Source organism: Neomonachus schauinslandi, chromosome 3 (assembly GCF_002201575.2).
Source record: "Neomonachus schauinslandi chromosome 3, ASM220157v2, whole genome shotgun sequence".
Classification (NCBI taxonomy): domain Eukaryota; kingdom Metazoa; phylum Chordata; class Mammalia; order Carnivora; family Phocidae; genus Neomonachus; species Neomonachus schauinslandi.
Genome location: NC_058405.1, coordinates 146500222 through 146572310, shown reverse-complemented (window position 1 = coordinate 146572310; position 72089 = coordinate 146500222). Strand labels below are relative to the sequence as shown.

Below are 72089 nucleotides of genomic sequence, written 5' to 3'. Positions count from 1 at the left end.
TAGTAATGTCAAAAATTAAAGCATCCTTCAGCAGTACCACCATCTGTAAGGGACTTTAAAATGTACTAAACACTTATACTGAAACTTTTTCTTTTATTATGAAAGTGAAAATTCCCTTTACTCTTTTCCCATATAAATACATGTTTTAGCAATGCTTTCCATAGTAAAAGTAATTTTAAAATTTTCCCCTATTCAAGTTTGTAAAGGTTGAAAAAAGAACCATCGCAGAAACAACTACTTTTCCCATTATACATTTATACCTTCTTCCTTTTAGTAATAAGAATCCCGCTGAACACACTGTTACACAGCTTGATGTCATATTTACTAGCTTCCCTTGCCACCACCAATGGTCATATGACCATGTTCTGACAAGTGGGATATGATCAGAAGTGATGTGTGCTACTTCTGGATCATTTCCTTAAACAGAAGTTGCTTTCTCTTTTTTTTCTTCTTCTATATCCCCTTTCCTCCTTCCTGGGGACTGCTGCCAATGAGCTAACTTTGGCAGTAGGAAACAAGAAACAACAAAATATAAGGAACCTCAAATTCTGATTGATCTTAGAGGCCACTGTATATTTCTTTGTTGTAGCTGTTTAGTCTATTTGATGCATCATTTTTTTATGATGTGGTTAATTAGTACAATGTAATATGCAAAAAAGATTTTAGATGTCATATTATTTTGTCTGGTAACAGTCTGTTTGTTATTTTCAATCCATGTGGTTCAGGTAGGGAATACTTCATCACCAAACTTTTCTACAGGGATACCAAAAATCCAAATCTGATCACTCAGGGTATATCACTCAGGGTATTGCATTGTGCTGACCATCATGAATGTTTCATGGCTGGATACATGGCCTGCATCAGGCCCATAAAATCTCTCCCAGCTTTTTTTTTTTTAAACTATCAGCAAAAAGATCCATCTTCTCCTTCAGAGTTTAAAAGCACTAAGTACTAAGCAAGTTTGGATTATTGATGCTCTCTTGGCCACCCAAGTGGGGAAAATCTTCTTAGAAATAAATGCAACACTAAGAAAGCCAAGAGAGGAAGAAACAGGGGTATCTTGATGATATTATTTAAGCTCCTGCATCCAGCTGTGCTAAAGCTACATGCATTCTGGGCTTCCTACTTTTCTGGGCCAATAAATTCCCCCTTATTATTAAAACTAATTAAAGTTGGATTTTTTATAATTTGCAATTAAATAACTAGTCATAGCTGTTAATTATAGTCATTTTAATTGACAGAAAATATCAAGTCTTTTAATCTAAAAATAGTTCTTAACTTCAAAGTCATCTCCATGTTCCCAAGAATTTCAGTAGGAGATTGTTGCTAGTCATCTTATTTTACACAATCATTCTGGCTTATTAAAAGCTAAATCTGTGACATTTTCAACCTGATGACACCAACTCTGATTTGCAGTTTCAGCCTATTCTCTGCTGTCATCCAGACATACAAATACTCTCTAACACATAATGCCATAAACAAATAATTATAGTATATAGAATATAATTTAATAATATTATCATTTGAATTATACTTCTTGTGGTAATATGCAGTACCTCTATCCCTCATTTTAGGTAATGAAAGAGATATGAGATATATTTGGAAGAGAATTTTCAAACTAAATTATATAAACATAAATACATAATTGGAACCTATTTTTGTCCCAGTCTATATGGAGTGAACATATAATATATAAATTCAAATAGGCTTTATTACAAATTGGCAACACAAATTCGTTCCACTAAGGTAAGATTTGGAAGTCTTGGCTACCTCTAATCACTGACAATTCATTCAAGAGAAAGTATTTGAGCACTACTCCAGGCAGTGTTCCAAACATTCAGAATACTGCACTGAAGAAAACAGTCAAGTTCTAACTTCTTAAGTGGTGAATTGAGTTTTCTTACATGTATTGAATCTCCTTACACCATCTGATGAGAGGGTTCTCTTCAGGATTCATCCAGTCACAGTCAACATTGACTTGAATGCCTTTCTATATCATGAATCCTGAGGAAGAACTAGTGCTTGCTTGGACACATATACTAAAATTGGAATGATACTGAGGAAGAACTAGAGTTACAGATAGTTGGCCTCGTTGGACCACTCATACCACCTGAGGCCTCTGCCAGTCTCTACTTAGAACCTTCAAACCTGGGGACATTAATCCCATTGTCACTGTTTATCCAGTCTAGCATAACATTCACACCCTTTACTGACCTTTCCTTTCATCTGATACCTACCTCAACACTTCTTCAATTTAACTGCCAATGCTTTTGTCTTTCCCAATGCTTTCCTTTATACACGCTGGAATTCTTTTTTATTGTTTTGTTTTGTTTATGTAACAGTGAATATTATTTATGGCAGAAGGCAGTGTTAAGCACGGATTTAAGTGTTGTTTTACTGAGCACAACTGGTCGCATAACAATGTGGTATAGGACAGATGGGAATGGAAGTTTTGATATTAGCAATATAACTCAACTATTTGCACTCCTTTCAAGTTTATGCCAAAAATCACATGGTGATCTATTATCAAAAAGTGTATTTTAATGATCTATTAACTTCTTCAATTGTTTTGAAAGCAAAGAATTAGAAATGCCTTGACTTTCAAAAGGATTTGTTTTTGAGCCATTAGAGACATTCTCTTTCTTATCATCAATACAAATTTTTTTTTTGTTTGGTGTTCCAGGAACTTTCACACCCTGGGATGATGAATATCAGATTGGATATAAGGTATGATTTTGTTTTCTAAAATGAGAGAAGTTTGGTTACAAAAGGAAAGTGGGAAAAAAAAGACATGCATGATGTTTTAACTGACGTTCTCAGGCCGATTAATATTAGGAAACAGTAAGAATGGGAGGTGAGTATGTGGACATTGAATCTCTTAAAATTCTATGCCCATGAACTTTGTAAAGTTTTTGTGGACTTCAAGAGTGCATACATCAGTTTGAAGATTGCTGATCCACTGCCCCATAAGTCCCACGTTTAAGTCAGCTGGCTTTAGCAAACACTGAGTAACATGTTCTCTTGCTCCCCTTTTTTTAATATCCATAGTGCATCAGAATGTAGTCCACAGTCTGTATTCACTATCTTCACTTTCTTACCTCCAACTTATTTCTCAGCCTACAGTAAGTATAGACGGTAATTCATTCACATAGCTCCACTGAACTAGCTCATGTAAGAGTCACAGACAATTTCCTAATTTACAAATCCATCTACTTCTTTTATTGCTCAAATGGCTGGACTTATTTGCAGTATTTGACCTTAACGACCACTCCATTTTTCTTGAAATTCACTACTCTCTGGGCCTGCTGCTTTATTCCTGCTTTTCCAGCCTGTTTTCCAAGACCCTGTTATACTGTTGGTCCTAAAATATTGTTCTGCAAGGTTTCTGCTTTTTCTTTCATTGAACAGCTCCACCTGGATGATCTAGTTTACCTCTCTGGCCCCTCCTACATCAATCTCCAGCTCAAACTTTTCCACCAAATGCATCCGTTTTTCAGCCAGTGCTTGTCAGACAGCTTCACTTTACTGTCTGCTACACTGCCTCAAAATGGTAAAATCTGAATTCATTATCCTTCCTGCCAAATTTGTGCCTCTTCCTGGAGTCTCAAACTTTAATGAATGCCACCACCAAGCCTTCTAAAGCCTTAGAAAACCCCAAGAGTTCTTCTCAATTCTTCACATTTTACTTCCATGAGTGACCAAGTCTTATTGATCAAATCTCTTACACATGTATCTTCTCTATTCACATCTATTAATTTGTCCTTTCAACAAGCATTTATTACACACCTATTATGTTCCAGGTACTATTTTAAACATAATGAACAGAATGTAATGTACATTCATTCTGTAATGTACAGAATGTTCCTTGTATTTTTAGATGTGTGTGTGTATATATACACATACATATACATATGTATATATGTATACATATCCTCCACTTTAGATTGTAACATATAAAATTTCTTTAATTTAATTTTTAAGATTATTTTGCCAAAAAAATAAAAAATAAAACAGATCAATGAAACCAGGAGCTGATTCTTTGAAAAAAAATTAATAAAATTGATAAACCCCTAGCCAGACTTACCAAAAAGAAAAGTAAAAGGACCCAAATAAATAAAATCACAAATGAGAGAGGAGAAATCACAATCAATACCACAGAAATACAAAAAATTATATAAGAGAGTATTATGAAAAATTATATGCTAACAAATTGTACAACTTGGAAGAAATGGATAAATTCCTAAAACCATACAAACTACCAAAAGTGAAACAGGAAGAAATAGAAAACTTAAATAGATTAATAACCAGCAAAGAAATTGAATCAGTAATCAAAAATCTCCCAATAAACAAAAGTCCAGGACCATATGACTTCATAGGAGAATTCTACTACATTCATAGTGTATTTTTTTAAAGATTTTATTTATTTATTTGACAGAGAGATAGCAAGAGCAGGAACACAAGCAAGGGGAATGGGAGAAGGAGAAGCAGGCTTCCTGCCGAACAGGGAGCCAGACGTGGGGCTCAATCCCAGGACCCCGGGATCACAACCTGAGCGGAAGGCAGACGCTTAACAACTGAGCCACCCATGCACCCCTCTACTAAACATTTAAAGAAGAGTTAATACCTATTCTTCTCAAACTATTCCAAAAAAGTAGAAATGGAAGGAAAACTTCCAAATTCATTTGATGAGGCCAGCATCACTATGATACCAAAACCAGACAAAGACTCCACTAAAAAGAGAACTACAGGCCAATATCCCTGATAAACATGAACACAAAAATTCTCAAATACTAGCAAATCAAATCCAACAGTACATTAAAAGAATCATTCAACACAATCAAGTGGGATTTATTCCTAGATGGCAAGGGTGGCTCAATATTGGCAAATCAATCAACGTGATACACCACACTAATAAAAGAAAGGATAAGAACCATATGATCCTTTCAATAGATGCAGAAAAAGCATTTGACAAAATACAACATCCATTCATGATAAAAACCCTCAACAAAGTAGGTTTAGAGGGAACATACCTCAACATAATAAAGGTTTTATGTGAAAAACCCACAGAAACCATCATCCTCAATTGGGAAAAAAGAGAGCCTTTTCCCCAAAGTCAGGAACAAGACAGAATGTCCACTCTCACCACTTTTACTCAAAATAGTACTGGAAGTCCTAGCCACAACAATCAGACAACAAAAATAAATAAAAGCATCAAAATTGGCAAGGAAGAAGTCAAACTTTCACTATTTACAGATGACATGATACTCTATATTGAAAACCTGGAAGACTCCACCAAAAAATTGTTAGAACTGATACACGAATTTAGTAAAATCACAGGATGTAAAACCAATGGACAGAAATCTGTTGCATTTCTATGCACCAATAATGAAGCAGCAGAAAGAGAATTCAAGGAATCAATCCCATTTACAATTGCACCCAAACCATAAGATACCTATGAATAAACCTAACCAAAGAGGTAAAAGTTCTGTACTCTGAAAACAATCATGAAAGAAATTGAAGATGACACAAGGAAATGGAAAGATATTCCATGCTCATAGATTGGAAGAACAAATATTGTTAAAATGTCTATATTACCCAAAACAATCTACACATTGAATGTAATTCTATCAAAATACCACCAGCATTTTTCACAGAACTAAAACAATCTTAAAATTTGTATAGAACCACAGAAGACCCCGAATAGCCAAAATATTCTTGAAAAAGAAAAGCAAAGCTGGAGGCATCACGATTCCAGACTTCAAGCCATATTACAAAGGTGTAGTGATCAAAACAGTATGGTACTGACACAAAAACAGACACATAGATCAATGGAACAGAATAGAAAACCCAGAAATGAACCTACAACTATATGAGCAATTAATCTTAGACAAAGCAGGAAAGAATATCCAGTGGAAAAAGATAGTGTCTTCAACAAATGATATTGGGAAAACTGGAGAGCAACATGCATAAGAATGAAACTAGACCACTTTCTTGCACAATGCACAAAAATAAATTCAAAATGGATGAAAGACCTAAATGTGAGATAGGAAAACATCCAAATCCTATAGGAAAACCCAGGCAGTAACCTCTTTGACATCAGCTGTATCAACTTCTTACTAGATATGTCTCCTGAGGCAGGGAAACAAAAGCAAAAATAAATTCTTGGGATTTCATCAAGATAAAAAGCTTCTGCACAGTGATGGAAACAATCAACAAAACTAAAAGGCAACCTATGGAATGGGAGAAGATATTTGCAAATGACATATCTGATAAAGGATTAGTATCCAAAATATATAAAGAACTTATACAACTCAACACCAAAAAAGCAACCCAGTTAAAAAATGGGCAGAAGATGTGAATTGACATGTTCCCAAAGAAGACATCCAAATAGCTAACAAACATATGAAAAGGTGCTCAGCATCGCTCATCATTAGGGAAATGCAAATCAAACTACGAGATATCACCTCACACCTGTCAGAGTGGCTAAAATTAACAACACAGGAAGCAACAGGTGTTGTCATGGATGCAGAGAAAAGGGTACTGTCTTACACTGTTTTTTGAATGCAAACTGATGCAGCCACTCTGGAAAACAGTATGGCATTTCCTCAAAAAGTTAAAAATAGAACTACCCTGCAATCCAGCAATTGTACTACTAAGTATTTACTGATTTGAAGGGATACAGGCACCCCAATGTTTATAGCAGTATTATTAACAATAGCCAAATTATGGAAAGAGCCCAAATGTCCATCAACTAATGAAAGGATAAAGAAGAAGCGGTATATAATGAAATGTTACTCAGCCATCAAAAGAATGAAATTTTGCCATTTGCAACAATGTGGATGGAGCCATAGGGTATTATGCTAAGTGAAATAAGTCAGAGAAAGACAAATACCATAAGATTTCATTAATATGTGGAATTTAAAAACTGAAACAGATGAACATAGTGGGGGAAAAAAGAGAGAGGCAAACCGTAAAACAGACTCTTAACTATAGAGAACAAACTGAGGGTTGCTGGAGAGGGGGTGGGTGGGGGATAGGTATTAAGGAGGGCACTTGTGATGAGCCCTGGGTTTTTTATGTATGTAATGAATCACTAAATTCTATACCTGAAACCAATGTTACATTGTATGGTAACTAACTGGAATTTAAATAAAAACTTGGAAAAAAGAGATTATTTTGCCAAAAATAGAAGGGCTTTAATATTATCAATTCACCTAAAATGTCTCTGGTCTCTTTCTGTACAGTATGGAATAATTTAATATCCCTAAATTTCTATAGTTTGTATTGTTGGGTATTGACTTTTTATTATGTGATTAATTAATATCATGAGTAAATTGGCACTGAAAGTAAGTCTTTTATTATGAAGAAATAGCATGAACAAGTGGAATTTCCTGTGAATTTTGAGGAAAATTTTCAAAGAAAAATTTCAGATTATAACTGAAAATTACTTAGTGAGAGACTTATAATACTTCATTAAAGTCAAAATACATTGCCAATGAATATCTCCCTATTGCCTGTGGCTAAAACTTATTAAAATATTGACCACATTACAAACTACCCAAAGTGGCACACTTAAAACATTTTTATGTACTGTAATTTGAAAAATACTTCAACATGTCATTTTTTCCTTTAAAATGTTAACTTTTGTGGGGTGCCTGGGTGGTGCAGTCAGTTAAGCATGGGACTCTTGGTTTCAGCTCAGGTAGTGATCTCAGGGTCATGAGATGGAGCCCCCCATTGGGGTTGGGCTCTGCACTCAGTGAGGAATCGGCTTGGGATTCTCTCTCCTGCTGCCCCTGCCCCCCATGTGCTCTCTCTCTCTCAATCTCTCTCGTGCTCTCTCACATGCGCTCATTCTCTCTCTCTAAAATAAATAAATCTTTTTTTAAAATGTTAACAGTTGTGGGACACCTGGCTGGCTCAGTCAGTAGAGCATGAGACTCTTGATCTCGGCGTGGAGCGTACTTAAAAAAAAAAAGTAAAATGTTAACAGTTCTATTAAGCAAAAAATTTTTGCATACTAAGGAAAATAGAACTCATATGAAATAACTTTCATGAATATTCATGTTTTTACTATTTAATATAAGATGAAGCTTATGTTCTAACAAATCAAGGTCATGCCAACACAAAGCCAAAGCCTCTGATGCTACATTGGGTAGTCAGAGAGGGAAAAATAAGTTAAAAATATCTAACTTATGAATTACCCAACACGTTCTCTTGATAAGAAAGCTTATCAGTCAACATGGTACTAAGCTAGTCAATTATTGCTCATATCCTTTAAAGCATATTTATAAACTAGATAACACAAGGGGGAAATGTTATACTTTTGATCTTTCTATTGGCTGAATGTCTTTCATAACTTACTGACTGAAAACCCAAAATACAATGCAGGAAACATACTCATTGCTATCATTCCTGTGTGTGATTGTTTTATTTTTCTATTCTCTTGATGTAGATTAGCACCAAAGCTTAACTAATTTAATCAGCTGACATTAATTTGAATAGGTACAATAAAAATGAACATTTGGGTAGACAGTAATTCTTATAATACACAAGAGATTATTAAATCTAAATGTCACATCATCATCCTTGGAAAGATAAATAAAAATAGGTTTGAACAAGCAAGGATTTAATCCTTGGTCACCCAACAACATTCAAATTCACAGTGTTATGCTGACATCTAGTGGAATGAAAACAAGATCCAAGTGCTGCTGAGCTCTTCACTCTGCTTTTTATACTTAACTTAACCTATAGAATAAATAATACAAATACACACGATACACATATATATGACAAAAGACAATATAGCTTTGGGGCCAATTTGGTAAGAAGTTACTTAAAAGCAATCAGATGCTATTAGATCTCAAGTAATAAAACTTCACCAAATTCTATGAGAATTAAATTGTTTAAAAGTAGCCATGGAGTTTATTTTATTTTGACCCAGGTTTTTTTACACACCAACCACATTTTAAACTTTTATTTGCATATTTTAAAAACTGTGCATTCCAACAATTAAAATCATCTGAAGAAAAAAAATGGCACTCTGATTAAACCACATTGTAGAGCCTGCCTGACACCTTGGACCAATTTAGTTTTTACTGGTCATCCCCACCCAGCTTCTTCCTTCACCAGATTCTATTCCTTCCCCGCCAGCCAGACAGGCAGACGGGAGAGGAGACTCCGTGTTCATGGTCAGTAGTTCAGATTCTTTGATGAGAAAAGGGGCAGTAGCCGTTTAACTTGATCTACGCTCTTCTCATCTCACACAGTTAAACAGCTCACAGAAGTAAAGTAAGAAGGCGATGTTTGTGGAAGGTACAGCACATATTGGCGGCCTCATTACGATTCGCCTGCTTGCTTCTCTGGTTCAGCCGTTTCTTTTGAAAGCGTTTCTGTCTTCCTCAATTACGATTTATTGAATTTCTCAGTCTCAGCCATATCGTGTTCATCAGACATGGTTGCAGAGGAAGCGAAGTCTCGTCTGCATGGTAGCGGCTGCAAGTTTTTATCAGAGCTTTAAACGAACATAGTTTAAAGAATCGATGCTTGTTAAGACGAAAGTGGCCCGTGGACCCTCTACACCCATTCTCCTTCCCCCACAGGAAATAATTTAAAGTATTTGGTTGATTTTCTGTGTCTATTTTTTTTTTTTTATCTTCAAACAACTTCTTAATTTTTCATTTACTTCCCACAATGGAAGCTAAGGATTTAACTTTTTCTCACCTCTACCTCTCCACACATGGTCACCCTTCCCATTCTCTCATTTTCCCAAACCAGTTCTATCATGCTTTCAGTTAGGTCACTACTCGGTGTGTTAAAATGTCATCAGTAGGTAAACACCAATCAGAGTAATGCTATGATTAAATTTCAAATTTCTGTACAGTATTTTTATTCCTAGAACTGATAATTGTTGAGGAAGTATTTGTTTGCCCCTAAGCCTGGGTTCCCTAGAAAAGAGTACCTAAGGTAAAACTTGCATGCCAGCCTTTTACTGGGGGGTGAAAACCTTAGAGACACAGGAATAAAGGGAAGGAGAGAGGGGCAGGAAAATATGAGGGGCAGGAAAATAGTGCAAGCGTATATGAGGGAGTGAATAACTGAATCAGTCTCCATGTGATATCAGGTGCAGCTGATTGCTCCATCTTGTGGGACCATCTTCAGAGTCTGTATTTCAGAAGGACTAGAGTGGGGGCAGGGAGGCAACTTATCCACCAGTCTGGCCTCCCATTAGTCTTCCCAGGGATGTTAAAGTCCCAGCATTTCCAAACCCTAGTTGTAATGGTTTGCCTGTGGTTTTACCGGGTTTAATATTGAAAATCCCACCTGCCAGAAATCCTGCCTCAGTTCTGGGCGAGCCAAGATGGTTGGTCACCCAAAGGACTCACACCTAACAGCAACAGATCAGCCTGAGGAATGGAAGGCTTTGGCTGAGGTGCTGGCAGGTTGGACCCACGTTAGGAAAAAATGCCCAATGGCCACCAAAAAGAGTTGTGAGCAAGATAACCTGAGATGGTTAAATTAAAGGTCTGTGACAGATTATTTCTTAATTTTCTGTCCCTTAGGATTCATTCACCTAGAAACTCTGAATATCATGCCAAAAATATCTTAAAACTTTTAGGCACATCACATATTCATTCTATCAATTTCATTTTCTTGAAGAAACAAATCTGCTGGAGTTGTCTGAACTGCTCCAGTCTGGACTATTTTTCTTCTTCTTTTTATCCTGAAGATTCCTCTCACCTATATCTTCTGTTAGATTTCCTGTGTAGTGTAGCCCGTGTCTCTTTGTTTACTTCTGTATTTTGGTAGAGCACATACTCTAGTAGCTTCCTGAGGAGGGACAGATTTGATGGAAAGTAAGTATTTTAAAACCTTGTATGTCTGAAAATGTTTTTATCCTATCTGCATACTAACTTTGGCTAGGGATGGAACTCTAGGTTTGATATCACTTTTCCTAGAACTTTTAACACATTGCTCCATGCCTTAGAGCTTCAGTGTTGGTGAGAAGTAAAAAGCAATTCTGATTCCAGGTCCTTTAGTGTCTCTATCTCTCCCCACCCCCATCCAAACATACAATATAGAAAATTCTTCTGTCCCAATGATGATGAAATTTCACATTTCTGAGCCTTAGTGCTAGGCACTCAGGGACACCACATAAAAGCATACAGATGTGCTTTGCACAACTCCACCTATGTATACAGGGTGCCCCCTTGGAGTGGTTCAATGCCCAACCATTACACCTACCTTAGCAGATTGGTTACATTTGATGAGCCCTTTCCAGTTGGTTAATTCATGCCTTTCAGTTCCAGAAAAATTTTTTGGAATTATTTCTTTAATGTTTTCTTCTCCTTTCTTTGATCTATTTCTGGAACTTCTTTTAATTAGATATTAGACCTCTTGTACTATGTCTTAAGGTATTATCATCTCACTTAAACACAATCTCTTTGTTTCTTGGTGGTGGTGGTGGTGGTTGTGACTTAGGTTTTGTTGTGTTTTTACTGTGTTTGTTTTATTTGGGGAGAGATTTCTTCTGCTCTTATAGTCCTCTTGAGTTTTCTTTTGTCTTATTTTGAATAACTAAAAGCTCTTTTTTGTCCTCTTACTATTTCTGTATTGTAGCTTTTTGTTCTTTTTTATTATTTCAATAGACTTAACTCTCTAAAAATTTATGTGAAATGTTTTATGTTTTGTTCCCCCTGCAGAGTCTCTGTTTCTTCCTCAAAGTTTTTTTTGCTTTTGGCTATTTGATTTCTATTTTTATGTTAAAGACCTCCCTTACGTTTCCTATTTTATGTTCATATTTACCAGTTCATTATTGAGTGGGTGATGGAAAACCTTAGTTCAAAACTCTGAGTATGTAAGTGGGGCTTGTTGACTCTATCACTACAAGTGATCTAACCAGGCCATGTCATTGTCATCAGGAAGCCCGTATTGTATTGTATTGTATTGTATTGTATTGTATTGTATTGTATTGTATTGTATTGTATTGTATTGTATTGTGTTTAGGTCTTTTATCTAGGGCTGGGCAGATTCCCTAGAAAAGATTCATCCTTTTTTCTTCTTCAAAAGTAAATGCATGACAACCAGTGATCTAGTTGTGGATAGAGTAAGGCACTGGGATTCAGCCTCTAATGTTCATATGTTTACTTAATACCTGTTTTCAGTATGATGCAAACATCCTTGATTATGCTCAGGGTTCCCCAATGTAGAGCCCTTCATGTAACCTCCTCCACAGACTAAATCTCTGCTGATTTACCTGGATGGAGGCAGTTATCTAAGTGTTCATAAAGAGGAAGTAGAACTGGGTCTATAACTCCCTCCTAAGCAGGTTTCAATCAAATTTTTTTTTATAATTTTAGAGTATCATCCCACTGCACCTTCCAACTGCCAGAGGTAGTTGAGCCTAAATCCTTAGTCTCTTGCAATTTTTCAAAGTAAACTGGACTAATTCTCACCTTTTACAACACAAGCTTGGTATACAGCTTTTACCAGTTTGCTACAATGTCTGCCACTCATTGGTCATTTCATTTTCCAAAATTATGTTGCTGTTGTCTCCACTTTCATCTTTTGTATTTGTGAGTTTGTGTCTTTTAAAATATTCACTTCCTATAGCCCACTGGAGTTTTGGAAGGTAATTAGATTTGTATCTTTAATTCACCAAACAGCAAACTTATATATCTGTACAGTTAATAGATTTTTTTTTTTACCACTTAGGTCACTAAGAAGAAAAGCCCAAATATAATACAGATACGGGTTTATAAGTGTTTTAATGCACAGAACCAAAAAATTATATCTAGAGTCCCACTGTCCACCTCCACAACCAAATTATCTGGGAGACATTATAAGTTCATGATTGATTCCTCAAGTTTGTGCCTCCAGAAACACAATTTTATTGCTAGCTCATAATTTCTCAGTCCTATAGCAACTAGCTCATACTAATTTAAAAAATGACAAAGGACTACTGCATAAAAAAGCATCATAATTTATTAACTTAAAATAAGAAACATACTATCAATTGAATGAAATATTCAAATTTTATGAATTACAAATCTATGATCAAAGTGCAGAAGGCCAAAATAACAATAATGAGGTTATTTTAAAAGAATTAAACATTAAGCGGTGCCTGGGTGGCTCAGTCGTTAAGCGTCTGCCTTCGGCTCAGGTCATGATCCCAGGGTCCTGGGATCGAGCCCCGCATCGGGCTTCCTGCTCAGCGGGAAGCCTGCTTCTCCCTCTCCCACTCCCCCTGCTTGTGTTCCCTCTCTTGCTGTGTCTCTCTCTGTCAAATAAATAAATAAAAATCTAAAAAAAAAAAAGAATTAAACATTATTAATGGTATGATGTTATATTAGTTTGATGTACTCTTACTATGTCAATTTGCCAGTTAAACCATTGTCAAAATTATTAATTATAAATATTTCAATATAAAAGAAATTTAATAGCAAATAAGGCTATGGGGGGGGGAGGCATTGCATTAAGACACGTCCAAACTGATATATCCAACTGTTTAGTATGTATCTCTATTAAAAGTTCAGCTGTGTTGCCTATCGCAGTGGGTTGAGATTCATCTTTAAGTCTTCCCTCTATTATCCAAATCCTATTGGTTTCTAAGACATTTTGATTCTATACCTGAGACCCATCATTTCTTTTATATCTCCTCAACCATTAGGTTAATGCAGAACCTGATTTTAGTTACTCATCTGGTCACAAAAAAAGCAGAGACTCACTGAAGCTAATTCAAACAAGAGGATTTATTATAGTGAGTGTTAAAAGATAAACTGAAGCACACCAAAATTTTCAAGAGTTTATTTGAGCATACATTGATTTGAATCAGGCAGCACCAAACCAAAGGTGCTTAGGAGTGCTCTGCCTGTGGAAGCTAGGAGAAAAGATTTTATAGAGAAGACATAGAAGCAAAGCAAGGAAATTATTTGATTGGCTATAGCTTAAGTAGTTACTTTATTTGGGAAAGCCTTGTTAACTGTGATTGGTTGTTCTTAAGTTTCATTTTCTCAGATTTGAGTGGATTGACTCTGCCCTAGGTTTTGGTTTGTATAATGGCCTCCTTGTTTAACTACTTTGACATTAGTGAGTGGGGAATGACAATAATCTGGAAGGAGGGACTATAACAGGGATGGTCCTTGGTGAGATTAGGGCTAGAGAGTAATTTAGATTCATAATAGCTCTGAAGACTTTGGCAACAGGAGTCCACAAAGCTTTACTCTAGTACTCTGCCATTAGTGTAACTATGCAGCACCTTACAGATCTGCTTATTACGATCTTCTCCAGAAACTTCACTTTGAGTAGTAGCTCAGTTTCCAAAGAGGGAAGCCTAGATCATCTTCATGAACCAGGCCACTAAGTCAGACTTGTCTATGAACCCTTGTTGAATGCAGTGTCCACTCCTGTCCAAATAGCTGTAAATAGGGGTACAGTGATGCATGCTACCCCCATTCATTGGATACTGTAGACAGGAGAATCACTGGGGGGTAGACGTGGATGTACAGTATAGCCTTCCTTTTTTTTTCTTTTTGCCTTATTTAAGCTAATATTGCCTAGAGTTATCTAGAACTACACAGTGGAGTTCAGGAAACAACTTTTGGGAATCAAAAGATGGGATAATATTCACATGACTATTTCCTCCAGGGCATCGTCTCACATTAAGATTTTCCACATGGTTTAGATCAAAGTATCATTTTTTTTTGGACTATGAAAACACACACACACACACACATACCCCACATTTCATTCATTTTGCTTAGAAATGTAATATTTTTCTATTTATAAAATTCTTATGGCTTTACTCTGAGAATGTCAGGTGTTGTCATTTGTTACAAAGGCTATTTCCAATAATATTTTCAAATTATAGATCAGCTGAATTCAGTTCCTGTTATGCAGTTAAGAATAGTGCCAAAATGACATCAGAAAAATTACCATCTGGAGGGTAAAGAGAAGAGACAAACTGAATGTATTTTCCAAGTCAACAATGAAACAATTAAGACAAAAAAAGACACTTTAAGAATGTTAATTTAATTTTTTTATTTACATAGACCCTAATGTCAAATATTTAACCTGGTAATATACAGCCCATGAGGTCCACAAGAAATATTCGCCAATGAATAAGATACTTATATTTATACATCAAATATTCAAAGTTGTGTATATGTTTAGAGAATTCTCAAAATATTTTCATGTTGATTTTCTTTTAGTATGATAACTAAGGTAATATTTCCATTCTCATATTTATAGGAAAGATTCATGAATGCTACTGAAAATTGTATAATAAATCTTAAATTAGACATGGTTTCTATAAGCAAGTGAACAGTGAGAGGCAACTAGCTCAAATAAGCTTTAAAACAACATTAATCTAATAATTACAGACTCTAAGAAAGCAAAAATGTCCCCTAAAGGATCCTTAGAATAATCTTTCACTTCTGCAAGAAAACCTTCCGCGGTATTCCTAGAATATGCCAATTCAGTATGCCTTTAATTGTTTTCTGTGATGGGAATCTTCAAACATAAAAGATCCATTTCATTTTTGGACAGCTAAAATTATCCAAATGTTCCTTCTCATAAGGAGCCAATCTGTGTCTCTAAAACATCAAGCGCTCTAGAATGACATAGATCAAAGTGATACCTTTCATATGTGTGCCTTTAAAAAGTGTTTCTTCTTAGTGTTCTAAGAACCTCTCATTAGATGTAGTGCCTTGACTTCCAGATGCAGTTAGTAACTAAAACAAAGGCATCTGACACTTTTTAACTCCTTTATAGCATAAAGATTAAATAAATGCAAAACAGTAAAAGAAAATCTGGAACACTGATCTGCACTATTTGCAGAGAATTATGCCAGAGGAACCAGGGAGATACACATGTAGACTACATTGCTAACCAAAGAACTAGTCTATAAAAATCAACGGCTCTCACCCTGACTACATGAGCTGTAGCAACAGTAAGGAGAACAAAATGATTTCAAGAACAGCTGTTTCAGGAGACCAGAAACAAAGAAAACACACAAAATAAATTATTAGTTGCATTAACATGGAGTTTCTTTCTTTAGTATCAAGGTTCTTTGATGCCATGGGGAACAAACTTAGAAAGGAGCTTAGACCATAATGGGTAAAGCCCCTACAAATTGTTTCACAAAACATGAGGGAAAAAAAAACCTCACAGAGAGAAGTGCCCAAGTGATATTGACCACAGTCTTAGCTTCTTCCTTAGTTATTCCTGGATCAATGAACCATGAACCACCCCACTGGCCTAAAACGTTAACAGAAGGATTTTAACAAATCCAAGTAGATACTGAGGCAAAACAAGAAGACTCCATTTGTCCCCTGCTAGAGGCAAATACTAAGACTATAAGAAATTACCTCTATCAAGGATGAATAAAAAGAAGAGGGCAACTTAGAAAAGATTCTGTAAGAACAATAAAAAAGGCACACCTTTCAAAAGACATGCTTTTAGAAAGGAAAGTGTAAATAGCAGTGTCTGTTTTAATGCTTGGTAAAATTCACTAAAACATGTTCTCATGTTTTATAAAAAAAAAGAAATTTTAAAAAAGGGTGATAAGATGTCTGCAATCAAAGGAGAAGTGGCTGAGACAAAAGAAAAACTGTATGAAAAATTGGCAGAAATAACAAATGAACTAGAATTTTCTAAAGCATTGTGAAATAAACATTCAATGATGTAATTTTTAAATGCATTAGGATGAAGAGGGAAAATACGAAAAGCTCTCACAGACCAAGATGACAAGACAGGTTGTTCCTGACTTCATTTCCCCTCACAAGAAATAAAGCTCAGAACTCTTCAAGAACAAGAAACCACTGAGAGAATCCTGGAACATGGGGATGAAGCTGAAGCAGCCCCTGCACCACAGAGACAAAGACAGATTGCATTAGAGGGATGAGAAAAGCAGCTACCGGTTGATCACACTGCTCCTCCCTTAGGCCAGCATAGCACCACACAGAGAGGTCTCCACTAAGCCTTCATTCCCCTGGTGGGAAAAGAGAACCCAGCAACCCCCAGCATTGTGGGTTGCACTGTGGGAGCTTCTACTCTGATTTCACACTATGGGGATTGCAGGGGAATCTGTTCAACCAATGGGAATATGACTGTGACAGAAAAAGGAGGAGGGACTTGCAACAACCAGTCTGTAATCTTGACAGACTGACAGACAGATACTCAATGCAATGAGTATCTGCATTGCCCAAGTACTGATCCCAATCAGAGGTATTGCTCATCTGCAGAACCAAGCTCAGGGCACACTGATCTGCCTGATTCAGAGGCAGTTTTGCTAGCCCTAGAGCCCAGTTTGCCCACACCCACGCAAGAAGCAGAATCACAGCCCCACCCTCAGTGGAGAGTGTCTTCCAGCCCCACCTGCCCAGAAAGGCTGGTGAAAATTCCTGGAAGCAGTGCAGCCCAGCAATGCTTGCGCCAAGAGCAGGCAGGCAAGCAGAGCTCATTACCCCTACAAGTAAAGCGAGTACTGAGTGTGGAGCATTTCCATCCTATGCATAGGCGGGGTGGGGGGGATTAACTCATGGCCTAGGCTGAGGGTAGTTCTTGGGCCCCCGACCTGGAGAGCCTGTTTGAGAAGTTAAGTAGCCTGGAGCAGCCCTCCCCCTTCCTCCCAAACAAAGGAACTGAGACATAGCCCCACCTGCCGTAGAAAGTGTCTTCTGGCCCCATCTGGGGGCCAGAAAGGCTGGAGACAACTCCTGGAGCTGAGAGGCATGTAGGCAGAGCCAATAGTTTACAAAACATGTCATTGGCTCTGTTCAGTCAGGGAATTTGTGGTGTAGGTTAGCTTGAGTTAAGACAACAAACAAAGAACCTTACTAACTGTAGAGCTGCTTCTCCCACAGCACCTGGGCAGGCAATCTAATTTATAGCCCCACGCATACTGAATACAGCCTTCAGCCTGTTTGACCAGAGCACCCAGCACACAGGAAGCTGCAATGTCCATCCAACAGCACTAGATACAGTGGCACTTGAACAGAATGTACAGCCCCTGGTTCAATAGAGAGTTTAAAAAGTAGAAAGAAGAAAGAAGAAAGAATGAACTATCTGGAGGACAGGACATTGGAAATTACATGGTCAGAGAAGCAAAAAAGGAATAAAAAGAGTGAAGAAAGCCTGTGGAAGTTATGGGACACAATGAAAAGAAATAATATTTGCATTATTGGAATTCCAGAAGGAGAAGTGGGAAAGGGACAGCAATTATATTTAAAGCAATAATGGCTGAAAACTTTTTGAACCTAGAGAGAGAAATGGACGTCCACATCCCTAAGGCCCAAAAAACCTCAAATAGGTTGAACCAGATAGGGCTAACCTGAGACACATTATAATTAAATTGTCAAAAGTCAAAGAAAGAATTTTAAGAGCAGCAAGAGAAAAGAGAAAAGCTATATACAAGAAAAACCCTCATAAGACTAGTGGATTTCTCAACAGAAAATTTTTCAGGGCAGGAGAGAATGGGATGAGATATTCAAAATACTGGAAGACAATAACTGTTAACCAAGAATTCTAAACCTAGTAAAGCTGTCCTTCATAAACTGAGAGATAAATACTTGCCTAAACAAACAAATACTGAGGGAGTTCATTACCACCAGACTGCCTTACAAGAAATGCTAAAGAGGGTTCTCCCTTACAAGAAATGCTGAAGACAGTTCTTTGAGTGGTAAGTAAAAGAACTCTAATTAACATCATGAAGTGGTAAGTAAAAGAATTCTAATTAACATCATAAAAGCTCAAAAAGGTAGCATTAATCTATAATCTAATAGTAAATATATAATCATAGTTAGATTCTACAATATGATAATAGTGATGCATCATTCATTTACAACTCTAGTTTAAAAAGAAAACAAACCATAACTATAATAATCTGTTATTAGTTACACAATAAAAACATGTAAGTTGTAACAGCAATAACCTAAAATGTGAGGGGGAGGAGAAGTAAAAGTATAAAGTTTACAAATTCTATTGAAGTTATCAGTTTTAAGATAGGATGTTATAAGTTTAAGATATGTTGTGTAAGCCTATCAACCACAAGAAAAAAAATCCTGTAGTAATTACATAAAAGAACACGATAAAGAAGTCAAACATACTTAATAACAAAAGAAATCAAAACACACACAAAAAGACAGCAGGATAAGAAACAGGGAAAAACAGATCTACAAAACAACCAGAAAACAATTAACAAAATGGCAATAGTAAGTTCTTACCTATCAATAAATACTTCTAAAGCAAATTAAATTCTCCAATTAGAAGATATAGAATGGCTGAATGGATAAAAAGAAAATCCAACAATATGCTGCCTTTACGAAACTCATTTTAGGGGTGGGTGCCTCATTCAGTTAAGCATCTGACTCTTGATCTCAGCTCAGGTCTTGATCTCAGGGTCATGAGATCAAGCCCTGTGTTTACTAATAAAAATAAAAATAAACACACTTTAGCCTTAAAGACATATAGACTGAGAGTGAAGGATGGAAAAAGATACTTCAGGCAAATGGTAATTAAAAAAAAAAAAAGCAGGGGTAGCTATGTTTATACCAGATAAAATAGACTTCAATTTAAAAGTGGTAAAAAAAAAGTCATTATATAATGATAAATGGGTGAATACATCAAAAAGGTATAACAATTTTAAATATTTATGCACCCAACATCAGAACACCTGAATATATAAATCAAAAATTAACAGAACTAAAAGGAGAAATAAATAATAATACAATAATAGTTGGGGACTTTAATACCCCACACTCAACAATGGATAGCTCATTCAGAGAATCAATAAGGAAATAGTGGATTTGAACAACACCATAGACCAAACGGACCTAACTGACATATACAGAACATTCTATCCAACAACAGCATAATACATATTCTTCTCAAGCACACATGAAAGATTTTCTAGGATGTTAGGCCTGTTTTCTATGATATTAAGCCATGTTTCTAGGATATGTTTGGCCACAAAACAAGTCTCAGAAAATTCAAAAAGATTGAAATCATACAAGTATCTTCTCTGAACACAATGGCATGAAACTAGAAATCAGTAAGAAGAGGATAACTGGAAAATTCATGGACAGATGGAAATGGAAAACTCATGAAATGATCCTGGTTGAAGTCTTAATTATAAAGATTTGTTTAAATACATAAAGAATAAAAAATTAGACTGGTCTCAGAGTTATACCCTCTATATCATGGATCACCTGCAAAATATATAGCAATATTTTTAGGGTTAAATGAGAAAGATTTTTATCCAAGTATTTTGTAGCCAGCCAAATTGTCATTCACCTGTGAACACAGTTTTAAGACAATTTAGGTTATTCAAGATTACATCAAGTATATAACTCACATTCTCTTCCTGCAAAAAGTATTCAAGAAATTATTCAAACCAATCAAGAAATGAACCAACTAAATAAAGAAAACAGAGAAGCTATGTCATAAAAGGACAAGTGTTGATAAATAGGAACCATTTAAACATAAAATTAAACAAAAAATAATAATAAACATAAAATTAAAATGACCCTGATTTTTCTGGTATATATCCTCTAGTTCCGTACTCATTAATCATGCATGGGAGATAAGCTTCTGAGTCCTACTTAGCTAAATATAAATGCAAACAAAAAAGTTGATGCTTATCTAATTTTTGCCTCTTTGTACCTATTTTTTTATTCTGTAAATGGGCTTTCTCATTCTTTAATGTTCTGAAATTTATTAACCACATAACTTAGTATGGTAATAATTATAGTTCATTCATCCTATTTACCACTTGATAAGCTCTTTCCACTTGAAGGTAAATTCCCTCAGTGGTGGGAATTTTTTTTTTTTTTGGACAATCATTTTTTTAAAACCAAAAAGCTCTTTCTGATTCCCTGATTCCTCCTTTTGGCTGGCCAAACTACTTTTACCTTCCTCTCTTGGCCATTTTTTTACCTGTCCAGTTTTTTTTTTAAAACCACCTTTCCATATTTCCCAGATTTTTTTTCTTTGGCCTCTAGATTATAACACATTACTAGCTTCTGCCCAGACCTGAAAGGCAGAAGTGAGGCTCTTGAGAGCATGAAGCCCCACTAGCAATTCCAGTTATGAAGTTTTCTGCAACGGTAGTAGAGGTGCTAATGTCTGGTCCCTGGCTTCTTGAGTGACTTAGAGGTATTTCCATTGCAAAAAAATCTCAGGGTATGAATGAACAATTTTCCTGAGTGCCTCACTTTAGTATATGATCAGAGATCAGATTTCTGTGGCCTTAGTAAACATTCTGCAAGCTAACTTATATCCTATAATAAATTACTCCATACTTAGAACCAGCCAGAGCGATTCTCTTGTCCAACCCAATGCTGGCAGATAACGAGGAGTAAACTGTTTCATGTTCATACCTTCACTTATTCCCCCTGAGACAGTCAGCACTTTCCATTCATATTTGTTCCTCTAGCAGTTTGTTGAAATTTGCCACCGGCCCCGTATCCATTTGCCAATGGCCCCATATACTCATTTTCTATTGATATTTTAAAAATTACCACAAACAGTGACTTAACACCCATTTATGGTCACAGATCAGTAGGTCAGAAGTTGAAGCAGACCCAGCTGCGTTTTCTGGTCAGAGTATTACAAGACTGAAGTGCTGGTGTCAGCCAGGATGTACTCTTATCTGAAAGCTCTAAAGAAGAATCTGATTTCAACTTTATTCAGGTCGCTGGCAACATCCAGTTCCTTACTGCTATAAGTCTAAGTCCCCCATTCCCTTTCTGGCTCTCCACCAGAGTCTACTTTTTTCTTCCAGGGGTCCCCAGCATTCCTGGCCTGCTCCATCTTCAATGCCAACAAGAAAACTATGCTTCGTTTCAGACCTCTCCTTCTGCTGCCACCAGCCAGAGAAAACTCTGTGCTTTTAAAGGAGTTGTATGTTTGTAATTTGGATCAGGATGACCCAAATTATCCCCCATTTAATTAACTCAGAGTCAACTGACAGCAACCTTAATTATATCATCAAAATCTCTTTTGTCATGTGACATGACATAATCACAGGAGAGGGAATTATACAAGGGCAAAAGTCATTGGGGTCATTCTTAGAAGTCTACCTACCTCTGTCCTCTCTGGTTCTTTTCAGTATCAGAGGTTGCAACTTTTTACTTTTTTTTTTATTATTATTTTCATAGACTCTTCAGATGGAAGAGAACTGACATTATCTACTCAGTCTGACATCTTAAACTAAAAGTCCCGATCACACTCACAGTAGGTTGCAAATTTATTTATATTACACTTGGATGTGCAAAAACCTGAAGTATGTTTTCTCTATAAATGGTCCAATCACCTTTGCTACCTACTACTCCCCTTGATAACAAGAAGAAGAAAAAAACTTCAGTAAACTGTAAGTGTAGTCTGATTTGATAATATTTTTTTAGATGAATGGTATCTATTACCAAAGAAAAATTGCCCTGGACAGGGTTAAACCATCAAGGAAGACTTTACTCAGGATGATTGCAGTAGGGAAGAAAGAGATTGACTTCAACTACATTGAAACAAAAGGAGCGTTTTGAAGCCTGCAGCAAGCTAGTGGAAAAGTACTGGAGGACATTAGGAAGGAGGTTTGTTAAAGTGACTGCTTATTGGTGGTCACCAAAGTTAGGTTCCACACTGCCACAAAGACTAGGAGACAGGGGCACTGTCTTTCTTGATGATTCCACTTCAAAGAGCTGTTTCCAGGTCCTTCAGAAATACACTACTGTGTTTGTAAAACTAGCAAGAGCCTGGGAGAAAGATGATTTACATCTCAAAGGGACAGAGAAAAAAATACAATTTAAAGTTTTCTAGAATAAATGCTCTAAGAAAATGGAGGTCAGGGACATATAGTCAGGAAGAAACCTATCTAAAGTTTAGTCAAGTTGAGGGGAATGTTAAGTCTGCCTTAGTCACTAGTAAAGATAAAATGCCTAGCATTTCAGATTTCCACCCATCCCCTATTTCTCTCCAAAAAGGTATATGAGCATATGAGGAAAGCGAAGCTTATATAACCATATGTCTGATTACAAAAGATGATCTTGAATCTGCACAATGTCCACTGGATTCTTCCTGGTCACTTCTGCAGTGGTCAGTCTGAACTATTCCCTGTTGGTGATCACTGAGTTGTGACTCACTCTATTTGACTTTAATTTTTTTTTTTAAAGGAGGTCTCATCTTGAAGCTCCCCACTGGAGTCCTTGGTTCTATTTGCTTCTATTGTCTTGAAATTGTTGAGTTCTGCATCACCTTAGACACTAGTATTCAGCCTTTTGTGCCCACTTTTAGATGTAAACACAAACTCCTATATTCATTGTATGTCTTTAATTCTTCAGAACCAGGACATTACAAGCAGTTGATTTACCTATCTGTCTTCAACTGGCACCTCCGCATATTGCTCACTCCGTGTTAGGGGACACTAGGCCAAAAGCTAAAGTTTCCCAGCAACCTGCACCTTTCTGACACTATTCCAGAACTAAACATCCTGATACCACACACCTACCCTAGATGTGTTCTCAGTCTTCCCAAACCCATCTCAATGTTTCAATTCATCCCTCCACATACTTCCACTCTCACCCCAACATGAATATACCCATGTTGAGATTAGCAGCTGACTTCCTCCACTGACTTCTGTTAGTCTTCTTCTCACCCCCCCCCAGGGGCATTCTCTTCCACAATCCCAAGGTCTAATACTACAGACCCAACTTTTTCTATCTTAACCTATATAGTTAAGATTGATTGATAAAATTTATTAATTCCTGTCTTTTATGGCTAAATTGAATTGCTAAAGAGACTAAAACTTAATTCATGAAACTCAAAGCTTATCAATGACTCATTTCTAGTACTAACCACTTCCCTCATCTCTGGGGCAATATGCTTCAAAATGTAACTTGGAAGGGAACACAACAAACTTAAGGGAGAAATTTAATTCCTTTATTTAATATTTGCAAATATTACTCATGTCATACACTCTTAAGAGATGAAGCAAACATATGGGATAGTCATCTGCCTATAAAAACATTTTAAAGTCTTAACTGACAGATATAAAAACAAATGTCTTACATCTAGACTGAAGTTCTGTCTAACAATCTGTGCTGTCTCTTTTTAACTTCCATGAAAGCATGAATATTCCTACTTTTATCACTCCCCAAAATGGAATTTATGAACCTACATTTAGTTTACATAAAGACTATTGTGTCTTAAACATGTAACCTTTCTGAAAATGATGTTTATCACTTACACATGGAGCAAGCATCATCTAATTATAATAAGTAAAACATAACATTTTTAATAATTACTTGCTATTGTTCATTTCTTAAAGTTCTCTTCAAGGCAATTCTTAAATAACTGTATTACTTCATATTCACATAATATAGCGAGATATGTTATATGGAGACATATATATTTTGTGTATATTATACATATACATATATAGGGAGAGAGAGAGAGAGTGACAGTTGAATAAAATGCCTTCACTCTGAACCCAACTCATCTTGTTATATAGAAAGTGTAGATTGTCAGTAATTTATTTTGAATTTTTTTAATTATAAGTATTAACAAATAAACTAAGTGAATTCAATTTATAATTTCTTTTGGTTTCAATATGAAGTTTTTCCCTAATGTATAATGTTTTACTTTAGCATCTAATACCATTAAATTGACAGCAAAGTTGGGATTATGGTTGTATGTATGTTAGTTGTTATTTGTCAGAATAGGAAGGTAGTAATAAAAGTTAAAACCTTAGACCTAGGATTGAATGATGTTTATCTGCCTGTCTCACATGTGCAAGCTGCCATTTCCATCATCTTCTCTCATAGCCTGGCCTTTGCCATTTTCTCCTTTCTGCTCTTGACATAATCTAGTTGTGGCTTCCACCAATGATAAAATGGGACAAGTATCCTCCATCTTTGCTTATGTTTCTGGGCCACCAAGTATCCATTTCCTGATTTCAATTTCTTAGAAACATTCTAGTAACATGCTTCTTTACTTGACTCAACTTTATTACAGCTCTTCCACTAACGTGGTAACAAAGCTCATAGACAATTTGAATTATAATCAATGTTGCATACCTCAAAAATCTTATTCCTTAGAACAGACGTTGTAGATTTAGAGGACAGAGTCAATGGATTCTGCCCTATGCCCCAACACCCATCCCTACCCAAATATGCAATTTAGCGATGCTCCTCTTGCTTTAAAACCACACCCCTCCACACACACACACATCCGGATTTAAGGATCTAGCTTCCTAGGGATTAGATTCCTGTCTTCCGCATTTTTGATCTTCCCCCAGCGACTCGCTCAGATTATGTACATAGTGAGCACTTGGGAAATGTTGGTGGAATATTGTTGAACAAAAACAATCACTCTGGGCTTTCTGATAAAGATGATGAATCATCACAGGATAATTTTAGCATGCAGAGCCCAAACAGTAACCAGGTTGTGCGACTGTCCTAATACACGAATTCATTCACCAGCCCTGCCTGCGAGGAACCAGCAAAAGGAACGTGAGAGATCTGACAGCTATGCCTTTGGCCGCCAGCTTTTAAATTAGCTCTTCTCAGCCAGGAACGTCACTTCAGGAAGGAGTGGAGGCGGCTGAGAGCTGTGGAATCGACACCCTTCTCCCCTCGCACTTTCGTCGCTAGCTCTAGCTTGGCGCAAGGCACGCTGGGACACCAGGGAGCTCAACCACCATCACCAAGGCAACCCGCCGGCACGCGGTTGTCATGGAGACCGGCGGGCACCTCAGAGAGTCTCGCAGAGGAGCTGCCTTCGCCCGCACCCAGGCAGGATGCTTCGCCGAGGCTATAAAGCCTCTGAAAGGCGAAGACACTTGAGCGACCACCTCAGCTGGCAACAAGACCAGGCGATGAGCAGCAGCATCTACCTCCTACGAGAGATGGGCCCCACTGGCTTCCTGCTGAGGGAGGAGGAGCCGGAAAACAGGGATTTCCGAGTAATTACCGCCCCCGGCTCCCTTCTGCTCCAGCCTAGCCCCCCCCCCCGCCTGGTCCTCCTGGGCCTGCCTGGTATCTAACCACCCTCACAATCCCTGCGGATTCTCTCTGCCACACCCACCCCACCTGCACGAGTTCCAGACTCTAAAGATGGGCAGATTGCAGAGGGAAATAGTATTTGTTAGAAAAGTTTCGTTTTTGAAAGTCAGGACTCCAAATTGCATCCAACTCTTGTAATATAATGGCCCTTGCTTGATCTTTAGGCTTGAAAATGTGAGACGTTTTATTTAAATCTAGGGTTTACATTGCGTGCATCCTTAGATCCGGTGTTAGCAGTCACTAGCCCTGTAACTCAAATGAAATGAAAATCCTATGACCTACTTACATACCGTAAATATTTACTAAATAAATAAAACCGGTTTTTCTTTACTCTTCAGTTACTCTAAAACTCCAAGAAGATCCTTTTAAAGTACTGTTTAGATGATGATGCCTTGGAAAGGTCTTAATAAAAATTCTTTCTAATTTTGCTGAAAGACAACAGATACTTTGTATTTGATATCCCACTCTCGCCACTCAAAAGTCAGCCACCATCCATCCCCTCTCCCAGGTGTTGATTTGGAAAATTTTAATTTAGTGTCCTGCATTTTAAGTACTGAATACAAACTACTAGCCTGTGCTTATTTAAGACATTCTTTTTTTTTTTTTTACTTTCTCCCTTATAACACTTACTGTAGTTAATAAATTGTTTCATCCAATATAGATGTGGTGAATAAAATTAGTCTTCTCAAGTAAAATTATATGCCAATTTAATGTACAAAACAAACGAAAATCCAAGGTAAGCTAGTTTACAAAAGATCTTTAGCTCCACTGCAAGGCAGAACGAATTTTCAGTAAGAAATGTATAGAATTTTTTTTTTTAGCTTTTAAAATTAGATTTCTTTTCAGCTGCCTGAGTGTAGGTCATCTAAAAAGAGTCTTAACTGATAATGCAAATTGTTGACCAACACAAAGAATATGAGGCAACTGGTGTCAAGAGTTAAGATGTCTCAATAGACTATATTCAACCTTTGGAGTCACCTAAACTAAATTACTTCTTGAAATCTCTTTTAATCCTATTATCTATTAAATTAATTTTATTCTAACTCTAAAAATTAGCCGGAGGGTTTTTTTTTTTTTAAGTATGCATTTTTCTTTTAAAGGTTTTTTTAGGAAATCCTCATGTTTGTAACTGTTCCACATATCTGAAAAGAGGAGAACTTTGTAAGCATATATGCTGGTAAGTAACTCTGTAATAAACATCTGCCACAAAGGAGCATCTTGGTATATTGCCTTTTTCATGATTTGAGTACTACAAGATTAAAGAAATTTGGTGTTGGGAGAATATAAAAGTAAAATGGTTGTAGTTTTTCAGTATATTTTGGGATATTTTATTTCATTCTGAAAATTAAGTAAGGTTTAACTTGAGAAACATACTACCACCTCTACAAGTTTTGAATGTTAATGTTTTTAATAAGAAAAAAATGACTTCCTAGGGTCTCATTATATACAAATGTGAAATCTAACTCTAAAGAAAAAGAAAAACCTCCCTGATTCACATCACTAATGATAATTATGTTCTCATTACAGGATTTCTATTTGCTGTCAGTTAAAAATAAATCTCCAAATACATTTTTATTTTTATGCTTTCTAATGGATGAATTGTTTTCTTTGTAAATGCAGTACAACAAATTATTTAATAACAAAATAAATCATTATAATTTTTTATTATGATATATATTCTTTTTATTTTATTATGTTATGTTAATCATCATACATTACATCATTAGTTTTTGATGTAGTGTTCCATGATTCATTGTTTGCATGTAACACCCAGTGCTCCATTCAATATGTGCCCTCTTTAATGCTCATCACCAGGCTAACCCATCCCCCCACAGCCCTCCCCTCTATGTGTTATTTTTGTTTTCAATAAGTGTTTTACTATGAATCTTTCAAGATAGTAGTAGGACTCCACTGAAGATTACTTCCGACAAATCTGAAATTTTACCTCTAATGTCAGAACCTATTTGTAGGGGAATCCCAGAAATTGAAATTAAAAAAACTCTTTCCATTTAGTGTTTGGAAATAGTCTGGAATTCTTTCCATTTTTTTCATTCTTTCAATTCATTTTGTTTTACTCATCTATATTTATACAAACAAATCATGAATTATACTATTATAGAAAGTTTGATTGATATTTGAGAGTAAAACGAATCAAACAAAAAATTGAGAGAAGAGTTTGTATCTTACATTTTGAATGCTTTTCTTTATAGGTTAAAAAAACAAAACAAAAACAATGTATATGTGTCATTTCCAAAGCTTTTATTTACTGTTTTTGTTGTTTTGTTTTGATCAGTTTTTATTCAGCATTGCTAATAAAATTTGCTGTAGTTAGCATAGAAGATATAAAATATGGTCCTTTCAAAACTTGCAGTTTGGTTTTATTATTAAAAATAATAAATTACATTTATTAAAATAGGTTTTTTCATTTTTTTAGTGCTAGCTTCCCCAGGGCAAAGGCCTTCTATTCTCATTTTTATACAATATAACTCGTTTTAAAATATATATATACCAAACTAAATGGAAATATGATTCAAGTATTTAATATACTAAAGTATATTTAATATATTTATGCAAGAATTTTGTATATATTTCTCACTTTTTAAAAAAGCCATATTCCAGTTTAATTGGTTATATTTGAAGTATTTTTATTGTCATACATTAAAGTGGTATATGGAGGAAAAGTCATTTAGTACTCTCCAGAAAATTACTCCATTTTCAGGAGTAAGAAACTTCTAGGTAAGTTTAAAGGAAGTACTATGAATACCTCAGTTCCTTCACTAACCTATCTCTGTGAACAAATGTATATCCTGAAGAAATTCATGGACTCTCTCTAGCAAATCTCTTTATTATAAATGTCTTTTATTTTCATTTATCACACTTTTTTCACATGTGCTTACTTTAAAACATATATTTAACTACTGTTTTTTGTATGAGTTTTTTATTATAATTTCAATATAGTTAACATTTAACTACTATTGTAACAGAAAACTGGTAAGAGTGTTGTTTATTTATAACACTGTCAGCAATATAAATTCTATAATGCTCTTCCTATCTTAAAATTAAAACAAAATATATCTTTCTAGGTTATGTCAAAATAAATGTTTTATTTTGGTTTTCTGCCTGTGAATATTAGGGTCTTGTTGAAAAAATTCAAGCTTCCAAGGAATCATGAATGTAAGTTGTGTTTTTTCTTTTATTATTTTGAAGTTAACAATTTTAGTAATTTTTTGTTTGGACATATTCTAAATTTAAAAAATTATTTTCCTAGACAATCTGACAACTAGCTATAGCTCAGTTTGTTCATTTAAGACAGTTGGAACATTTTTCTTCCTTAATAAAAAAAAATGTAACTTTATATGTCATTTCAAACTCAATGGCATTTAATTTAAAAAGGGATGAAACAATGGCCAGTTATTCTGAAGGCAAAATTTTCCTCATGTGCTCTAAGCAAAGATTCACAGTGGTTTCTATATTCAAAATTATTTTAATTACAGGAAAAATAAGAAATGTAATTGTTTAGATCCCATTAATAGGCAGTTGACATAGCACATAATTTCATTCAAAAATGTCTACTGACTGACTTATTTGTATGCCAATATATACACAAATATATTTTAAAATCTATAAATATATTTTTTTAAGAATAAAATAGTTTTTATCTCAGTACTTAAATTGTGTTTGGAGTCAAGCATATAGTTGTGTAACTTTAAGCTCTGGAGTACTCAAAATTAAGAGAAAGAAAAATAATTTTGTTATACATCATTTAGATTTGTAGATCTTATAAAAAAGATATTGTCATTATGGAATTGTTCCTGTAGTCATGTGGTTATTTGGCCTGCAATAGACCCATCTAAGAATTGCAATGACATTTTAAAATTTATTAGTAAATGTTTATAATGTTCATAAAGAAAGTAATAATCAGTTTTCAATTTTTTTTTTACTTCTAAGAGTATTGGTTTTTCTCAGCCAAGTTCAATTCCCCCCAACTATCATATAAGTACAATTATAATAAACATTTAAAAGTTGTACTAGGTAATAAATTAATATTACTGTTTCACAGGCATTTTTCTTTTGTATTCTTCTCCCACTTTACACATTCTCTTAGAAATGTCTCGCATTTTCTGTGTCTGCTGTTACCTCTATACCAGTGATTTCAACATCATCAACAGAGCAGAATTCCCGCTGCCTTCAGGACAGCTCAGTTTTGGAGGACCCACGGGCATTTTAAATACCACATTTCTCCCCATTTGTGCTCCCATCTTGTATTCCTTACCTCATATATTGGCTTTCCTTCTTCTTTAGTCTCCAAAACTAGAAACCCTGATTTTTCTTCTTCCAATTTCTTCCCTCATATCTCTAGTCATTCTATAAATCTTGTTTACGTTACATCCTGCCTTCTTCTCAACAGTGTTCTCATCTCTCCATCCTCATTCTCACCTTTGTCCACCTTCACAAGCCCTTAATAGAATTCTTTGTAGCCTCCTTCTTTTCAGTGCCTGCACTTTGTTGCTTCCTCCTTCACATTGTAGACAAAATGTTCTTTCTGAAATGTTACTTAATTCTCTACTTCATCTTCTCTCCCAATCCCTTCATACACAATGATTAGGTTCTATGATATTATACGTATTGTTTTCTTCTCTATTTCTTCATTTTATCCACCTAAAGTTAAATGTTCACATCCTCTCCAGGTCTTATTTGATCTCCCCACTACATATCATTTTCACAAGCTTCTATACTAGTGTTGTCCAACAGAAATATAACGTAAGCCACATATGTAATTTTCTAGTAGCTGTATTACAAAAAGTAAAAACAAACAGGGAAAATTAATTTTAATATGTTAATTTAATCCAATGCATCAAAATATTATCACATCAACATGTTATCAATATAAAAATAATGCGATTTTTTTATACTGTCCTCAAAGTCTAGTGTGTATTTTCTACTTACAGAGCATCTCATCTCAGATACTATATTTTCATTGGAAATATTTTTTCTGCATTTAGATTTCAAAAAGCAATCAGTTGGAAAAAAGATTCATGTAATACCCGAATTGTTACAAACATACTCATAAATTTTTCGGTAACTATCAATTATCAGCTTTCAACTTAAATTTAAATGAAATAAAATTAAAAATTTAGGTTTTCAGTCACATGAGCCACATTTCAAGTGATCAGTAGCCACATGTGGCTAATGGCTGGCTACTCTATTAGACAGTGCGGCTCTACACAACTGAACTCAACAAATATTTATTGTACTGCATATTAGCCAGGAGCCTCTGCTAGGTATTTTTTATAAATCAAAACATATGAATACTAACATTTGTGGAATTCTTCATTTACAAAAATAGCAATTTCATATGGACCAATGTAATACTTAATATTGTGTTATGGTTTGTACTTCTTGAAGACAGAAACCATGTTTTGTTCTTTTTATAAGTATCAGTCTACAATAGGGAAATTTTTAAATGTTTAATCCTATACATTAATTTTGAAAAATGTATACTTCCTACTAAAATAAAAGATCTTGCATCTCTCCTATATTTAAAAGAAGTTTTAGTCAACATTGAGAAAATCCTATTTGCACATCTTAAAATTTATCATTTAAATGAAAACTAGAACAAACATATATGAAAATTAAAGTAATTTGAAGAAAGCTATAAACAGTTATTCATTAAGATTATGTAAAGTTTGTACGTAATGGAGGAGATGGTTATTAGTAATGAGGGAAGAGTATTTTGAATATCATTCCTAGATTCTTCCAAAACACATCAGGAAACAAATATTTACACTCTAATGCTCCATATCAAAAACATGAGACTTATTTTTGAGGACTTACAAAGATGATTACACAGGAATTTTATAATAAAGATATCAGTTTTGAACACTGAACATTCTTTTCTTATCACCCACCAAATGTTTTACAGCAAACCCTGCATTTATCACCTAATAGTTCCTTCTAAATACAATGTCTGTTTTTTTTTTTGATAGTTTACTTTTTATAGAGAGCTGAGGGACAAATAACTAAGAGTTGAAACTTATCCCTCTCTTCATTTTATAAATGTTGACATTAGAGAAACTTTTAGTTTATCCAACTCCCCTCTCTTCTTTTATAAGGGAGATTCTAAAAGTTCCAATGCTAACAACAGACAGAACGCAAAGTATAAAGTAGACTTTTTGAGCTCTTCTCTTCTCCTCCCTTTTCTCTTTTTCTTTTTGTCTAGTTAATGCCGTCTGTTCCTTTTTTAGTTAAATATTTACAGATCAAATAAGAACCACATTTAAGGAAATTTTTTATAATTCCCACTACAAATATAAAATAAACTTTTATCATTCTTCCTTTTTGAGTTTATATTTATGTATGCCTAATACTCCGTGGGAATTCTGTCTTCTGCTTTTATCACACACTGTTACTTTATGAGCATTTTCAATGCTGCGTAATCTCTGTAATTAAAGTCATCGATGGCTAACATTATTCCACTGGATATGGTATATCATAATTTAGTTAACATTCTTCTATTGTTAGTCATGTAACTTATTTCAAACTACTTGTTATATTCTTTGTACATGAAGCTTTCTCTTCTTTCAATCATTTCTTTAGCATAAAGTCTCAGTAATTGGATTTTAGAGTAAAAGTATTAATATTTTTATGTCTACCACCCATATGTATTACCAAATTGGTCTTTAAAATACTTTTGCTGATTTGCAACTTCAGCACTGTATCAATTTTCTGCTAGTTTTGCTTTGGGATTCATATTAGGTCATATTATTACTTAATCATATAATGAAAGACATGAACAAAATACTTAAGTCCCCAAAGAAAATAATTTAAAAATACATAGAAATACTTTGAAATGTTAATAATATTTCTATAGTTTTAGAAAAAAGGCTATCATACAAAACATGAAACAATACCAGATACAAGGTTCATTATAATCTATTCATTCCTAGTAAACTTAAATAAGAAAATAGTTTCCATTCTCCCATACATCTAACATACCCTTAGAAGATCTAAAATGCCTTCATATAACTTAAATAAATACAAAAAGAAATAGCATAAGGGGAACAACATTTCATTTATTTATCAGTGCTTATTCAATAGCAATATTTATTCTGTGTCTGTGCCTCAATCGTATTTCAACTCACTTTTCTTTGATGTTGATGAAACTGAACATCTTCCATTGCCTTCTGATAGGTTAGCTGTCTTGCCTTCTTTATAAAAGAATATTCTTTCATAGTCTCATACATTAATTTTTCCAAATTATCTCAGAACAGTTTGTTTCTCCCTTGCATTTTCCAATTCATATTTTACCACATAGGACAGTTTATGGCCAGTTCCTCTTACGAACTTTTATGTTTCAGTAATTCCGCTGCCCTAGAAAATCTTTATTCCCAAAAGCACAATTTTTGTCCTTCGTTTTCCTCCCCATTTTTTTAGAGAGCAGATGTTGCTCTCTGTGACAAATAGACCTCATCCTCCAAAGTAATGGTTAATTAAAGTATGTTACCCTCTTACATTCCACCTGCCACCCCACCTCATACAAGGAACAGAGTTTTCTGTATTGAAATGTATCTATGATGTTTTCAGTATTTTTAGTGTTTAATTGGGAGACTTTCCAGAAAAATGAAGCTTTTCATTATCTTGCAAATATTTTTAAAATTTATTAAAGAATGTACTAAATGTATTAAAGGATGTATAAAATGAATAGAATTCAGGGGTACCAATAACCGATGACATTTAAATTATGGCATGTTAAGGAGAGAGAAAAGGAAAAGAGCCTGGGATGGGCCAGGGAACAAAGAATCTAGGATGTCCTGATCAAAGCTATATGTATTAGAAAATAATTTCTTATAAAGACAGCAGGATGTAGAAAATTCATAATTCAAAGAATGCACATCCCAAGGTTATAAACAACATAGTTTGTAATAGATTGTCCTGAGGAATACTAACCAAATCTGTGAAGGATGTGGCTACCAAGACACTCTTGTACAAACATAAAACCAAGACAGGAGAATAGGCACAATTAATTGAGTCTTGCTCTCCTCTTATCCATTCATTCATTATTCATATAACAAATATTAATTTTACTAACTACTCAAATATCCCTGTTTCCCCTTCATGTTTTGCCCATTTCTTCTGATTCTATGTTGATAAAATATTTGTTTATGGGCAAGTTGAACAGATCAATATGTAAGACATGATTATAACACCAATCCAAGGATGAGCACTATCATATAATTAATCCAAAATCTTTATAAAATGCAATATTTTCACTGACTCTTTTCAGTTACAAGAAAAAAAGGTAACTTCCATTCTCTTTATAAATGACTCTTTCCTGACCTTTTGGTTCTGAAAAAGTACAAAAAGTGGCAAATGTAGGTGTAGTAATTGAATCAAAACTGTCTTTCTGATATTTTATCTGGTAACTTTCAGCATAAGTTATTACATTTCTGTATCTCCAATTTTGCCACTGAATTTTAATACTTTGGGATTTTTCACTAGCTGCTTTGCAGTTAGGTCTTGTGGAAGGAGAAATCAGTAACTTGCTTCGAGGGATACATCGAGTTCAAACTCCCCAACAAGGAACAAATAATGAAACTGTGCATATAGAAGAAGATGGGTACATTAAACAGAAGGAAATTGGTTCAGATGATATCTGCTCAATTTGTCAAGAAGTACTTTTAGAGAAAAAGCTTCCTGTCACGTTTTGCAGGTGACATGTTTTTTCTTTCTCTTTTTTATTGAAGTATAATTAAAATATAGCATTATATTAGTTTCAGGTATACAATATAATGATTCAACAATTCTATACATTACTTAGTACTCATCAAGATAAGTGTACTCTTAATCCCCTTTATCTGTTTCACCCATTCCACTACTCATCTCCCCTCTGACAACATCCAGTTTCTTCTCTGTATTTGAGTCTGGTATTTTGGGCACCTGGGTGGCTCAGTCAGTTGAGCATCTGCCTTTGGCTCAGGTCATGATCCTAGGGTCCTTGGATGGAGTCCCATGTTGGGCTGGGGCATCCCCTGCTCAGCAGAGAATCTGTTTCTCCCTCTCCTTCTGCCCCTCCTCCCCACTTGTTCTCCTCTCTCTCTCTCTCCCCCTCAAAAATAAATAAATAAATAAATAAATAAATAAATAAAAATCTTTAAAAAAAAAGAAAAAAGAGTCTGGTATTTTGCTTGTCTTTTTTCTTTGTTCATTTCTTTTGTTTCTTAAATTCCACATATGAATGAAATCATATGGTATTTGTCTTTCTCTGCTGATTTATTTCACTTAAGAATATACCTTCTAGGTTAATCTATGTTGTTGAAAATGGCAAGGTCTCGTTCTTTTCTATGGTTGAGTAATATTCCATTCTCTGTGTGTGTGTATGTGTGTGTGTGTATGTGTACCATACCTTCTTTATCCATTCATCTATCAACGGACACTTGGGTTGCTTTCATAACTTGGCTATTGGAAATATGCTGCAATAGGCATAGAGGTACATTATCTTTTTGAATTCATGTTTTTGTTTTCCTTCAGTAAACTACCTTTAGTGAAATTACTAAATCATGGTCATTCTATTTTTAATTTTTTGAAGAACCTCCATACTGCTTTCCACAGTGGCTACACAAATTTGCATTTCCAATGGTGAATGAAGGTTCTTTTTCCTCCACATCCTCACCAATACTTGTTATTTCTTGTGTTTTTTGTTTCAGCCATTCTGACAGGTATCAGGTGATATCGCATTGTGGTTTTGATATGCATTTCCCTGATGATTTGTGATCTTGAGCATCTTTTCCTGTGTCTGTCAACTATCTCTGTTACTGCTTTGGGAAAATGTCTATTCAGATCCTCTACCCATTTTTAATCAGATTATTTGGGGGGTTTTGGTGTTGAGTTGTATAAGTTTTTTTATATATTTTAGATATTAACCCTTATCAGATATACCACTTGCAAATATCTTCCCCCGTTCAGTAGGTTGTCTTTTGGTTTTGTTGATGGTTTCCTTTGCTGTGCAAAAAGCATTTAATTTTTATGTAGTCCCAATAGTTTAATTTTGCTTTTGTTTCCCTTGCCTGAGGAGACATATCTAGAAAAATGATTCTGTGGCTGATGTCAAAGAAATTACTATCTATGTTTTCTTTGGGGATTTTTATGGTTTCAGATTTCACATCTAGGTCTTTAATCCATTTTGAGTTGATTTCTGCATATGGTGTAGAAAGGGGTCCAGTTTCATTCTTTTGCCTATAGCTGTCTAGTTTTCCCAGCACCATTTGTTGAAAAACCTGTCTTTTCCTCATTGTATATTCTTGCCTCCTTTGTTGTAGGTTAATTAACCATATATGTGTGGGTTTATTTTGGGGCTCTCTATTCTGTTCTATTGATCTGTGTGTCTATTTTTGTGCCAGTATTATACTGTTTTGATTACTACAAGTTTGTTTATATCTTCAAATTTGGAATTGTAATACCTCCAGCTTCGTTTTACTCACTCAAGTTTGCTTTGGCAATTTGGGGTCTTTTGTGGTTCCATACAAATTTTAGGATGATTTGTTCCAGTTCTGTGAAAAATGTTTGTATTCTGATAGAAATTACATTGATTCTGTAGATTGCTTTGTGTAGTATGGACATTTTAATAGTATTCTTTCAATCCTAGAATGTGGACTCTTTCCATTTGTTGTGTCATCTTCAATATTTTTCATCAAAGTTTTAGAGTTTTCAGAGTACAGGTCTTTCACCTCCTTGGTTAAATTTATTCCTAAGTATTTTGTTCTTTTTGATGCAATTGTAAATGGGATTGTTTTCTTAATTTCTCTTTCTGCTACTTCATTATTAGTATAGAGAAATGCAACAGATTTCTATATATTGATTTTGTATCCTGTGACCTTACTGAATTTATTTATTAGTTCTAGTGTTTTTTGGTGGACTCTGTAAGGTTCTCTCTAGATAGTATTATGTCATCTGCAAATACTGAATGTTTTACTTCTTCCTTACCAATTTGGATGTCATTTATTTATTTTTAGCCTGATTGCTATGGCTAGGACTTTCAGTACCATGCTGAATAAAAATGGTGAGAGTGGATATCCTTGTCTTATTCTTGATCTTAGAGGAAAAGCTCTTAGTTTTTCACTATTGAGTATGATTTTAGTGTGGGTTTTTCACATATGGCCTTTATTATGTTGAAAAATGTTCCCTCTAAACCTATTTTGTTGAGAGTTTTTATCATGAATGGATGTTGTACTTTGTCAAATCTTTTTCTGCATCTGTTGAGATGATTTTTTTGTCCTAACTTTTGTTAATATGATATATCATGTTAATTGATTTATGAATATTGAACCACACTTGTATCCCTGGAATTAACCTCACTTGATTGTGATGAATCATTTTTTAATGTATTGTTTGATTTGGTTTGCTAATATTTTGATGGGGATTTTTGCATCTGTGTTTATCAGAGAGATTGGCCTGTACTTCTCTTTTTCTATAGTATCTTTATCTGGTTTTGGTGTCAGAGTAATGCTGGCCTTGTAGAATTAATTTGGAATCTTTCTTTCCTCTTCTATTTTTTGGAAAAGTTTGAGAACAATAGGTATTAACTCTTCTTTAAATGTATGCTGGAAATTTTTTGATTACTGATTCAATTTCCTTGCTAGTAATTGGTCTAAATTTTCTATTTCTTATTGGAAGTAGATTCAGTTTGGGAAGGTGTTATGTTTCTAGGAGTTTATCCATTTCTTCTACATTGCCCAATCTTTTGGCATACAATTTTTCATAATATTCTCTTATATTTCTTTGTATTTCTGTGGCATTGGTTGTGTTTTTTTTCCCCTTTATTTCTGATGTTATTTATTTGAGTCCTCTCTCACTTTTTCTTGATGAGTCTGATGAAAAGTTTATCAATTTTATTGATCTTTTCAAAGAACCAGCTCCTGGTTTCATTGATCTATTGTTTGAGGAGGTTTTGTTTTTTTGTTGTTGTTGTTGTTTTGTTTTTTGTTTTTTTTGTCTCTATTTCATTTATTTCTGCTTTAAACTTTATTTCCTTCCTTCTACTGTCTTTGGGATTTGTTCTTTTTCTAGCTCCTTTAGCTATAAGGTTAGGTTGTTTGAGATCTTTCTTGCTTCTTGAGGTATGTCTGTATTGTTATAAATTTCCCTCTTTGATCAGCTTTTGCTGCGTCGCAAAGATTTTGGATCATTGTGTTTTCATTTTCATTTGTCTCCATGCATTTTTTATTTCCTCTTTTATATTTTGATTAACCCACTCATTGTTTAGTAGCATGTTATTTAGCCTCCATTTATTTTTGTTCTTTCCAGATTTTTTCTTCTGTTTGATTTCTAATTTCATACTGTTATGGTCAGAAAACATGCATGATATGATTTCAATCTTTTTTAATTTATTCAGACTTGTTTGTGGCCTAATATGCAACCTATTCTAGAGATTATTCCATGTGCACTTGAAAAAACTGTATTCTATTGTTTTTGGATGGAATGTTCTGAGTATCTGTTAGGTCCATCTGGCCCATTGTGTCATTGACAGCCACTATTTCCTTGTTGATTTTTCCATCTGGCTGATTTATCCATTGATGTAAGTGAGGTGTTAATGTCCCTTACTATTATTGTATCACTGTCAATTTCTTCCTTTAAGTCTGTTAATAGTTCCTTTATGTATTTAGTGCTCCCATGTTGAATGCATAAACATTTACAGTTGTTAAATCCTCTTGTTGGATTGTTCCCTTTATCATTATGTAATGTCCTTCTTTTTCTCTTGCTACAGTCTTTGTTTTAAAGTCTATTTTGTCCAATATAAGTATTGGTACCCTGGCTTTTTTTCACTTTCATTTGCATGGTAAGTGGTTTTCCATCTCTTCATTTTCAGTCTGCGTATGTTTTTAAGTCTGAAGTGAGTTTCTTGAAGGTGTCATATAGATGAGTCTTTTTTTTTAATCCATTTACTCACCATCTTTTGATTGGAACATTTATTTCATTTGCATTTAAAGTAATTATTATATGTATGTACTTATTGGCATTTTGTTACTTGTTTTATGGTTGTTTTTGTAGTTCTTCTCCATTCCTTTCTTCTTCTCTTGCTCTCTTCTGTTGTGGTTTGATGCCTTCCTTTTATAGTATGCTTAGATTCCTTTCTCTTTATTTTTTCTATATCATTTATAGTTTTTTTAATGTATGTTTGCCATTAGGTTCACATATAATATCTTATGCATATAAAAGTCTATTAAAAGTATATATAAGTTGATCACTTAGGTTTAAACCCATCTAAAAGCACTAGGCTTTTAGTTGGGCAGTATTAATAGTCACACTGGATGCTTGCCCTTGTCCTTTCTGTTGGAGCTGCAGTCACACTGAACTGCAGGGCACTGTCTTGTACTGTCACCTGAGAGGCTTTCATTGGTACATGGAGCCAGAAGCCAGACCACATGCCTACCGCCAATCCCTGTTGGGGCTGTCATCACACTGATCTGTAGCCTACTCTCCGTGCCTTGTCCCCTGAGAGGCTTTCATGGGTGGATGGGGCCATAAGTCAGACCTCATGCCTGCCCCCAATCTGTGTGCCAGTGCTGCAGTTGCACTGATTGGCAGGGCAATCTCTGAGCTGCTAGCTATAAGGTTTGGCTGCAGGGACTGTGGGTGCACTGGTGTGTGTAGTTATCTTCCCCTCTCCTCAGGGTAGGAGTCACTTTGGAGTGGTGCTTGTCCCTGCCAGGACTGCTTACAGAGTGTGTTAGGCCAGCAGCTACTTTCTAGGGACACCTGCTAAGTGGGACAAGTTGGTTAGCATGGCTCCACAGCATAATGTGGAGGCAGGAAGCACTGTGATAGCAAAATAGTTGGAGAGTGTTTGTGCTGGTTCCTGCAAGCATCCAGCTATCTAGCCTATGGGATGGGGGAGGATAGAAATGGTGCCCATTAGCTCTTTAGTTCTTGGAGAAGTTTCCTAATGATCCTTGCCCCTCTGGGGCATGTTCTGAAATTAGTAAATCAATCTCCTTCATGATACCCCAGGTGTTTTTCAAACTACTGCTTTTTTTGCTGTATATCATCTCAGTTATATGTTATGCTGGCTCTTTAAGGGTGGGGAGGGGACTCAGTTTCCTTTCAACCTCTGGCTTTCCTGGAGCTAAGCCCCACTGACTGTAAAAACTGATGATGTTAAGCCCTACTGGTTTTCAAAGCCAAATGTATGGAGACTCGTCTTCCCAATGCAAGTTCCCTGGGCCTTGGGTGCCTGGTGTGGGGTCTGATCCTTCCACTTCTCCATGCTTGTGGTGTCCCTCCCATTTGCGGTTAGTCTCCCGATGGGTGTAGTTCCTGGCCATATCACTGCTCCTCTCACACTTTTCAATGTTGCACTCGCTCTGTGATTAACTGTGAAAAGTCTGTTCTTCCAGTCAGTCTTCTGGTTGTTTCTGAGTTAATTGCACTGATGTGGCTATTATGTCAGTGTGTATGTCAGTATTGTGTCAGGACAAGGTGAGCTCAGGATTCTCCTATTTTGCCATCTTCCCAGGCTTCTACATGTTTTTTCCTTTGGATGTTTAAAGCTTATGAAAAAATTGTAATTTAATATGTTTGTAATTGATTGTTATGAGACGTGTTGATAGAGAAACAACAAAAAGCTTTACCTATTACTTAGTTTATATTTAATTGGCCTTTTGTTTCCTAACATATCTGCTGTGAGAGGTCCTGTTCTTACTCTAAATATTTCTAGGCTACATTATAAAGGGTGAAAATTAAAACTTAACTCCATTTTATTTCCCCTCTCCACTTTAAGTTATTAAAGTAGGATAATTTTCACATTTCTCTTTTATACACGTGAATAAATGCCATGGCTTAGACCAGTTACAAAGAATTTTCTGAGAGTAAAGGTAGTACTTTAATATTATAAAAATTCTTTTCAGTGTCTCAAAATTCTATCTTTAAACCTAAGTAATTGAAATGTTTACCTATATGCAAACATTTGTTAAGAGTGTCATATTCATACTATTCTTTGAGGCCCTGTAAAGTTGGACTTGAATATTTGGGCAACCATTTGTTATTGAATTTTTCATTTTCTTACTCCTGATTATTGGCCAAAATTTTAATCTATGTAGTTTTTCATATGGCTGCTTCTATTGCATGTTTTTAAATTATTTACTATTTCCCAAAATATTATTTCTCTCAGTAGATATTTATCAGGTACAACCACATATTGTGTGATTTCTAGAAAAATGAGGTGATACCCCTGCTCTCATGCTTTTTATTTAAAAAACAATAATTATTGTTATAATTTTCCTTTTGTTAAGATTATATTTATTCTCGCTTTTAAAATGAAAAATATTGGGGCACCTGGCTGGCTCAGTCAATGGAACATGCGACTCTTCATCTCAGGGTTGTGGTTTTAAGCCCCACACTGGGTAGAGATTACTTAAAAATAAAATCTTAAAAAAAGAAAAATATTCTAATGATGCAAAATTGTTTAAACCACCATTTCATTGGAATGAGGGAGAATTTGTTAAGAATTCTAATGTATTAAATTAAAGATGATAGATTATACAGGTAGATAAGATAGTGTTTATGTGTATAATCAAGCTATATCTGGAAAGTCAGTTCAGAATCTATTTTTATGGGAAATAAAGATGATAGCACAGGAAGTTTTATTTATATAAATATATGTAACTTTGATATATGCAAGTGGTAAACTCATATTTTATTTCTAACAGGTTTGGCTGTGGCAATAGCATTCATATAAAATGCATGAAGATCCTAGCTAATTATCAGGATATGATTTCAAACACTTCCATGTTGAAATGTCCTCTGTGCAGGAAAGAGTTTGCACCATTAAAACTTATTTTAGAAGAATTCAAAAACTCTAGCAAACTTGTGACTGCAGCTGAAAAAGAGCGACTGGACAAACACCTTGGAATTCCCTGTAATAACTGTAAACAATTTCCAATTGAGGGGAAATGTTATAAGTAAGTGTCATCAGTAAAATTATAAACATGTATTCTAACTTTTTTTTTAACTTTAGGAAACTTGGAGCACTGGGATACTGGTCAGTTAGACTGCCTTCTTCCTTCTCTATATAGTGTGTTTGCCTTAGGTGATGGTTGCTTATTTAGGATTTCCAGACTGGTGATTTATGTTAGCCCAGTACCTCAAAAATTCTATTGTTTTATTTTCTTCACTTACACAAGGATATTGGCTTTGTACTCCAGTCTAGATTGAGAGTCTGAAGGAGCTTCCTGTCCTGGAAGCTCAGGACACAGGCCTAAATGAGTTTCCAAACTCAGAACCCTCAACTTCTAGACCTCCCAACTTCTATAATTTCCTTTGGACCATCAGTGAAATCATTGCCAAACACTCCTAGGATTGAGCTAGAGGGATATTGACTAGATTGACTGAATATGTAATTGAGTTTCCCAAACTCGAAATTGCAATGAGTACATATTTTTTTTAATTTAATCCTATACCTCAACAACAATAAGATAAATGTTAGAGAAAACAGGTTTTTTTACTTTTGTAAATAATCCCCAACTTTCCCAGAATTGCCACACTAAAACATCAATTAATTGCTGTGCTTGGGAAATTTGTGTTTTAACTAAAATTTTAGCTTAACTGTATGTTAAGAAAATAGATTCGTTTTTTCAGTCTTCCTAGAAATACATTATGATGAGCCCAATTAATATATTTTAGAACCCTCTTATAAAACCATAAAACTTTTTTTATCACTCCCATCAACAAATGGTAACTTTTCTGCTTTGAAGTGTTTCAGTTCTGTTTTCTCTATGTGTCACATAGAATAAAATCAACTGGATCACTATAAGTAAAAGTCTTTATTGGAAAATAACTGGCCTGAGAAGGCTCCAATAAATTGAAGAAGGGGAAAATTTTTGTAGAGTTTTAGCACGTGTTCAGCTAGTGTCAGGAATGTTGGTTAAACAGAGTTCTAGAAAAAGGAAGGACTTGATCTTTGGTTTTAGCAGCCATTGTTTTCAAGAGGTATGGATCCAAACAGTAAAGAGTGAAGATAACGTGTGAAAGAGAGGATTGGGAGGAACAACTATGGGGGATGAGGACGTGAATTGGCCATGGTGTAAAATTCTCAGTCCTCATTGTTGCCTATTCCTCAGATGATTAGTGTGTGGCCTTAGTAGACTATTTCAAATCTTTCTTTTAAGCATTTTGTTAATGATAGTGCACTCCTCTATTACTCTGAGCTTTCTGACTGCTCTTTCTGTCTTTGAGGATGATTCTTCCTACTACCTCTTGCACAGGAGGAAAAATTTTTCTATCCCTTTCTAGGTTCTTTTATTTGGTCTATTAATTTAACTGACATAAGACAGATTAATAGCAGGAAAAAAAATTTTAATTTGTTCATGTGGGAGCCTCACATTGACATGAGAGGTTCAAAGACTAGCAGTTGAGGCTTATAAGCCATCCTCAGCTAAGAAGAAGAGGGTAGGGGCCTGGGGCTTCAAAGGGAAAGAAGACAATCTATGGGAAGATGGGAAGAGCAAATGTTTGTCATGCCTTGCAGAAACAATGGAACACAAAGAGGAATTTGAACAAACAGGCCCCGCTGAGCTCCCTCCAGCTTACCAGACCTTTTGTAGTTATCTTTGGTGATAGCTCTCTTTCTGGACCAAGCCTCTATCTAAATTCCTTTAGGCAGTTGAGGGGGAGATAAAAAGCTCTTCCTGAGTCCTTTTGGCCTTGATTGACTTCAGCTCAAAATAATCTGCATGCCAAATTGGCACTGGGGAGAATTGTTCCAAATACAGGCATTCTCCACTGTTTTGCTCCCTGCCCACTGCTCTACACTGTCCTTTGAGAATAATTTATGTTGTGAGGAAAGAGAGGGAATATAATTCCTGTTTTCAAGAAGTATTCTCCTAAGTACAATTCTTTATGAAGCAATTGGAAAACACTGGATAATCAAACGATAGATATCTAATAGGCTATAAATCCTATAGGAATTTAGAGAAAGAAATAAATGAAAGCTAAGATATTGTGGGAACAAATCATGAAAGGGATGTGTGGTAGACAAAATAATGTCCTCCCAAATATGTCTGCATTCTTATGCTCAGAACCTATATATTAGGTTACATGTCATAGAGAAATTCAGGTTGCAGATGTAATTAAGATTGTTAAATGCTTTACCTTGAAATAAGGAGATTGTTCTTGATTGTCTGGACCCACTGTAATCACAAAGGTTCTTAAAAGTGGACAGGGGATGCAAAAAGAGAGTCAGAGGGAAATGTGACTATGGAAACAGATCCCCTCTAGAACCTCCAGAAACAAATGCAATCCTGCCGACACCTGGATTTTAGTTCCTTGAGACCCATGTCAGACTTCTATCCTACAAAACTATAAAATAATAAAGTTGTGTTGTTTAAGCTGCTAAATTTATTATAATTTGTTACAGTTGCAGTAGGAAGCTAATACGGATCAGATAATATGGGTCTTTGTCCTATTTGCCTAGTTCCCAGGAAATTTTGGCAGGAATTGTTCACCAAAACCATCAAAATAATTGAATTTTTTTCTTGTATGTCTTGGCCTTTTGTATTTTTAGGTGTACCAAATGTATAGAATACCACTTATGCCAGGAATGTTTTGATAGCTGCTGCCATCTTTCTCACCCATTTACATTTCGTGAGGTACCATATCCATCTTGAATTTTATATGGTGTTTGTATTTGTCCTATTGTAAATCTAAGTAAAGTAAATCTAAGAATGATAAGAATAGATAACACTTGGTAATAGAGCTGATTGTTTTTTAATAAAAACCTAAGACCAAATTTTTATGAGAACTCTCATAGGAATGTACAAGGCAACCAGTTATCACTTTGGTAGTTTACAAAACTAACACAATTAACAAACATCTGGTGATATCATACATAAATCTTAAGTACAGGAGTTACAGCCACTAAACTTGAATATTCATTTCTTAAAAAAACTCAGTGTTTCAAATTGATCTAACTTATTGACAACCACTTAATGGTTTTAAAATTTCTTACATCAACAATAATAAAATGTTGCAATCATTTGAACTGTACACTTAGAAGTGTCTCCTGTTGCTGAATAAAAATGCTACCTTCTACTTATTATGCAAGATAAAACATCCACAAAAAAAGATAAAACATCCACAATTACCATTATTGATTAATGTTTTTACCTTAAAAAGTAACGTTATTATAGTAGCTGTGCAACAGTATGTTAGACTCACTAATAATTTGTAATTTTTTTAATGTTAAAAAAGGTGTATTTTTAAATGAGTCTTTGTTATTCACATCATGTTGATACACAACTGATTTTAATCCACAAAATTAAAATCTCCATGATTTGCAAAGTAACACCTATTTTTACCTATTATAGAAGAGAAATCAAAGATGGAGATCACTAGAAAAAGGATCAGATGCAACTGCAAAATATGTAGACATTAAAAATGAGATAGAAGAGAAGATGCCACATTTTCAAGGAAAGCAAGGGTGAGATTCTCAGTGAAGCTTACATTTCTTTTATGACTTGGAACATTTAAATAATTTTTCAGTTTAATTTTATAAGTTCCTTTATTCAGTAAATATGAACCATATGTTAACATTATTATGCAAGCAAAGAGAAAGACTCTAGAGTCAGACTGCCTGAATCCAATCCTTGTACAACTACAAGTTGGCCATGTGACTTTTGTGCTAATTACTTCACTTCTCTCTGCCACGTTTTTTTCATCTTTAAAATGTGAATAATTATAAAATCCAACCTCATAGGAATTTTGTGACTATAAAATGAGTTAATACACACAGCAAATATTCAAATAATGTTGTCTATTATTATTAATCCCACCAGAGATTCTACTAGCTATTAGGGATATAGTAGTTCCCTCAGTAAATAAATGATTGTCTAAATAAATGTAAAATTAAAACTGATATAAGTTATTTAAAAAAATGCAGGGGGATTGATATTTGCTTTGAAGTGATTGACCTCCAGGGGAAGGAAGTCTTTTCTTCCTCATTCCCCCACTATTTCACCCTCATGGAGGAAGAATGCTGAGCAGATTGGTTGTATGTCATAACACTGATTGGCTGTTTATTAGTGGGTAAACCTCCAGATTTTTTGTCATATTCTTCATTAAAGAAAATTAAATAAGCTGTGTATTATTAACATATTGGGTACACTATAAAACATATACAAAAGAGGTCATTTTGAAAGGATAAGATAAAATTCATTTTTAAAAAATAATTTCAGTGAATTATCTAAATAAAAATTGTGCTTGTTCTCATTAACACAAACACACACATGTTTCTGTCCAACCCAATGGATGTTTACCCATGTCCGATGGGCACTTCACACACTTTGTAGACCACAGCTCTTGCAGAGCATAAAATACCTTGCGGGTGTGTAATAAGCCTATGCAAAGGCTCTCCATCTCCATTTCCTCTGGTTCTGGCTAGGTATCACACCAACCCATTAGAGTGACAAATTGTGTAACTAAAGGTTTTGAAGATATTATAGGTAGAAGCAAAAGAACATTAGGGTAGAAAGGCATTCTAGGTAGAGAAAGTGGAATAAATAAAAGGAGATAATTTCAAGATAAAGTATGGTTACAACCTTAAGTAATAAAAATACACAGTTGTTTTTTTAGTCGACAATTAGATGACCTAGGTAAAAGCAATTGTTGTAGTATGATGGAAGTATATCTGTAGAGTGATAAGAAATATAAACTTTTCTGCAAAATATAAGCATGCCTTGTTTTATTGCACTTGACATTATCATACTTTGCAGATATTGCATTTTTTTTACAAACTGGAGGTTTGCGATAACCCATATCAAGCAAGTATCTCGGTGTCATTTTTCCAACAGCGTTTGCTCACTTCATGTCTCTGTATCATATTTTGGTAATTCTTGCAATATTTCAAACTTTTTCAGATTGTTATTATATTTCTTATGGTGATCTATGATCTTTGACATTGCTATTGTAATGTTGTTTTCATGCCTGCTAACACAACATCCATTCAGCAACCCATGAATTAATGAGTAATTTTGACTTTCAAGTCTTATTATTTAAGAAATAAATTTTTAAAATTTTAATTCCAAGACTTAAATGCAGTTTAACTGTTAAATACAGTGTTGTGTTAGTGTCAGATATACAATATAGTGATTCAACAAGTCTATACATTACTCAGTGCTCATTATGATAAGTGTACCCTTAATCCCCTTCACCTACTTCACCCATCCCACCACCTACCTCCCCTCTGGTAACCACCCTTTTGTTCTTTAGAGTTAAGAGTTTTTTGGTTTGTCCCTTTTTTTCTCTGTTCTTTGCTTTTCTTTGTTTTGTTTCTTAAATTCCACATAGGAGTGAAATCATATGGTATTTGTTTTTCTCTGGCTTATTTCACTTAACATTATAACCTCTACATCCCATGTTGTTGCAAATGACAAAGATTTCATTCTTTCTTATGGCTGAGTAATACTCCAGTGTGCGTGTGTGTGTGTGCATATGTGTGTGTGCGTGTGTGTGCACCTGCGTGTGTGTGTGTGTGTGTGTGTATACTTTTTCTTTGTCCATTCATCTATCAGTGGACATTGGGTTGTTTCCAGAATTTGGCTGTTTTAAATAATGCTGCAGTAAACATGGGGGTGCATATATTCTCTCAAATTAATGCTTTCATATTCTTTGGGTCTATAACTAATAGTGTGATTACTGGATCATAGGGTATTTCTATTTTTAATTTTTTGAGGAACCTCCATACTGTCTTCCATAATGGGGCTGCACCAGTTTGCATTCCCACAAACAGTACAAGATAGTTCCTTTTACTCCACATCCTTTCCAACACTTGTTTCTTGTGTTTTTCATTTTAGCCATTCTGACAGGTGTGAGGTGATATCCCATTGTGATTTTGATTTGCGTTACTCTGATGATGAGTGATGTTGAGCATCTTTTCATGTGCCTGTTGGCCATCTGTAAGTCTTCTTTAGAGAAATGTCCGTTCATGTCTTCTTCTGCCCATTTTTAATTTTTTTAATTTTTTTTTTTTAAGATTTTATTTACTTAGAGAGTGGGGGGGAGGAGCAAAAGGAGAGGGAGAGAATCCCAAGCGGACTCCACACTGAGCATGGAGCCTGACACGGAGTTGGATCTCATGACCCTGAGATCATGACCTGAGCAGAAAACCAAGAGCTAGAAGCTTAACCGACTAAGCCACCCAGGTGCCCCCTGCCCATTTTTTAGTTAGATTATTTTATTCATGTTGAATTGTAAAAGTTCTGTACATATTTTCGATACTATCAGATATGTCATTTGCAAATTTCTTCCTCCATTCAGTAGGTTGTCTTTAGTTTTGTTGGTTGTTTACTTTGCTGTGCAGAAGCTTTTTATTTTGATGTAATCCTAATAGTTTATTTTTGCTTTTTTGTCTCTTGCCTCAAAGACACATATCTAGAGGGGCACCTGGGTGGCTCAGTCAGTCAAGCATCAGACTCTTGATCTTGGCTCAGGTCATGATCTCAGAGTCATGGAATTGAGCCCCACATCGGGCTCCATGCTCAGCACTAAGTCCACTATAGATTCTCTCTCTCCCTCTGCCCCCTCCCCCGACTTGTGCACTCTCTCTCTCTCTAAAATAAATAAATTTTTTTTTAAAAAAGAGAGGAGACATATCTAGAAAGATGTTGTTACTGCCAATGTCTGAGAAATTACTGTCTGTGCTCTTTTCTGTGATTTTTATGGTTTCAGGTCTCACATTTAGGCCTTTAATCCACTTTGAGTTGACTTTTGTATATGGTGTAAAAGTTTGGTCCAGTTTCATTCTTTTGCATATAGCTGTCCAGTTATCCAGACACCATTTATCAAAGAGACTTTTTTCCAGTGCATATTCTTGCCTTCTTTGTTGAAGATTAACTGGCCATATAATTGTGGGTTTATTTCCAGATTTTCTATTCTGTTCCATTGTCTAATTTTCTGCCAGTATCATACTGTGTTGATTACTACAGCTTTGTAATACAACTTGAAATCTGGAATTGTGATACCTCTAGCTTCTTTTTCAAGATTGCTTTGGCTATTCAGGGCCTTTTGTGGTTCCATTCAAATTTTAGGATTGTTTCTTCTAATTCTGTGAAAAATGATGTTGATATTTTTATATATCTATAAAAATCTAGAAAAATACATTAAGTCTATAGATTGCTTTGGGTAGTATGGACATTTTAACAATATTTGTTCTTCCATGAGCATGGAATGTCTTTCCATTTGTTGTGTCATCTTCAATTTCTTTCATCAATGTTTTATAGTTTTCACCTCCTGATTAAGTTTATTCCTAGGTATTTTGTTATTTTTGGTGCAATTTTAAATGGGATTTTTCTTAAATTTTCTTTCTGCTGCTTCATTATTAGTGTATAGAAATGCAACAGATTTCTACATGATTTTGTGTCCTGTGACCTTACTGAATTCATTTATTGATTCTAATAGTTTTTTGGTGGAGACTCTAGGGTTTTCTATATATAGTATCTTGTCATCTGGAAATAGCAAAAGTTTTATTTCTTCCTTACCTGTTTGGATGCCTTTTATTTGTTTTTCTTATTTGATTGCTGTAGCTAGGACTGTCAGTACTTTGTTGAATAAAAGTAATGAGAGTGAACATACTTTTTTATTATTTTTCATTTAAGAGAGAGAGAGAGAGCATGAGTGCGGAGAGAGGCAGAGGGAGAGGGAGAAGCAGACTCCCCTGCTTAACAGGGAGCCTGACATGGCTCGATCCCAGGACCCGGAGATCATGACCTGAGCCAAAGGCAGACACGTAACCATCTGAGCAACCCAGGCGCCCCAAGAGGGAACATCCTTGTCTTGTTCCTGGGGAAAAGGTCACAGTTTTTCACCAGTGAGTTTGATGTTAGGTGTGAGTTTTTCATATATGACCTTTATTATGTTGAGATATGTTTCCTCTAAACCTACTTTGTTGAGAGCTTTTATTATAAATGGATGTTATACTTTGTCAAATGCTTTTTCTGTATATATTGAAATGATCATATGATTTTTATCCTTCATTTTGTTGATGTGGTATATGATGTTGACTGACTTGCAAATATTAAACCATTCTTGCATCCCAGGAATAAATCCTACCTGAGCATGGTGAATAATCTTTGTAATGTATTGTTGCATGTGGTTTGCTAATATTTTGTTGAGAACTTTTGTATCTATATTCATCAGGGATATTGGCCCGTAGTGTTTTTTTGTAGTGACACTGTCCGGTTTTGGTATCATGGTAATGCTGGCCTTGTAGAATGAATTTGGGAGCTTTCCTTCCTCTTCTATCTTTTGGAATATTTTGAGAAGAATAGATGTTAACTCTTCTTTAAATGTTTGGTAAAATTCACCTGTGAAGCCATGCTGTCCTGGACTTTTGTTTTTGTGTAGTTTTTTTTAATTACTAATTCAATTTCATTGCTAGCAATTGGTCTGTTCAAATTTTCTATTTCTTCCTGATTTAGTTATGGGATGTTATATGTTTCTACAAATTTATCCACTTCTTAGGTTGTCCAATTTGTTGGCATACAATTTTTCATAATATTCTCTTATAATTTTTTGTATTTCTGTGGTGTTGGTTGTTATTTCCCCTCTATCATTTCTGATTTAGAGTCTTTTTTTTTATAAGTCTGGCTAAGTTTATTGATTTTGTTGATCTTTTCAAAGAACGAGCTCCTAGTTTATTGATCGGTTCTGTTGTTTCTTTCACTTCTATTTTGCTCATGTCTGTTCTGATCTTTATTATTTACTTCCTTCTCCAGGTTTGGGATTTTATCTGTTCTTCTTTTTCTAGCTTCTTTAGATATAATGTTAGGTTGTTTATTTGAGATGTTTCTTGTTTCTTGAGGTAGGCCTGTATTGCTACAACCTTCCCTCTTGGAACAGCTTTTGCTGCATCCCAAAGATTTTGGACCATTGTGTTTTCATTTTTCTCCATGTATTTTTTTAATTTCCTCTTTGACTTCTTGGGTAACTGATTCCTTATTTAATAGCATATTATTTAACCTCCATGTATTTGTGTTTTTTCCAGATTTTTTCTGTGGTTGATTTCTAGTTTCATAGTGTTGTGGTCAGAAAAGATGCATGGTAGACTTCAATCTTTTTTAATTTGTTGAGATCTGTTTTGTGGCCTAATTTGTGATCTGTTCTGAAGACTGTTCCATATGCGCTTGGAAAGAATGTGTGTTCTGCTGTTTTAGAATGAAATGTTCTGAATATATCTGTTAGATCCATCTGACCCAATGTGTTATTCAAAGCTACTGTTTCCTTGTTGATTTTCTGTTTGGATGATCTATCCATTGATGTAAGTGAGGTGTTAAAGTCCCCTAATATTATTGTATTACTACCAATTATTTCCTTTATGTTTGTTATTAGCTGCCCTATGCATTTGGTTGCTCCCATGTTGGGTGCATAAATATTTATAATTGTTATATATTCTTGTTGGATTTTTCCCTTTATGATTATATAGTGTCCTTTGTCTCTTATCACAGTCTTTGTTTTAAAGTCTATTTTGTCTGATATAAGTGTTGCTATTCTGGCTTTATTTTCACTTACATTTGCATGATAAATACTTTTCCATCCCTTCACTTTCAATCTGCATGTGTCTTTAGGTCTGAAATGAATCTCTTGTAGGCAGCATATAGTTCTTGCTTTATTATCCATTCCATCACCCTATGTCTTTTGATTGGAGCATTGTGTCCAAAGTAATTATTGAAGGTATGTATTGCCATTTTTTAATTTGTTTTATGTTTGTTTTTGTAGTTCTTCTCTGTTCGTATGTAATCTTGCTCTCTCCTCTCACGGTTTGCTGGCTTTTTTTAATGATATACTTGGATTCGATTCTCTTTATTCTTTGCATATCTATTACCAATTTTTGATTTGTGGTTACCATTAAGTTTATATATAACATCTTATGCATATAGCAGTCTATATTAAGTTGGTGGTCACTTAAGTTTCAACCCATTCTCAATGCACTAAATTTTTACTTCTCTCCCTTCCACATTTTAGGGGTATAGTGTCATAATTTGCATCCTTTTATTTTGTCAATTCCTTGGCTGATATTTATAGATATACTTAAATTTACTGCTTTTGTGCTTCCTACTTTTCTTACTCCTGCTTATGGCCTTTCCTTTCTACTCAAGGAGTCCCCTTTAACATTTCATGTAGGTCTAGTTTAGTGGTGATGAATTCTTTTAACTTTTGTTTATCTGGAAAATTCTTTATCTCTCCTATTCTGGATGATACCTTGCTGGATAGAATATTCTTGGCTGCAGATTTTTTTCTTTTACCACTTTGAATATATTATGCCACTTACTCTGGCCTGCAAAGTTTCTGCTGAAAAATCAGCTCATAGCCTTATGGGGATTCCTTTATATTCTTCCTTTTCTCTTGCTGCTTTTAAAATTATTTCTCTTTATCACTACTTTTTGCTACTTTAATTACTATGTGTCTTGATGTGGACCTCCTTCGGTTGATTTTGTTGGGGATTCTCTGTGCCTCCTGGATCTAGTTTTCTGTTTCCTCCCCCAGATTCAGGAAGTTTTCAGTTATTATTTCTTCAAATAAATTTTCTGCCTTTTTTTCTCTCTCTTCTCCTTTTGAGATCCCTATAATGTGAATGTTATTACAATTGATGGTGTCACTGAGTTCCCTTTGTCTATTTTCATCTTTTATTATTATTTTTCTTTCTCCTGTTCAGCTTGATTGCTTTCTATTACTCTGTCCTCTGGATCACTGACCTATTCTTCTGCTTTCTCTAGTCAACTTATTCCCTCTAGTGTATTTTTAATTTCAGTTATTGAACTCTTCATCTCTATTGGTTCTTTTTTATGCTTTCTATCTCTTTGTTGACAGTTCTCACTGAAGTCCTTCACTCTTTTCTCAAGTCCAGTGGTATCTTTATGACCATTACTTTAAATTATCTATCAGGCATATTACTAATCTCCATTTCATTTAGCTCTCTTGCTATGATTTTCTGTTCTTTCATTTGGGGCATATTCCTTTATCTCCTCATTTTGTCTAACTCTATGTGTCTGTTTCTAAGTGTTAGGAAAGTCAGTTACATCTCCTATATTGAAAGTAGTGGCCTTATAAAAAGAGGTCCTGTGATTCCCTGTAGTGCAATGTCCCATGTTCACCACAACCTGGCACTTCAGGGGTATCTCCTATGTGATTGCATGTACCCTATGTTGTGGCTGAGTTGCACTTGTTTTCAGTCCAGTCATCTGCAGTCGTCTGTCTGTTGTGGGTAGGGTTTGTTCCTATGTTATTAGTGGGCTAGTCTGGGGCTTCCTTGGGCTTGAGTTGAGTGAGACCAGGCTTTTGCCAGAATTGCATAGCACTGAACTGCAAGGTATTTTCCCCGTTTTTACCTCCTGGGAGGCTTTTGTTGTTGGGCATGGCCTGCAGTCAGACCACAGGTCTGCCCTAGCCCACTGCTGGGGCCCAGTAAAACTGGTGTGTATGGTTACTTTCTCCTCTCCCTGGGGCAGGAGTCACTTTGGAGTGGTGCCATCCCCTATCAGGGCTGCTTATACCCTGCCAGGCTTGTGGTCCCTCTTTGGATGAACTCTTGCCAAGGGCTTGTTGGAGGAGGTGAATCCCCAGAGAACACAGGGGCAGGGTGCTGCTGTTAGCAAGGTAGGTGAAGAGTGTTGATGCTGTACCAGTTTCAACACATGTCTATGTATTTAGCTGGGAGGTAGGGGAGGGAAATGATGTCCACCAGCTATTTGGTTCTTGGAATAGTCTCCCAAAGATCCCTGCCTCTCCAGCACATGCTCAGAGATTAGTAAATGCATCTTCTTCCTGTATATCCAGTTCTTTAAACTGCTGTTTCTATGCTGATCTCAGTGCTACTGTTTGTTTTGCTCTCCCTTTTAGGGTGGAGACTCAGTTTCTTATCCCCTCTGCCTCTCCCAGAACTAAGCCTACTGATTTTTAAAGTTCCAGTTGTTAAGCCCTACTGATTGTAAGGACTCATGTAGTTAGGTCCCTTTTGTTTTCAAAGCCAAATGTTATGGGGATTTGTCTTCCTAGTGCAGATCCCCCATGCCTGCAGTGCCTAGTTTGGGGTCTGGTCCTCGCCCATCTCCACACTGTTGGCATCCCTCCTCCTGCAGATAATCTCACAGGTCAGTTTGGCTCCCCACTTGCATCTCTTCCCTCCTTACCCTCTTTAGTATAGACTGTTCTCTCATTTAGATGTTGGAAGTCTGTTCTGCCAGTCTTTAGGTCATTTTCTGGGTTATTTAACCTGATTTAAGTGTTATCTAAATGTACACATGGGATAAGATCAGCCTAGGATACTCCTACTCTGCCATCTTCCCCAGAAGTGAAGAAATACATTTTGTAAGGCTATAGCTGTCACAGTGATTCCTCTGATGGATCTGGGCAAAGTAAATTGAAAACCTTCTGGGAAAAATTCACCATTCTAGATGCTATTAAGAACATTATTCATGGGAAGAGGTCATAATATTAACATTAACTGGAGTTGTGAATAAGTTGATTCCAATCCTCACAGATGACTTTAAGGGGTTCAAGATTTCAGTGAAGGAAGTAACTGCAGGTGTGGTGGAAATAACAAGAGAAATAAAATTAGAAGTGGAGCCTGAAGATGTGACTGAATTGCTGTAATCTCATGATAAAACTTTAATGGATGAGGAGTTGCTTCTTATGAATGAGCAAAGAAAGTGGTGATAGAATCTACTTCTGGTGAAGATGCTGTGAAAATTGTTGGAATGACAACAAAAGATTTAGAATATTACATAAACTTAGTTGATAAAGTAGCTGTAGGGTTTAAGAGTATTGACAAATTTTGGGATCCGTGGGTGGCTCAGTTGCTGGAGCATTCAACTCTTGATTTTGGCTCAGGTCATGATCTCAGGGTCCTGAGATGGAGCCCTGTGTTGGGCTCTGTGCTCAGTAGGGAGTCTGCTTGAGATTCTCTCTCTCCCTCTCTCTCTCTCCCTCTGCTCCTCACCTTACTAACTCTCTCTCTTTCCCTCTCTCTCTCTCTCTGGAATAAGTAAATAAATCTTAAAAAAAAAAAAAAGACTATTGACAAATTTTGAAGAAAGTTCTTCTGTGGGTAAAATGTAATCAAACAGCATCACATGCTACAGAAAGGAAATGTTACTTGATGAGGTAAACTTCATTGTTATCTTATTTTAAGAAATTGCTACAGCCATCCCAGCCTTCAACAACCAGTACCCTGATCAGTCAGCAGTCATTAACATTGAGACAAGACCAGAAAATATTACAACTCACTGAAAGCTCAAATAATGTTAGCATTTTTTAACAGTAAGGCATCTTTAGTTAAAGTATGTACATTACGGGGCACCTGGGTGGCTCAGTCAGTTAAGTGACTGCCTTGGCCTCAGGTCATGATCCCAGAGTCCTGGGATCGAGCCCCACATCAGGCTCCCTGCTCCATGGGGAGCCTGCTTCTCCCTCTCCCTCTGCCTGCTGCTACCCTTGCTTGTATTCTCTCTCTGTCAAATAAGTAAAATCTTTAAAAAAAATAAAGTATGTACATTGCTTTTTCAGACATAATGTTATTGCACACTTAATAGACTACAGTATAATGTAAACATAACTTTTATTTGCACTAGGAAACCAAAAAATTCACTTGACTTGCTTTATTGTGATACTTTATTGTGGTGGTCTGGAACCAAGCCCACAATATCTCCAAGGTAGTCCTGTATTTGAACTTTGTTCTGAATGACTTTGGAATAATAGGAATGTGTCTAACCTTTTACCAAGTTTTGTTTTTAATATTTGTTTTATCTGTTTTTTCAGTTATTAATGGCATCACATAGCAGTTAATTTACATTAATCTTAGTTTTGTTGGTTGGTACTTTTGGTACAAAAATGGGGTTGGTACTTTTACAATCACATTAACATAGTCTAACAATACTAAAGTAGTAAGCATGTACCCCAAGGGAGAATGAGTTTCCTCTTAGATTCTCATCTACCAATTTATCACAGTAGCCTAGAATATTTAATGTGGCTTACCACACACCTTACTCCCTACCAGATGGCATCGTGATTCAGGTTGTATTTTTCTAAACACAAGGAATAAGTGTTGGCTTAGACTGAAATAATTTGAGTATATGGTTCTCATTAAAATTTTGTTCTTATTTCATAGACATTAAAAAGTGCAAATCAAAAAATTTTAGTTTAGTGTTTTTATTTGAAATGACTAAATTTTGTTATTTATGAAGTTGATGTTGAAATTGGGTTCATCTTGTTCAGCATCAATATAATTGATTTATTTGACTTTATAATGTATGAGATTTCTTATCTTCAGTTCAAAAAATATTGGATTCATTTACATTATTTATATGGAGGTTATTTACCTGTGCTACTGATTACTACCTGATCTATAATCACATATAAACATTAATGTCTTTCTGCTCATTCTCATTCAGCCAAGTTTACACACCAAAACAAGTGGTGAAGTCACTGCCTCTTTCACTGATTACAAAGAATAGTAAGCTGCTTGCTCCAGGCTATCAGTGTCGACTTTGTTTGAAGGCATTTCGTCTGGGTCAACATACAAGATTGCTACCATGTACTCACAAGGTAGAAGTCACATCATGTTAGTTTGACTTTCTTTGTAGGGCCGGTTTTTACAAATGAATCGTCAATTTAAGTCTCTACTTTCACTTTTTAGTTGTATTATGTGCAGAGATGTTCATATTGAACAGTATGTGTGGAAGAGCTGCAGCAGAGACTATTGCGAAGGCAGCTCTGTCCCCTATGGATGGATTTCTATTGATTAGGACTCATTTCTGTATATGCTATCCAGGAAAGATAAAATGGCTCTTCAAGTTAGATTATTTTATCTATCTTATCTACTTTCATTACCCAGATAAAGAAAAACATTATAGAATAATGTGTTTTTGTGATTCTTTGGATGAAACAAATGTTTAATTTAATGTAATTATTATTTCAAATGAATTCACTGGAATTAAAGTCTAATGTTCAATCACTATATAGTAACCAGTTTTTTTCTGAAATAAAGTTACTTTAAATAAATATTTAGCTTAAAAATAAATAAATAAATAAATAAATATTTAGCTTTAGATTCACCTTTACTTAAAAAGTCTTAGTTTGTTTTCTTCCCAAGAACGTGATTTGTTATTTTATACCATACCATCATCAGATCCGTTTCCAACTCTAGTTGGTTATGACTGTTTTTGTTATTAATAAATTTCATTCATTAGAAAGCAACAGTAAAATTAATAGCTTGAATAAGTAGTGGGATTTAACAAGATTACAAAAGTGATATCCATAGAAGCCTTTCCATTTTAATGTTGAAAATGGAGATCAGTCCATAACCCATTCCATTTTCGTCTTCAAAATATTTCCATAAAACTTGATAAATTATAATTATCTTCCATTCTTGCTAAATAGTTTTAATAGTAACACAATAATGCAACTGGGAAAAATTTACATAGATGTATACATTATAAACAAGATAATTATATCTCTGATTAATTTATAACCTTTTTTTTAAGTTTCATAGGAAATGTATTGACAGTTGGTTATTCTACAAGTGCAATTCATGCCCTATTGATGGACAAGTTATATATAACCCTTTAATCTGGAAAGATACGGCAGTAAATGGACACACACATCAATCCATTTCAACCACAAACATCACTCATCTGTCAAAACAGGAAGAACCAGAACTTTTTATTCCTGGTACTGGATTAGTCTTAAACCAAAATAGAGTTGGAATTTTACCTAGCATACCTCAACATAATTCTGAAAAGTTGAATACACCTGAAAGTCCAACAGATACCTATCAGAATATAACAATAGATGATCTATTCTCTATCAAGTTAGATGATTCAAACTCAAGAAAATTAATCTATGAATATAAAATTAGCCAACATTTCCCCAGGTATCTTCAAGATTTACCAACTGGATCCTTTGGAAAAATGTCATCTCAAACATTTCTTCCTTCTATTGCTCACAAGAATATTATATGTCTCACTGGAATGGAAAGCCCATGTATCAGTGAAAAATACCACACTGGTCAAAGTCAGAAGATGGCCAAAGACTGTAAACATATTAACCACAATCAAAAGAAGACTTTTGGTACTAGAATAAGAGAAGACAAGAAGAGATCAAATACTTTACTTCCAGAAGATTTAAATCTTATTGTCAATTGGGGTACAACTAAAATTAGTTTGTCTAAAAGATATAATAATTGTATGGGAAAAACTAGACAAAAATGTAGTAATCTGTCAAGAAAGCCTGAATCTCATCCTTTAAATACAAAAAATCCTGAGCTATCTTTAATATTGGAAGGAGTTCAGTTATGAAGATGTATTTTTTATTAACATCAGAAAATATTTGAATATTGAACATAAAAATGTTTTATTTGTAGAACATAAACACTATATACTCCTGACAAATGTATATAGAATTCTTTGTTGTCATTTTGCCTACTTGTCTGTGAATGACTAACTACTCTTAAAAGAAATGACCCCATTCTCTATAAGACTTAAAGCATTAGGTGTTTTGATGAGTATGTTCAGGATGTTGTTAATTATTAATAATTTTTAGAAATTTTATTTCATACTGACTAAATTATTTATTTTTACGTAAATTAAGGAAATAGATTTTCCTTGTCTTGAGCCACTGTTTTTAAACATTCCACTTGATAACATGTAACATGGAAGGATTCTTTCCAGGACCTTGAATATTTTTTGTGTTTTCTTGCATTAATATTCACCACAAACCTATAGGAAAATCCAGATGGTAGTTGTCTTTTTCACTTTACTTCCTTAAAGGTATTTCTTATACATGAAATGTAAATTAAATATACTTATAATGCTGTAAGTTATGCCACATTTAGAATGATTTCACTGATTTCAAGAAACTTATAAGTACTACAAATTTCTACTATTTCTACTATTTTTGAAGACTATATAAAATTACTTAATCCCCCCATTAAAATATAATATATTTGGGGGCAAGGACCTTGTTGTCTTATTCACTGTTGTACACTTAACATACAGTGCTTGACAAACACGGGTGTTCTGTAATATTGGTTGAACTACTGAATTATGAAGACAAGTGGCCACATAGGAGGGAGGCAAAACAAAAAAAAATATGTGGTATTAGAAAACCAAAGAAAGAAAATGTAGTAAATTAGTAGCAGTTGGTCAGGTAAGATCAAGACTGAAGAATGCAATTTTGCTTTAGCAATAAGGAGAATATTAGTGACCTTAGCTAGGAGAGTTTAGTGGAGTGGTGGGAGCCAAGTCTAGGTTGGATTGGGTTGAAGAGAAAATGACAAGGAAACAGTATATATATATAACTCAGGACAAGAGATTATAAATGAAAGAAGAGACAAAAGTAACTGGAAGATGTTTATTCACGGTTTTGGTGTTTTTTTTTTTAAGCTGAGACTTGAACCTATTTAAATGTCATTAAAAATATAGCTGGTGTGTATGATAAGTGGTATCAGACAGATACAGCTGGTATGTGTGATAATTGTTAATAACAGAAGGATCTAGAGCATAAGTGTCAGGATACCCTATAGTAGGATGCAGGGACTTATCCACTATAACAGAAGGGGAGTATATATTATAGATTTAGATGCAAGAGGTAATGAAATTGTAGTCTAAATCAGCAGAGAGTGAGTAAAGAAGAAATATGTTTGAGGTCATTGGAAAAGGATTAAAGAAACTATTTTCTTGAGAGAAATGGAAAGTGAACTGACTGGTGAAGCATAATAGCATTTCAGGCAATTTTAAGGTCCTTTTAAGTTTGCTAGCTATGAATTTATAGAATGTTACCAATCTGACTCATTTGGATGATGTTTAGCTGCACAACACAATCTATGTGCCACTGTAGAGAAGATGGAGTCTTGAATTCATCATGGCTGCAGCTTTGGTAGGTAGTTACAATTAAAGGAAAATAAGCAAGCAAGTTTGGGGCCTCAACAAGGGAGAGATCGAAGAAGAGATAGACTCAAAATCTGAACAAATTAGAAGAGATTATAGGAAAAGGCTGACTCTAAGGCAAGATAAATGAGTAAATGAATTGGAAGGCTAAGATTGGTCAAACAGGAGTACTAGGCAGGCATGCTGCAAAAAAATAGGAAGTTTGGGTCTGAGAAAGTAATGCCTGAAGAAGAGATTTCAGAAGGGAGCAGGTTCCAAGTATGGCCATAGGTTGGTAGATGTGGCAGAGAGAAGCCTGCAAGAATGAAAACATGAAGGAAAATGAGAACCAATGGCAATAACTGAATCAGTTTCATAGACATTAATATCCTTCCTCATAAGAGAAGTTAGGGAAGGAAGAAGGTTTGTAAATCTATTGCCAAAAATCCTCAGCTGAGTGTGTCTAGACGTTCTACAGAGGAGGGGGTAGAAAAGGAGAGGAATCAAGAAATGGTAAACCCTGAAGGGAACTGACATTTTTATAAGAAAGTCTGGAGCTATGATCTGAAAATGTCAAGGAGTACGGAGAAATTGACCCCACCCCCTGATCCTGATGCAAGGACAGTATGAAAAAATAAATATGCTTTTCTGACAGGGCTGCAGTAAAGTCCTCAGAAGGAATACAGGCTAAGGCAAGAGGGGAGGAAGGGTGGGAAGGACTGAAACATTTTATGGAAAGATCACAGGTGTAGGGAGCTCATGGTAGTGGAATCAGAAGTCCAGAGGAAAAAAAATACAGGAGTTTGGGATGGGAAGGGGAGTGAGCTGTTAGGGAAGAAAGGAAACACAAAGTATTATAGCGATAAAGGTGAGAATAAAGAAGATGGGACTTCACTTGAGAAGTGACCAACAAATGGAAATTTAAGGCAGAGCGGACAAGTTATTTCAAAGTTTTAGTTGCTGCTTGGTTGTGGCCCCGGGTGGAGAGACTCACAGGTGGATGTGACCTTCAGCACAGGATGCTCCTTACACTCAATTTCTCAGCGGCAAATATATGATGCCAAATCATGTTGCCAGGTGTCGTGGCAACAAAGGCATATAAGGAGGCAGGAGGAATCTAAATCAACAGAAGGCTGTTGGACAGTGGGGCTGTGCACTGGTGGGAAAAGTAACCCAGAACCCAGGGCCAGGTGAGGGTTGGGGGACATGGTGGGAGACTTGGGTGAAAGGAGGCTGGCAGTTGGCTCAAACCCTTTTCTGTGTCTCTTAATCTCCCCTAGCCCTGCAGTACAATCACAGAGTGGAAGAGCTGAATGAATTTTTGGAGATCCTTGGGTGGGTTGGTTGGTTGGTTGGTTGGTTGGTTGGTTGGTTGGTTCGTCAGAGAGAGAGGGCGCACGTGCACAAGCAGGGGGAGCGGCAGGCAGAGAGAGAAGCAGGCTCCTTGCTGAGCAAGGAGCCCGATGTGGGACTCAATCCCAGGATCCTAGGATCATGACCCAAACTGAAGGCAGGCGTTTAACTTACTGAGCCACCCAGGCATCCCCCTAGGGTTTTTTCAATGAGGAAAATAAAGTTTAAAGGGTTTTAATGTCTCACCCAAGGTGAGAAGCCAAAGCAAAAACAAAAATTCACATTTTCTTGCTCCTAGTCTGACACTAGAACACAGTGGTATTCTTTCTCAGCCTCTTTCTCTGAGTCTCTCTCAGCTTTTAATTGAGGGAATATTATATTATCCCATTTTAAACAAATCTTTTTCTGATTCTGACTAGAGAATGTTTTCTGGAGCTTGTAAAGGCAGAATATCATTCTTAACAGTGAAGTATAGTTGTAGAATTAGTATTGTACTGAGCAAATACCTTCATGAATATTATCATGATTAATTACTACATATATAATGTGTTTCTTGTGTATATGGTAATAAATATTTTTATTCAGGGACACCTGGGTGGCTCAGTCGGTTAAGCATCTGCCTTCAGCTCAGGTCATGATCCCAGGGTCCTGGGATTGAGTCCCGCATCGGGCTCCCTGCTCCACGGGGAGCCTGCTTCTCCCTCTGCCTCTGCCTCTCTCTCTCTCTCTCTCTCTCTCTCATGAATAAATAAATAAAAAGATCTTTTAAATAAATAAATAAATATTTTTATTCAAAGAAGCCATTATAATGAAATATTCAAAGATACACATTTGCAGGAACATTTCCAAAAGCAATTAGAAGATTAAAAATTGATGGAACTGTTTTCTAAGTGATGTCTACTGTGAAACAAGTTCTACTTTTAGCATGTTCTTTGAAGAGGATGACCAATTTTCTTTAAGTTAAAATGTCATTATGGTTGAATGAGTGAATGATCTCTTTGGAGCAGAGGGAGTGTTTTTCAAGTCTGAATAGGAAACATTGATTTGTATAAAACAATTTGGCATATCATAGAAGCTTAAATCACTGGAGAGGCTCTAGTGTTTGAAAGTTGGATTTCAGCCTGTGAATAAATTGTACTGTTTTGTGACCATCTGTTCCATACTGAAACACATTTGTCACATGTATACTTGTTCAAATATTTGAAATCCTGAGAGAAAGGACTAGAAGATATAACACTAAAGATCAAATTGTGCTTCAGATGCAACTTTAATTTAGTAGTAATATGCTGGTATATTATTCTTACAGTACAAAGGAGTAAGGTAGCAATATTTTAAGTAGTTGCTTTTATTTTAAAAATGTCAACAATGGACCAGAAGTATATTTCAGTGATATTTCAATAGTATCTGGATAAGACCATTAAGGTATAGTGACAAAAATTCCTCTTTCAAAAAATTCCATCAGGGCACCTGCCTGGCTCAGTCAGCAGAGTGTGCAACTCTTGATCTTGGGGTTGTGAGTTCAAGCCCCACGTTGGGTGTAGAAATTACTTTAAAAAAAAATTATATAAGCTAAAACTTTAGAAGAAATATGTGCAAGCTAGAAATAAATAGATCCCTTTTACACTTTATAAAACCAATAAAATATGCTAAAGTTAATTTTCCGAAGTTTCACACACCTATGTCACTGATTATTTAAAATAAAAATAGCAGTTTCCTCCTTACTAGTTTTTCATTATTATGGATAATTAATGACTCTGAAATGCTAAAATTCTAGTGTTTGCGTCAGCAGCACGTATATTAAATGCTAAAATTCTAGATGTTCATTACAGAAGAAAGAATAAGAATCTAATGGTCATGGTTTTCGGTTGTAAAATTTTTTAAAATAGGGGTGCCTGGGTGGCTCAGTCGTTAAGCGTCTGCCTTCGGCTCAGGTCATGATCCCGGCGTCCTGGGATCGAGCCCCGCATCGGGCTCCCTGCTCAGTGGGAAGCCTGCTTCTCCCTCTCCCACTCCCCCTGCTTGTGTTCCCTCTCTCACTGTGTCTCTCTCTGTCAAATAAATAAATAAAATCTTTAAAAAAAAAATAAAAAAAAATAAAAAATTTTTAAAAATAAGTTATTTTGAAGAAAAATCATAATTATTAAAATACTTTGATCCTGATTATTTCAATAAATTTTGTAGTACTAATTGTATAGTTTAAAATAACATGAGGGACACCTGGGTGGCACAGTAGGTTGAGCGCCAACTCCTGGTTTTGGCTCAGATGGTGATCTTAGGGTCATGATCTCAGGGTCGTGGGGTCAAGCCCCAGGTGGGGCTCCAAGCTCAGCATGGAGTCTGCTTGAAACTCTCTCTCCCTCTCCTTCTGCCCCACCCCCTCCGCATGCTAGCTTGCTCTCTCTCAAATAAGTAAGTCTAAATAAAATAAAATAATGAAACCATGTTAAATATGGCATAGATTTTGAAAATAAATATGGTACCAGCACTGATTTACATTATTTTGTTTATAAAAATCTTCTCTCAGGGGCGCCTGGGTGGATCAGTCATTAAGCGTCTGCCTTTGGCTCAGGTCATGATCCCAGGGTCCTCGGATCAAGCCCGGTAACCGGCTCCCTGCTCCGTGGGAAGACTGCTTCTCCCTCTCCCACTCTCCCTGCTTGTGTTCCCTCTCTTACTGTGTCTCTCTCTGTCAAATAAATAAATAAAATCTTTAAAAAAAATAAATAAAATAAAATAAAAATTTTCTCTCAGAGATATAATTTTAAAAATTCTAGTTCCTAATTTTACTGTAAACTGTAGAGGCCTAAGAAATTGTGTACAAAAATATAAAACAAGAATATGATAATGATAATTCTCAAATGTAATATTTTTAACTTTCAATTGATTGTTTTGACAATAGGAAGCTTTAAAATATGTTACTTTATATTGTTACCAGGATAAAATTCACCCAAATTCCTTCTGAATAATTAGTATTTTATATGATGTTAAAAGTTGTTAAAAGTATTTTAAAATTAAATCTGAAATACATCATATCTACATGTATTCCCTAGCTTCCCAAATGCCTTCATTATTTCAAAGAATGATATCAAAATGACAGTACCCTATTTCCTAGAAACCAGAGAGTCACAGAATTTAATGAGAGACTATTACATAATTTAATGAAAAAGAATATTTTCTAGAGAAAAAAATGACCAAAAGAATATGAAAGAATATATCTTTAATGTTCTATATGAGAATTTAGCTATTACAATTCCTAGTGGTTCTTCACACAATGTACTAAAGATGAACTTTTTTCAGTTTTATTGAGGCATAATTAAATAAAATTATAATTTAATATGTTCATCATGATGATTTTATATATGTATACATTGTGAAAGGATTCCACCTAAAATATAGATATACATAATACTATGTTGAATAAAAGTAGCAAGACTGGGTATTATTTTCTTGTTCCTGATATTAGAGGGAAAGCTCTCAGTTTTTCACCAATGAGTATGATGTTAGCTGTGGCTTTTTTACATATGTTGCATTGAAGTATGTTCCTTCTAAACCCAGTTTGTTGAGAGTTTTTATCATAAATTGGTTATGAACTTTATCAAAGGCTTTTTCTGTACCTATTGAAATGATAATATGATTTTTATCTTTTGTTAATATGGTGTATCATGTTGATTGATTTGCAAACATTGAACCATTCTGGCATCCCCAGAATAATCCCCTTTTGATCAGGGTGAATGACATTTTTAATGTATTTTTGAATGCAGTTTGCTAATATTTTGTTGAGGACTTTTGCATCTATGTTCATCAGGGATAATAATGACCTTATTTTTAAATAAATATTTATTAATATAGTATGATTGATACTATTAGGAATTAATACGATGCAATTAAGCAAATTGACTTAGATCAGTTTACAAGAGAGAAGATGATATACCTAAGGTCACATAAATTGATTCTTGCCACCATTAAATGTCAAACAGTTTTGACCCTTGTTACTAAAGAGAAACCAACTAACATTGAATCAAGGTAAATAATGCAGTATTTTAGGAAGTTCAGCTTGCTGGAGTCTGGGGAATAGGTTGGGAAAAAAATATAAGAGATAAGAATACCAGTGAGGAGATTGTTGCTATAGCCCAGGTGAGGCAAGAGTCAAGGTACAGCATGGTACAATAGAACAAGTATAGGCACTGGCGTCAGAGAGATTTTAATTCAGATACTGGCTCTACCACTTATCAGCATGTAACTGTGGGGGAGTTCACTTCTATTTTCTCAGAATCAATTTTCAATTTTATAATGACCTTTTCTGTTATTACTTTCTCCTAAATTCTATTTTGTCTGAAATAAGTAAAACTACCTCAGCTTTCTTTTAGTTTCCATTTGCATGGAATATCTATTTCCATTGTGGCACTTTTAGTCTGTGCATTCCATTGATCTATATATTTGTTTTTGTGCCAGCACCTTACTGTTTTGATTACTATAGTTTTATAATATAGCTTAAAATCAGGAAGTGTGATGCCTCCTGCTTTGTTTTTCTTTCTTGGAATTGCTTTGGCTATTTAGGTCTTTTGTGGTCACATACATTTTAGGATTATTTTCTACTTTTTATAAAATGCCATGTGAATCTAGATTGGGATTTCATTGAATATAGGTGGCTTTTCATAGTATGGACATTTTAACAATATTCTTCCAATCCATGGACATGGGATAACTTTTTTTTTGTATCTTTTTTCTTTTGTCAATGTCTTACAGTTCTCAGTATAGAGATCTTTCACCTCCTTGGTTAAGTTTATCTCAAGGATTTTGTTTTTTATGTAAGTAGGATCAATTTCTTTATTTCTTAGATAATTTATTGTTAGTGTATAGAAATGCTACTGATTTTTATTTAATTTTGTATCCTGCAAATTTGCTTAATTCATTTAGATCTGGTTTTTTGGTAGGATCTTTAGGATTATATATATATATAAAATATATCACCTGCAAATAGAGACAATTTTACTTCTTCAGTTCTAATTGCAAAGCATTTTACTTTTCTTGCCAGATTGCTCTGGCTAGGACCTGCACTATGTTAAATAGCAGTGGTGAGAGTGGGCATCTTTGTCTTGTTACTGATCTTTGAGGAAAAGTTTTCAACCTTTCACCATTGAGTATGATGTTAGCTGTGGGCTTGTCATATATGGTTTTTGTTATGTTGAGATACATTCCCTCTATATGTAATTTGTTAACAGTTTTCAAAAAAAAAAAAAGTTTTCATCACTGGGGCCCCTGGGTGGCTCAGTCGTTAAGCATCTGCCTTCAGCTCAGGTCATGATCCCAGGGTCCTGGGATTGAGCCCCACATTGGGCTCCCTGCTCGGCAGGAAGCCTGCTTCTTCCTCTCCCACTCCCCCTGCTTGTGTTCCCTCTCTTGCTGTGTCACTCTCTGTCAAATAAATAAATAAAATCTTAAAAAAAAAAGTTTTCATCATGAATCAGGGGCGACTAGGTGGCATAGTCAGTTAAGCATCTGACTCAGTTTCTGCTCAGGTCATGATCTTGGTGTCATGGGATCAAGCCCCACGTTGGGCTCTGCACTCAGCCTGGAGTCTGCTTGGGATTCTTTCTCCTCTCCCTCTGTCCCTCCCATTTGTGTTTGTGCTCTCTCTCTCCCTCTCAAATAAATAAATCTTAAAAAAAGCTTTCATCATAAATCAATGTTGGATTTTGCCAAATGCTTTTTCTGCATCTACTGAGATGCTCATATGATTTTTTTTCTTTTAATCTATTAGTGTGAAGTATCACATTGATTTTGTGAATGTTGATCTATCCTTGCATCCCAAGGATAAATCCCACATCATTTCATGGTGAATGATTTTTTAAATGTCCTCCTGAATTTGGTTTGCTAGTTTGTTTGGGTTTTATTTGTTTGTTTGTTTTTGATAATTTTTGCATCTATATACATCAAGGCTATTAGCCTGTAGTTTTCTGGTGGTGTCCTTTTCTGGCTTTGGTATCCGAGTAATGTTTGCTTTCCTCCTCTTTGATTTTTTTGAAAAGGATTGGTGTTAAATCCTTAAGTGTTATAAAATTCACCAGTGAAACCATCTGGTCCTGTGCTTTTCTTCATTGGGAGATTCTTAATTACTGGTTCAATCTTCTTACTAATAATTAGTCTATTCAGATTTTCTATTCCTTCCTTATTCAGTTTTGGTAATTATACTTTTCTAAGAATTTTTCCATTTATTCTAAGTTGTTCAATTCATTGCTGTATAGTTTTTCATAGTAGCCTCTTGTGATCCATTGTATTTCTGTGGTATCAGTTGTAATGTCTCCTTTTTTTTTCAAGATTTATTTATTTTAGAGAGAGAGAGTGCAGTGGGGAGGAGCAGAGGGAGAGGCAGAGAGAAACTGAAGCAGACTCCATGCAGAGCCTGATGCAGGGCTTTATCTCACAACCCTGAGATCATGACCTGAGCTGAAGCCAAGAGTCAAGATGCTTAACTGACTGCACCACCCAGGTGCCCCATAATGTCTCCTTTTTTATTTATGATTTTTTTAGTTGAGCCCTTTCTAGTTAGTGTAGCTAAAGGTCTGTCAATTTTTTTTATCTTTTCAAAGGATCACATTGTAGTTTTGTTTATGTTTTCTATTTTTTCCTGCTCTTTATTTCAATTATGTCTACTTTAATCTTTATTAAATTTTTTTCTTTCTGCTAACAGGGATTTTTTTTTCCTTTTTCTAGTTTCTTAAGCATTGAGTTAGTTTATTTATTTGAGATCTTTCTTATTTCTTAAGTAGGTATTTATTGCTATCAACCTCCTTCTTAGAACTGCTTTTACTGAATTCCATAGTTTTGACATACTGTGTTTTTATTTTCATTTGTCTCAAGATATTTTTTAATTTCCCTTTCATTTCTTTTTTTTTTCCTCTATTGGTTATTCATGAGAGTGTTATTTAATTTACATGTATTCATGAATTTTCCAGTTTTCCTCACATTATTAATTTCTAGTTTCATACCAGTGTGGCCACAGAAACAATTTCAATCTTTTTTTCCAGTTTTATTGAGAAATTATTGACATACATTACTGAATAAATTTAAGGCATATAGCATAACAGTTTGATTTACATATATTGTGAATGATAACCACAATAAGTTCAGTTAACATCCATTCTCATATAGATAAAATGAAAAGGAAGAATAAAGGAAAAAATTTTTCCCTTGTAATGAGAACTCAGGTTTAGTCTCTTACCAACTTTCATATATATCATACAGCAACATTAGCCATAATCATCATGTACATGGCATCACAAATATTTATCTTATAACCTGAAGTTTGTACTTTTGAGAACCTTCCTCCAATTCCCCCTTCCCCCACTACTTGCCTCTGGCAACCACAACTCTAATTTTTTTCCTATGAGTTTGGGGTGAGCTATTTTTTTGGGGTTTTTTGTGGGTTTTGTTTTGTTTTGTTTTGTTTTTAAATTCTACATATGAATGAGATATACAGTATTTGTCTCTCTCTGTCTTAACTTAATTCACTAAGCATAGTGCCCTCAGGGTCCTTCCATCTGGTTGCAAATGGTAGGAATTTTTCATTTTTATGGTTGAATAATATTCCATTGTGTGTGTGTATACACACACACACACACACACACAAACTTCTTTATCCATTCATTCATTGAAGGAAGCTTAGGTTGTTTCCTTGTTTGGGTTATTGTAAATAATGCTTCTATGAACATAGAAGTGAACATATCTTTTTAAGTTAGTGTTTTTATTACATTTGCCTATATTCCCAGAAGTAGAATTGCTTGGATCATATGGTTGTTCTATTTTTAATTTTTTGAGGATCCTCCATACTGTTTTTCATAGTGGCTATACCAATATACATTTCTGCTAACAGAGCCCAAGTGTTCCTTTTTTTCCACAACCATGTCAGCATTTTTTATCTCTTGTCTTTTTGATGGTGTCCATTCTAACAGGCATAAGGTAATATCTCATTTTGGTTTTAATTTGCATTTTCCTAATGACTACATATGTTACTGTTGGCCTTTTGTATATCTTCTTTGAAGAAATGTCTATTCAGGTCCTATGCCCATTTTTAATTTATTTGTTTATTTACTATTGAGTTATATGAGTTTTTTTTATGTTTTTGATGTTAATCACTTTTCAGATATATGATTTACAAATATTTTTTCCCATTCCAAAGGCTAAGCTTTCACTTTATTGATTTTTTTGCTGTGTGGAAGTGTTTTAGTTTGATATGGTCTCACTCATTTATTTCTGATTTTGTTGCTTGTGCTTCAGGTGTCATATCCAAAAAATCATTTCCAAGACCCATTCCAATGAGTTTTGTTTCTGTTTTCTTCTAGGAATTTTATGGCTTCAGGTTTTACTTTTAAGTCTTTAATCCATTTCAGGTTAATTTTTTGAGTGGTGTAAGATACAAGTCCAGTTTCTTTTTTTTTATATTTCAATCTTCTTAAATTTGCCAAGGAAATATCTTTTTCCATCCCTTTGCTTTCGGTCTTTAAGGCCAAAGTGAGGCTGTTGTAGGCAGTTGGATCTTATTTATAATACATTCTGCCATTCTATGTCTTTTGACTGGAAAATTAAATCTATTTAAGTATAAAGTTGTTATTGATATATATGGACTTGCTGTTGCCATTTTGTTAATTGTTTTCTGGTTGTTTTGTGTATCCATTGTTATTGTTTTGGTCCTGCTGTCTCTTTAAGATATGGTGTCTTTTGGTATTGGTATGCTTTAGCTTCTTTATCATGTCCTTTTGTGTAATTACCACAGGTTTTTTCTTTGTGGTTTCTGTGAGGACTATATAAAATAGCTTAAAATTGTAACACCCTATTTTAAACTGATTAGAAATTCAATAAAATTCCTAAATTTTATACTTTTACTTCTCCTCCCGCTCGCATGTTATGTTGTTGATATTACAGTTTGCATATTTTTTATATTGTGTGACAACAGATTATTGTAGTTATGGTTATTTTTACTGTATCTGTTCCTTCACTTATAAACTAGAGTTTTAAGTGAACTGCATACCACCATTACTATATTATAGAATTAATTTTGACTATATATTTACCATTACCATAAGTTTTACATTATTTCTTAAGTTTTGGTGATGTGACTTAGCATATTGTACTTCCACTCAAAGAAGTTCCTTTAGCATTTCTTAATACAGACTCCTACAGACTTCTTCAGCCTTTGTTTGTTCAAGAAAGGCTTTATCTCAGGGCACCTGGCTGACTCAGTTGGAGGAGTGTTCAGCTCTTAATCTCAAGATTAAGTGAGATTCAAGCCCCATGTTGTGTATAGAGATTACTTAAAAAATAAATAAAATTTTAAAAAAGAAAGTCTTTATCTCTTCTTCATTTCTGATTGATAGCTTTAGTGGGTATAGAATTTATATTGACAGGTTTCTTTCTTTCAAAATTTTGAATATATCATCCCAATCTCTCCTGGACTGAAACATTTCTGTTGAGAAACCCACTGATTGTCTTGTGTGGGTTTCCTTGTACATAATTATTTTTTTTCCTCTTCCTACTTTCAAAATTCTTTGTCTTTGACTTTTGACAATTTAATTATAATGTGTCTCAGTATATGTAGACTTATTTGAGTACAATGTATTTGGGGTCCTTTTTGCATCATGGATCTAGATGTCCATTTCTCTCCCGTTAGGGAAGTTTTCAGCTTTAGATATATTTCTGTCCCTTTCTCTTCTCCTGGAATTCCCATAATATGGATATTGTTTCTTTTAATTGTGTTCCATATGTCTTAGAGGTTTTCTTCACTCTTTTCATACTTTTTTCATTTTGCTCCTCTGACTAGATAATTTCAAACATCTTCTAGATTACTGATTCTTTCTTCTGTATGGTGAGTCCTCATGTGAAGCTCTCTATTGAATTCTTCCTCTCAATCATTGTATTTTTCTAGCTCTATGGTGTTTGTATTTCTTTGTTTTTGATCCTGTTTCTTTGTTGAAATCATTCTGTTCATGCATTGTTTTCCTAATTTTGTTTAGTTGTCTGTCTAATTGTTCTTATAGTTCAATAAACTTCTTTAAAAGGATTATTCTAAATCTTTTGACAGTTCACAGATCTTCATTTCTTTAGGGTCAGTTATTGGAGCTTTATTAGTTTCGTTTGGTACTGTCATATGTCCCAGATATTTCATGATCCTTGATTCCTTACATTAGTATCTGCAAAGATGAGTAAGTGGTCTTCTCATCTAGACTTTTCAAGTTCACCTTCGCAGAGACAGTTCTTCATCAGTCAGTTCAGAGTGGGTTTCTGGATAAGTCTGCCGATAATGTCCTTGGTCAGGTGGAACTTGCTAATCTCTGTTTTTTGAGGGTAAAGTTAACTGCCCAAGTTCTGAAGTTGGAGGAGTGCCACTGGCCTGGAACAGTTGGATAGGATTTCTAGCTTGGTTCCAGCCTATGTGAGGCTATAGGATGGGTTCTGTGGTTGCCTGGGTTCTCTGATCAGGCTTACTAGATGGTTAGAATTGGGTACTATACTCAGAAGTAGGGTTTGGTTATGAATTAGCTTTCTTGCCATGGCTGGGCAGCAGGATGTACCTCAGGGCCTGCACAGCTCATTGTTTGCTGAACCAAATCTGGCAAGACTCTATACTGAATTCCCTGGCCATATGGGAAAGGGAAAGCCATGGGCTGGGCTCTATCAATCTATCATTTACCACTGTAAATAGGGCTGTTAGATAGGCTATATAGCTTCCCATGGGCTCTGATTAGGTTCCCTGGCCTGATGAACAGATAGCCATATTCAGCAA

The 72089-nt window shown here is 35.1% G+C and overlaps 1 protein-coding gene across 1 annotated transcript; it reads left to right on the top strand.

The window, feature by feature from the left end:
* Window positions 1-25789: 25789 nt before the first annotated feature.
* ZSWIM2 (zinc finger SWIM-type containing 2) lies at window positions 25790-58533 on the top strand. The gene is made up of 9 exons (XM_021703223.1): window positions 25790-25954; window positions 27155-27231; window positions 29188-29228; window positions 34554-34764; window positions 41756-42007; window positions 44608-44692; window positions 45410-45522; window positions 56483-56636; window positions 57575-58533. The coding sequence occupies exons 1-9, from the start codon at window positions 25790-25792 to the stop codon at window positions 58385-58387; spliced, it is 1911 nt and encodes a 636-aa protein (XP_021558898.1). The 3' UTR covers window positions 58388-58533.
* The last annotated feature ends 13556 nt before the right edge of the window (window positions 58534-72089 follow it).

Coding starts and splice junctions, on each gene's coding strand:
- ZSWIM2 (XM_021703223.1), top strand. CDS start 25,790: ATGCTTCGCCGAGGCTATAAAGCCTCTGAAAGGCGAAGACACTTGAGC. Junction 42,008..44,607: donor ATTGAGGGGAAATGTTATAA/GTAAGTGTCATC, acceptor TTGTATTTTTAG/GTGTACCAAATGTATAGAAT. Junction 56,637..57,574: donor TGCTACCATGTACTCACAAG/GTAGAAGTCACA, acceptor CTTTTTTTTAAG/TTTCATAGGAAATGTATTGA.